At 42.2% G+C, this 72089-nt stretch overlaps 2 non-coding genes across 2 annotated transcripts; both read left to right on the top strand.

Annotated features, from left to right (window-relative positions):
* Positions 1–16577: 16577 nt before the first annotated feature.
* Positions 16578–16683, top strand: LOC122039268. Its single transcript, XR_006128127.1, has one exon. It is a non-coding gene; the product is annotated as a small nucleolar RNA R71 (small nucleolar RNA).
* Positions 16684–21955: 5272 nt separating this feature from the next.
* Positions 21956–22061, top strand: LOC122039142. The gene has a single exon (XR_006128035.1). It is a non-coding gene; the product is annotated as a small nucleolar RNA R71 (small nucleolar RNA).
* Positions 22062–72089: the final 50028 nt, after the last annotated feature.

Here is a 72089-nt window from a genome sequence, read left to right as displayed (position 1 = left end):
GTTCTTAATCTGCTAACTCCCTAAGGATCTTTTATTCCAGTTCCTGCCACACACACCATCCTTGCATTGAACTCCAGCTTCCACTACTAATCCATCTTTCCCTTGCCTTTATCTGCAGTATAAGGAAAAACAGTATCTATAAGCTTTCGCTTAGTAAGAAACCATCTACCTCACAAAAATCATGCAACGATGCAAACATGCTTTTAAATCATGCTGTTTGAAAACATACTGAATATGCAAGCATGACATGGCATGGTATCATACAAAACATGGCATAACATAAGCTGCACATAAAATGACACTGATCATAACATGTCAAGAATTATATATGAAGCTATCATATTTAACAACTGGAATAAGCTGAGTTGACACAAAAGTGAGCTAAGGTGAAGCTGAGCTAATACTGAATTCCATTTTGATTTTAAAACTGATTTGGAAAACTATTATACATAATAGATAAAAATACTAAACATGCTGCTGTAGGGCCCTAGCAATTGTATGCGCACATCCTTAACTAGACCCGGGATTGCAAGTTCCGAATCTAGTAGGGTTTACTAGGTTAGCTGAACCTAGGGACGACTATGGGAGTCCAACCCAGTGGATATCCAATCCAGTACAGTGCCGCTGCTGAAAGTAAAATACTGAAATGCTAATTAATTGAATCTAGGTTATCTGAACCTAGAACTAGGTTATCTAAACCTAGAGGCGACTGTGGGAGCCCACCCATTGGACCGTAGTCCCATGTAAGCTGAAACTAGACTAACATACTGATTTAAATGCTACTAATGCATTTAACTGAGCTATTAAACATAACTGAGGTGGTATTTAGCTACACTAACATTTTACCGAACACTTGGTGTGCTCCAACTCTCTCCTCTAATAGGGAGATCACCTCTAGGCACCCGACAACGTCTAGAATCTCCAACTAAAGGAGACCAACGTGTCCTCCCCGTCTAGAGGTGCTCAACTAGATCCCTAATCCTCGAGGAGGGTTTAAACACACCCTATGTGCCGAAAAAACCTGCATATAGCTAAAACTAATGCGTAGAAAACCAAACGGAGCTATTATACTGCAGGTGAGGGGTTTCTTACCTCCGGTTCGTAATTTCTTACGATTCTATTCGCTAGAATTCCAGTGGAGTCGACTTCTCGACGATCCGCTCACGTCTTCGCGTTCCTCTCGCGGAGAAGAACCTTTTTCGTGTTGGAGTTGTCGCCGGAAGATGATCCGATGGTCCTTGGGCTTGGGCGCCGAGAGAGGAGGAGGAGGAGGTGTGGGCGGCGGTGAAGTTTTGGAAGAGGAATAGGTCACGGTGAAAATAAAACCAAATAACTCTTCACCCTATTAATCTTCCTATTTAAATTAAGTGATTAATTCGGCCAACCCAACTATAAATATACTTGATTCCCTTTTCTTTCAGCACGGCCCTGCTGGGTTCAACCGGTTACTAACATTATCCCGAAACCATAGGTCTCGGGTTCGATTCCCGCCTAAGCTATTTTGCGGTTCTAATTATTTTTGTTGCTTCCGCTACTCGGAAAATTCCGGAAAAATATCTAAAAATTCCAAAAAAATCATAGAATAATTCTAAAATAGTTTTGAGAATTTTCGGGCGTTACATCTTCGGCCTCCGATTCTTCTGAGGAGTCGTCCCAAGTTGCTTTGAGAGCCTTTTTCTTGGATGCCTTTGTTTTGTCGCTCTTTAGTTTCGGGCACTCATTCTTGTAGTGTCCCTTCTTATTGCATCCAAAGCACATTACGTTCTTTGGTTCGGGGGAGTTGATCTTCTGCAGATCCTTCTTGCTAAAGCTGTTCTTTCTCCTGGTGAACATCTTCCTTACCAGGTTCACTGGGTACTCTTCATCTTCAGTCTCCTGATCAGACTCTTCTTCGGGTTTAGGCTTGTTTTTAGATCTCTCCTTGGAGGAACCTGTAAATAAAGCTACACCTTTGTCGGTCTCGACATTAGTTTGCTCATGTAACTCTAATTCATAAAAAAGCTCGTCTAGTTTTAATTTTGATAAGTTTTTTGAGATTTTGTAGGCATCCACAATAGATGCCCACAAATTGTTGCGTGGAAAAGCGTTCAAGGCATACCTTATTAAGTCGCGGTTCTCCATTTGATGGCCTATTGCGTGGAGTCCATTGAGGATGTCCTTGATCCTTGCATGGAGCAGACTTGCCGTTTCTCCTTCCTGCATTTTAATGTTAAATAATCTATTTAAAAGCAAGTCGCATTTGGTTACCTTGGCATCGATCGTTCCTTCGTGTAGCTCAATCAACTTGTCCTAAAGTTCTTTCACATTCTGGCGAGGTCCTACCCGGTTCAGTTCTTCCTTCGTCAGCCCACATTGCAACGTGTTGAGGGCCTTGAAATCTGTTGAAGCTTTCTTCTTCATATATGGAGTCCACTGTTCCGGGTTCAGTGGAATTCCGGAGTTGTCGACCGGTGCTCTGTATCCTTTTGTGACGCTGAACCATTGGTCGAAGTCCATTTTCAGATACACTTCCATTCGCTTCTTCTAGTACGGAAAATCATTCTCGTTGAACAGAGGAGGTCGTACTGTGCTGAAGCCTTCGATTTGAGACATCCTGCGCACACGAAAAAAATAAACAAACGAAAGTCCCAAAAGTAGGTCTTGGATTAGTAGTGCGGCATAAAAAAATAATTTAATAACTGAATTGGTGTTGCACCGATTCAGATTGATTGCGACGTAAGAAAAGTTTCCAAAAAGGTAATAGTACCAGTTTGGAAAATTTCGAAAATCTGAAAATCGGAAAAAGAAAAAATATTAGTTTCACCCCCTGTTTGATTGGTGGTTGCACCAAATCAGAGCAGTACCGGCTCTGATACCATTTGTTAGATCGTAAGCTTTTGATCGAGGGGGGGGGGGGGGGGAATATTGAATTCAAAATTTTCGTAGAGTAAGTGCACATCAGAAAAAGAATGAACAAAAAAGAAGTGACACAAGTAGGTTTTTTTACTTGGTTCGGAGCATGTGTCGACTCCTACTCCAAGGTCTGCACACGAGGGTGCTTTCGATGGGAAATTCACTAGCAATTCGAAAACATTTACAATTTAAAGTACATGAATGCTAATAAAGAAAATAATACTGACAAAAATGAAGAATAAAAAAGCAGAGCGTTGTCAGCAGTGTCGCAGGAGCACCAGAGATCGAATTGAGAGTTGTTGTATCTGACTCCAGCCTTGACCCTCCTTATATATGAGGTTCGGGGCGCTTGGAACCTTTAGGGCGCCCTGGATGTGACGTAGCCGAGCCAATCAGTGAGCTCCACTTGGCAAGGTGACGTTGGGATAGAATTTCGCCTCCCGGGCGCTCGGACCCCAGTTTTCCAGTAGCTTCCTTCCTGCAAGAAAATGTTAGTCCAGAGGCAAACATATGATGTATATAGCCTACAAAACAAGATATTAGCACAGTTTAAGTTCAACAAGTAGAGTATAACTTAGATTTCGTCTCTCCGAGACCGGAATCTAGTCAAGATCTCGACTTAGAGTTTCGAAATGGTTCTAAGTCAGATTGGTGCCTAAGTTCCCTTCCCGGGAACGTGTCCTCACAGTCACTACCCTCTAGTGACTTACCTTCACTTATCTGCCAGAGGTCCGGTCAGCCCTTCGACCCGTTTGGGCTTCGTGCTAGCTATCCGATCAACCCGTCGACCTAGCTGGACTTCGTGCCAAATGTTTGGTCAGCCCGTCGACCCGTTTGGACTTCGTCTGCATACTCGAATAGAGTGTTAGATAACAACGAAACTAACTTAACCTATTTTGTCATTCATCAAAACTTGAGTTAGACCGTTAGTGTTGGGGTTGCAAGGTTGCAAACATAGTCCCACATTGAAAACACATGGGAAAGATCATGGGTTTATAAGAGAAAAGATATCTCCATTGGAATGACGCCTTTTGGGGAGAGCCCAAGAGCAAACTATGAGGGCTTAGGCCCAAAGTGAATAATATCATGCAATTGTGGAGATATCTAAATTCTTTTCGATCCTACAATTGGTATCAGAGCTCGGACTGCCAGAAGGTTTAACCGCCGACTGTGCACAAGAGCTATGGTCTGATTGAGCAATGTGAGTACAATATTGACCTCGAACAAAGAAAGTGGGGGCTCCTATGTTCGGATCAAGAGGACCAGACACCAGGCAGGAAGTCCTAGTTGCAACTAGGCAAGGAAGTCCTTGTAGGTCGGGTGGACCGAGGGGTAGGAAGACCTGGTGGGTCGAGGATCAGACATGGGAAGCCTATGGTCCTTTGTTTGAGGGCGGGGGAGGGGGGGGGGGGGGGGAGATTGTTGGGGTTGCAAGGTTGCAACTATAGTCCCACATTGAAAACATATGAGAAAGATCATGGGTTTATAAGAGAAAAGATATTTCCATTGGAATGAGGCCTTTTGGGGAGAGCCTAAGAGCAAAACCATGAGGGCTTAGGCCGAAAGTGAACAATATCATGTCATTGTGGAGATATCTAAATTCTTTTCAATCCTACAGTTAGTGCTAACCGCACCAACATGTATACTATAAGCCTAGCTTTTGTATGAACACCTGTTTTGAAATATTTTAAAAAAATAATTACTTTGGTCAAATGTTTGCATTTTATATTTATCTATATGTTAATGTAATTTTCTATTTAATTTATATTGTATATAACATGGTGTGTGATGCCGCACAGAAGATCATGTTATCGGTTCCTTATAAATTATAAATAGTAGCTCACAACCAAGATGGATTGGGACAAACCATTGGAATGATTGTAGTGTAATTTGATATTAGTCTGTCTTAACTATAAAATTACACTAGTATACTATGTGAGTATTGACCAGGACCGTCTGAGGTTGTTCGATTTATACTGACTACATAAAAAAATAGAACCTCTGTAATTATGGATGTGCGTCCTCTTAATCCCTATATAATAATAAACACGTATACTTAGTATTTATTTCTTTAACTTATCAATGGGTGAGATTTATTCGTTAAATCAATAGGCCTGATGAGTTGGGAAATAATACTATTTATATGGTGTGTTGTTGATTATAGAAGGAAACTGTGTCCTAATTATTTAGGTTGATGATGTCCCCTTGAGGAGCTCATAAGGATTATCATGTAAACTCTGCAGGTGGACTTAGTCCGACATGATAATAAAGTTGAGTGATACTACTCTTGTAATCAGATGTTAATTAATTGGGTTGTCAGTAACTCAATTAATTAACAAACATACAATATCTTAAATACAGGGAGATTAATACACTCATGATAAGAAGGAGCCCATATTGTAATATGAGATTGGTGTTGTAGTTCAATAATAACCCTTTAGTGGTATGAGTTATTATTGATGGACTTGAGTTGGGTGTTCGGGTCGAACACAGGAAGCCTAAGCCTATTAGGAGGCCTAAACCAATTCCTCCTCTAGGTCCCTGTTGTAGCCTATATATAAAGCCTCGCATCCACCCTAACATAATTTGGTTATAAAAGGGAGATTTTTTCTAAACAGAATTCGATTATAAAAGGGAGATTTTCTTTAAACAGAATTCGGTTATAAAAGGGAGATTTTTTCTAAACAGAATTCGATTATTTTTTCTTTCTTTGTAACCAACGGCAAGGGTTATAAAAAGGGGAGGTGTCTCCCCCTAAACATAAGTTTTCCACAACTCTCTTGCTTAGGGCCGACGACACAAGGTTCTCCTTTTCTCTCGCTTAGGGTTGGCGGCACAAGGTTCCAACTCCACCTTAGGGCTGGCGGCATAAATCTCTTCCAACTCCACCTTAGGGTCGGCGGCTTGGAGGAGAGGAAGAAGAGGAGAAGGCGCCCATCCTAGAGCCTCCTTTTGGTGGTCGGCGGTTTGGAAACAAAGAAGAGAAGAAGGGTGTTTTTTTGTCTTGGTAGATCGTCGCCCCACATGACGTCCAAGAAGAGGAGAGGAATACAACTGAAGATCAAGAGGTCTTTACCTACAAAGGAATGGTACAACTAGTTCTTTGATTCCATTGCGTAATTAGTTTATTTTTTTTGTATCGATTTTGAATACCAACACAAGAGGCCAAAGATCTTATACTTCGATCAAGGTGTGCTTTGATCCATCAAGAACTTGCTTGATTGATCAAACACATGTCTGATTGAACATGCGGGTTGCTAGGAAAAGTTATGAACCTGTACAATTTTTGTATAGGGAAATAGAAATAGAATAGAATTCCAGCGCCTTCACCTATAGGGTCCCACCCATGGAACTTCGAGTTTGGTGATGTCGCCGATCGACTTTATCCTCTTCCATACTAGATCACCAACCTAGAAGAACCATGGGATAACCCTCTAGTTGTAGCTCTGCTTTCACTACCAGTATGCCATCAACCGAATGGCAGCCTTGTCCCGTGCTTCGTCGACTAAGTCTAGTTCCATCAATCTCCACTTGCCGTTCTCATCGTCATAGTGCAGCACCCGATCAGACTCCACTCCGACTTCCACCGGGACTAGTGCTTCACCACCATACACCAGATGGAATGGCGTCACGCCGATTGCCTACTTCGGGGTTGTGCGCAGGGCCTATAGGACGCTAGGTCGTTCGTCGACCCAACTGCCTCCTGCATGGTCGAGCCGAGTTCGTAATCCTCTGAGAATCTCCCGATTGGCGACTTCCACTTGGCTGTTGCTTTGGTAAGCCACCGACGTGAAGACCTGTTGGATACCATAGCCTTCTCACCATTCTTTGAGCCTCCGACCAATGAATTGCCTCCCGTTGTCTGAGACAAGCCATCGGGGGATGCTGAACCGACACAAGATATTTTGCTAGACGAACTTGATGACCATCTGTTCACTTATCTTTGCTAATGATTCGACCTCCACCCATTTTGAGAAGTAGTCCACAATGACGAGTAGGAACCTCCGCTGACCGGTTGCCATGGGAAATGGTCTCACGATGTTCATGCCCTATTGGTCGAATGAGTAAGACACTGTGGATGTTTTCATCACTTTGATTGGTCGATAAGGGATATTATGATATTTCTGGCATGACAGGAAGTTGGCCATCGTCTGAGCGACATCTTCTTGGAGCGTGGGCCAAAAATATCCGATGAGAAGGATCTTCTAGGCTAATGAACAACCACCCGGATGATTCCCACAGGAGCCTTGATGTACTTCTTGGAGGATGTACTCTATGTCTTTCGATCTAACGCACTTGAGCAGGGGGCTAGAAAAGGCTCGTTTGTAGAGTTGATCCCCGATCAACGTAAATTGTTCATCTCTTTTCTTCAGTAGACGATTGGCCTCCTAATCAGACGGTGTTACTCTCGATCGGAGAAATTCGATGAGTGGCATCCTCCAGTTTCTAGGGAATGAGAAGCCTTCTATCCAATCAATATGCACCACCAGTAAAACCTACTCGATCGGGCACTCAATCACAATCGACGTTAATGAGCTAGCCAATCTGGCTAAGTCGTTTGCCGAATGATTGCCTGATCGAGGGATCTTTTGTAGTGACTTCTTGAAAACTTGCCCTCAGTTTTTCGAAAGCTTATGCGTTGAGCTTGAGTCGGGAGTTGTTTATTTTGAATGTCCTTGACAACTGCTGAGTGGCTAGCTGAGAATCTGTAACGCCCGAAAATTCTCGAAATAATTATTAGAAATATCCTAGTATTTTTTTTCTGGAATTTTAGGATGTTTTTATGGAATTTTTAGATTAGCGGAAGTAGCAAAAATAAATAGAAAACGAAAATAGCCTACGCGGGAATTGAACCCGAGATCTATTGGGTCCTACGACTTATAGATAGCTATAGTAACCAAGTGAACCCAGCAGGGCCGTGCTGAAAAGAAAGGGAATCAATTATATTTATATTTGAGTTGGGCCGAATTACCCACTTAATATAAATAAAGATTTAAGTGAGGAATTGCTATTTTTTCTAAAAGGAGAAAAACCTTTCCCTCACCCTAGTCACGCCGCCCCCTCCTCCTTTTCTTCTTCCTTCGGCGCCAACCACAAGGAAGGCCTAGGGTTCCATCCCTAGGGCCATAGGAGTGGTTTCCGGCAACGTCAAAGGCACAAGGACGCTCCTCTCCGCGAGAGGAACGCATAGACGCAACGAGATCGTCGAAGGGATCTTCTCCACCGGAAATCTAGCGATTAGAATCGTAAGAAAATCCGAACAAGAGGTAAGAAACCCCTCACCTGCAGTATAAGTAGCTTTCGTATGATTGTATGCATTGTTTTAGTCGTATGCAGATTTTTAGCAATAGGGTGTGAATTAGCGCACACCAAGCGTTTGATTAAATGCTTAGCTTAGTTAAATGCCATCTTAGGCATTTTAATAGCCTAGATAAATGCAATAGAAGAATTTTTACAGCTTATTTAGTCTTGCTTCAACTTTTACAGGACTAGACATCCAATGGGTGGGCTCCCACAGTCGCCTCTAGGTTTAGATAACCTAGTTCTGGGTTTAGACAACCTAGTAAAAGCAAGACAAGAGTTATTAACTTATGTTCAGTATTTTATTTTCTTAATGGCACTGTACTGGATTAGATATCCATTGGGTTGGGCTCCCATAGTCGTCCCTAGGTTCAGCTAACCTAGTAACCTTACTAGATTCAGAATTTGCAACCCCGGGTTTAGTTAGGGATGCGCGCACAGCAAGTACAGTTGCCGGGCCCAAACAACAACATGATTATGTATTTTAATCTATTATGAATATAGTTTTCAAACATCACAAAATAGTTAGATGAATTCAGTTCAGCTTTAGCAATCAGATTAGTATTAGCTTAGCTCAGTTTTATATCAGTGTAGCTTTCTGTTAATACAACATGATAGTTTGTTATTAGCTTTATTGCCATGATCAGTTTTGCTTCTATACATTGTATGCCATGTCATGCTTAGTATATTCAGTATGTTCTTGTCAAATAGCATGTTTTCAAAGCATAAATAGCATCGTATGCATGTTTTTGTGAGGTAGATGGTTTCTTACTAAGCTCTCAAGCTTACAGATACTATTTTCCTTATACTGCAGATAAAGGTAAAGGGAAGGTGGACTAGTGGAGGCTGGAGGTCAATGCAATGATGAAGATGTGTGTGGAAGGAACCTGGAGTAGAGATCTTGGAGAAACTAGCAAACTAAAACTTTAGTTTTATATAAACGTTGTTTCCGCATTTTTAGTTATTTTGATGCATGAATCATGAAAGACCTGTTTAGGGTGTTAGTAATCATGCTTAGAATATCAGTTAAATGTTGTTAGTATGTTTATAGCCATGTTAGAACTCACGTGTATGAATTTGGCACGAAACAGTGCTGAAATCAGGGTTCTGGTATGAAATCAGAAACCCCAATCGATCGGTCGATCGATTGGAGGCTTCTCAATCGATCAACCGATCGATTGGGGAGTTTGTACCGCGAATAGTAGGCTTCTGGATCGATCATCCGATCGATCCAACAAATTTTGTCACGAACAGTAGGCTCTGGGATCGATCACTGGATCGATTGGTCAGTCTAGATCGATCAGCCGATCGATCCAGAATATTGGCCCGAGCACAATAGCGTGCTGGATCGATCACTGGATCGATACGGTAATTCCAATCGATCCGTGGATCGATTGGGAGGCCTGACATCAGCAAGAAACTCTTAGTTAAGTTCCTTGACCATTGGGGGATGTAATATATGTCATGGATAGTTTAGATTACACCCCTTAGCACCTGTAGAACCAAGAAATGATGGTAGTTTAGTAAAATTTCAATTAGTACAGCTTCCGCACTTAGATTTAATGATGGTCATGGAATAGTTAGCACAGCATAATGTAACGATTGGCCTTACAGCTTAGTTAGTAGAAGGTAAGTCGTTACAGAATCCAAGTAAATGAGAACCTTTGTGGCCCCGACGTACTGCTGCCTGCAAGCCGACGATTAACGCTTCTGTTACGCTCCGCAAGTGTACGGAAATGTCGCAAGTAATATAAAAGATTATCGTATCCACAGGGACTGGAATAAGCACTAGAAATGTCTCAATGCGAATTAGCCAAACAACTATCAAATCGTTTCAAATGCAAAGTAAGGGTAAACAAATCTAATATTAAAGATCAACAAACAAGAGTTTAGTGTTTTGGGTTATGATAAAGGAGATTCTAGGAGCTTCGGTTTCTTTGTAAGATTTCTTGAATGTAAATGGTTCACCAATTCTTTTCCCTCAATTGTCAAACACTTGTAGAAAGTTGCCGGTTCTCTCTTGCAATAGATAACCGGCTAAGGACCGAGAAATGTATCTAAATATGATCAATTAGATGTGAACCTACGTTGTCCTTACACAGAAGCGCATCTATTACTATGCCTTCCTCGGATATCAACATAGAAGCCCACAACTTATTAATCTATCAAGATACAAGAAACTAATCACAAAATCCATCATTCTCTCTTGAATATTCCTATTTCCTCTTCAAGATTATCTCTCAAACGTCCTTACACGGGCTTGCACCTGTCACGTGGATCCCTTGGATGATCGAGTGAGAGTTTATCTCTACAAAGTCTACAAGAAATCCAAACAATCAATCAAGAATGAGAATTAAGCACAAATCACCATTAATCATTCAAGATCTAATTGATACAAGCAAGACAATGTCATTGAAACAAGAAAAATGGCAAATCCATAAGAGATTACATCAATCCATCATACAAATACTCCCTTAATCCTAGAATACAAGATCTACTCCATGAATCGAGGAAGAAAACCCGAAGAAATCAAGATTACAAGCATTTCTTAAATCCCCAATCCAAGAAACCAAGAAGAGGGGGAAAGAGAGAACTTATCTATGAAGAAGCCTCGTCTTGGGATCCAATCCTCGCTCCGGAGTCGAAATCGTCAAGATCTCCCTTAGAATCGCCCAGAAATCCTCCCAAGAATGGGAGGAAACCACCAAATCTTGCCTTCTCCCAAAGGGGGAGAGATCCCCTTTCAATTCATGAAGGAAGGTTTAAATAGAGGAGGAAATCGGGCGCCACACGGCCCCACGACACGGCCGTGTGAGATTCACACGGCCATGTCCAGTTCCTTCTCTGCCAAAGCTGCACGGCCGTGTGACTCCACACGGCCAGGACCCTTCTGCTCTCTGGAAATGCTACACGGCCGTGTGGTGCACACGGCCACCACCTGCTTGGTCTCTGGAAACTTCACACGGCCGTGTGATGCACACGGCCACCACCTGCTTGGCCTCTGGAAACCTCACACGGCCGTGTAGATCCACACGGCCATGTAAGGCATCTGCTCTGATTTCTTCAAATCAAGACACGGCCATGTGAGATTCACACGGCCATGTCCTCTTCCCTTCCTTTTAAGACTACACGGCCATGTGTGGTACACGGCCTGATGATCTCTCCCTTCAATTACTTCCAAGCTTGCCCGAGGACGCATAATCTTCACCAATTTCGACTCCTGTGTACAGAAAATGCACAAAAAGCAGATCTCCGAACCAAAAGAGTAAATATGCTAAAAGGAAAGCTGGAAGTATAAAAATGCATAGATCAAGCATGCTCAAAGTATGTAAATGTGCGTAAAAACATGCATAAAAGAGTATATAATCTACGCACATCACACCCCCAGACTTAAACCTTTGCTTGTCCTTAAGCAAAATGCTGTAGTCTAAATTCATATGTTCTACAACACATTCATAAAACCTAGTGCACTTTCCTAATTCTATCAAAAAGTTTCATTAACAAGCATGATCATGGAAACAAGTAAAGTATAGTTCAAGCATAAGAATCTTGTGCACAGTGTAAAAGTAACTCAACACCCTTCAAGTTTCAATCCATGTCCTAGTCAAGTCGTCATCGAATTTGAATTCCTAATGTTTCCAGTGAAAGACAAGTAACCAGTGATAGGCACTTACTCACCATTCACTTGGTTCATATTTCTCAACTAACCCAAGGTCTCAAAGGTGTGCTCAATCTCAAGAGAAGCTAAGCAGTCATTTCCCTAGTAACCTAACTCGGTCTCAAAGGGGTGACTTGCTAGATTCCACTCATGACAACTGTTTTTTTATATCCTTTTTTTTTTATAAGTGTTTGCATTATGCAAAACTTATTCACAAATGTACTTTTAGCACACATGTTGGGATATTTTGATTTTTCCAAATGAGCTTTAATGATTTGAGCCTCATCCAGTAACCAAAATGAAAGTTGATAAATCACCATGGAAACCAAGTACTAAGCAAACAAGATGAATCATGACTATTTCAATGACATCAACTATTCAAGCATCAAGCACAAGTGTAGTGAAGATAAAATCCTTAAGGTTGAACCAAAACTAGAACTCATCACCATAAGATTCTTAGCTTATTAATGCTTCCCAAGATAGAAAAAAAAACTACACAAAGTTTACTACTAGCATCATTCGAACATCATGAATCAAGACAATAATCGTGCTAACATTTCACTTGAATCCAAGAAAGCATATAAGTGAAGATTTGATGTTCTCAAAAATTTTTTTTGCCATGATTATTTCAAAAACAAGCAAAATAAAGCAACAAGCAATGAAAATAAGAACCAACATGAAAAACTAACAAAAACTAAAAACTGAAAACCAAACTAAACAGTACATGACACCCCCCCCCCCCCAGACTTAAACTTTTCATCGTCCCGATGAAATCAATATGGTGGAGGAGGTGGACGAGGGAAAGGAGGTCTACGACGTGGTTGGCCAATAGGAAAACTAGGAAAACCTGGAATCTCACCCAAGGATCTATGATACTCATATAAAGCATCTACTTGTTGGCTAGTAAGTGTCATGCTCTGCATAAAATCTCTCATCCTAGCCTGATCAGTATCATAATCCTGCACAAACTCAGCCACTTGACCTTGAAAATTCCTCGTAAACTGAAAATGATTTTGTACCTCCCTAAACTGATCATCAGATAAAGAGAAGCGACCCTCCAACATTTTTCGTTGGGCATCTTGCTTCTCATGAAGTGATTCTAGAGACATACGAAAATCTGAAAAATCAAACCTAGACGATCCCGTGCCATATGCAAAAGAATACCTAGCCGGCTCCATGAAACTAGAAGGCTGCGGGCGTCCAAATGACGAGGGCTCATGATGTGGCTCAGTGTCTCCAGGTATAGAAGGGTTATCCTCAAAATCTAACTCAGAAATTACCCAATTAGCCGGGTTACGAATAGTAGTTCGTTCAGGAAAAGGAAGGGGTAAAGGAGAACCACTCCTCCTAGGAAACGTGAAATCATTCTCATCCCGAACGATCATTTTCATAGCAAGACATGCATCAATGTCAATCATGTCATTACCATGAATTATTTCCAACCCATCAACATCAAGATTTAAATTATAAGCTATTCGGGTAATCAAACCACCAAAAACAATTGATCCCAATGATGCCCTAGCAGATCTTAATAGGGTTTGAACAAAATGAAAACCAGAATCAAATTCAACCTTATAAAGCATAGCCCATAAAGCATAAAGCTCTATCTTTTTAACTACCCCATCACTCTCTCCCCTACCAAAAATAGTTTTACTCATGACTCTATGTAGATACCTAAAGATGGGGTTTTGCATATTGGAGGCCTTAGCTCTTGAAGGCTCATAAGGTTGATTTAACCCAGTTATTGCATTCCAAAAATGATTCCAATTAAACCTTGGATCAAACCTACGAGGACTCCCGGTGGTTAATCCAAAACATGAATTAAAATCACTAAATGTCCATAGAAATTCTTGATTCATTAGTTTAAATGAGATTTTTTCCAAAATAATCTTCTTCATTAGTAAAATGGACATCTAATGAACATAAAAATTCCAAAACAAGACGAGGATATGTAGGCAAATGTGTGTACATAATATCACTCCAATCCAAAAACCCAATCATCAAATCTACATCTTCCCTAATTCCAAGCATATCAAGAACAGTTGGGTCCATATATCTAGTACACACTATCTTTCTATTGACAAGAATTGCAAATCTAGTTACTTGATCATCATTTCTAAACACAATATTGAATTCATTGTCATTACCTTCGTTGCGTGAAGTCCTTTTGCCTTTTCCTTTCACTGGTTGTTTTCCTTTGTCCCTTGATGACTCCTCCTCTTTGTCCCCACTGGATCCACCACCTCTTTTGCGAAGTTTCTTCAAAATGTTGGACATCTTGATGAGTTTAGATAGGGGAAGAATTATCTAGGGTTGGAAGAATGAAACACAAAGAACAAAACTTCAAAGAGCAAAGCTCTTAGGTTAGGAGAATGAAAAGTGAGGAGGAGAATCCGGATCTAAGAGATCTTGAGAGATTAGAGAGGAGTTTTTAAGAGATTGGGAGAGAAAAAGATGTTTTGGAGAGTTGGGGATGTGCAGGACATGGCCAAGATCTGGCCGTGTGAGGTAGAAGGAAGACTTTAATAGCTCCCCTACACGGGCCGTGCAGATCTACACGGCCTCCCCCTCTTCCTTCACTGGTTTCCTCGCACGGCCGTGCAGATCAACACGGCCTCCCCCTCTTCCTTCACTGGATTCTTTACACGGCCGTGTTTGAGACACGGCCTAGACCCTTTTCTCATCGGGAAATCCTACACGGCCGTGCCTGGATGACACGACCCAAGCACTTCCCTTCTCTGCAACTTTTGCCCGGCCGTGTATAGCACACGGCCGGGCTCTATTTTGCACCTAACCTGAAAACAAAATCAAAAGAATGCATCAAACTAAAAGAAATTAAAATACAACTCAAAACTAACTAAAAGAACCCTTGGGTTGCCTCCCAAGAAGCGCTTGTTTAAGGTCTTTAGCTCGACCAAACTTGATCATTCACTTCTTTTCCTCGCCCTTGGAGGACAGATATACTTTTTGTTTTTTGTTGGGAGATCTTCTCCCAACATCTTCCACCACATTGTCTCCTTCGTTTGGTGGCCTTCCATGAGGATGGAAATTCCATTCCTCAAGTTTATAAATGCTTGTCCTGCTACAAGCACTTAAAAGAGACGAGACATGGTTAGAGATATTAGACAAATCATATTCCAACCTTTCCTTACCAATTACCAAAGAAAGCTTATGATTTTTGACATCAATTATAGCTCCAGCTGTAGCAAGGAAAGGTCTTCCTAATATGATAGGAATCCTAGGGTCATCTTCCATGTCCAACACGACAAAATCTGTAGGAATAACATTCCCATCCACCTCTACTGGCACATCTTCTATAATACCCAAAGGGTACCTGCAGGAATGATCGGCAAGTTGAAGTGCCATAGTAGTAAGTTTAATGTTTTTGAGACCTAATTTATTACAAATTGAATAGGGAATGAGGCTAACACTTGCCCCCAAATCACAAAAAACTTTTTCAAAAAATTCTTTTCCTATGCTGCAAGGAATATAAAAGCTCCCTGGGTCCTTTAGTTTTGGGGAAGTGTTCTTCTCAAAAATAGCGCTACATTCCTCACTAAGCGCAATGGTCTCAACCTCTCCTCTTCTTCTCTTGTTTGACATGAGATCCTTCAGGAATTTGGCAAATCTAGGCATTTGAAGAATAACATCAATAAGAGGTACCTCTACACAAATTTCCTTAACCTTTTCTAAAAACTTGCCAAATTCTTCATCTTTCTTGAGCATTGTAAGTCTCTGAGGAAAAGGGACAGCTTTGCTCTGATGGTTCAGTGGAAGAGTCTCTTCAACCCCAATAGTACTCTCCTCATTAGCTTGAATCTGCTTTGGTATAGGAGGAGAGAGCTCTTCTTCTTTTTGTATCCCTTTTGGAGCAGTCACTTGGGAGTCTCCCAAGGTCCGTCCGCTCCTAAGCTCAATTCTATTGCAATGCTCCATAGGATTCATATCAGGTTTTCCTGAAAGTTGTCCTGGTGCTCTGGATGATGAGGAAGCTAGTTGGGCAATTTGACTATCCTGGATCTTTTGATGCTTTTCAGAATTATCCATTCTCTGAATGAGCTTTGCTAAATCTTGCTTCATTTCATTCTGACTTGAGATAATTTCTTCAAGCATCTTTTCAATATTTGACTTTGGTAAGCCTTGAGAAGATGGATGTTGAAAATTTTGTTGCCCAGCTTGAAAATTTAGTCTTGCCCCCATAGATGGTCCTTGATCTTGATTATTTCTGTAAGAAAAATTGGGATGGCTCTTCCATCCAGGGTTATAAGTATTTGAGTATGGGTTGTTCTGCCTTTGATTGTAACTCATGATTGCATCACATTGTTCCAGTTGATTGATTTGTGCAGTGATAGCTCCCAATGGACATGAGTCATTTGAGTGCTCTGAACTCCCACATACTTCACAAGATGTACCAATAACATTGACCATATTAGCACTAGTCCCCATATTCTCAAATTTCTTTGTAAGAGCGTCCAATTTTGCAGACAAAAGAGTAACTGCATCTACATCAAACTTCCCTGATGCTTTAATTGTTGGGTTTACAGAAGAATAGTCACCACTTCTTTCATTTGCCCATTGATGATGATTTTGTGCTACACTGTCAATAATTTCTTCAGCTTCATCTAAACTTTTGTTCATAAGTGCCCCTCCAGCAGCTGAATCAAGGGACACTTTGGTATGATAGTTGATACCATTATAAAAAGTGTGCAACACTAACCATCTTTCCAACCCATGATGTGGGCATTGTCTGAGCATACTATTATATCTATCCCATGCTTCAAAAAGAGATTCTGAGTCAGTCTGCTTGAAGCTTGCAATTAAATTCCTTATATGAGCTGTTTTGCTTGGTGGATAGAATTTATCAAGAAACTGTTGCTCACACTGCTCCCAAGTGGTGATGCTATTAGGGGCCAAAGAATTCAGCCATTGCTTTGCCCTATCTCTTAGAGAAAACCCAAATAATAATAATCTAACTGCATCTGAAGGAACTCCATTCATTTTCATGGTACCACATATTTCATAAAAGACCTCTAAGTGTTGATTGGGGTCTTCATGAGGTCCTCCACCAAATTGGTTCTGCTGCACCATAGATATAATTGCGGGTTTGATCTCAAAGTTGTTATTTTCCACTGAAGGTCTTGAAATACTAGATCGAAAACCTCTTGCATAAGGTGCTGCATAATCCTTGAGTGGTCTATTCGCCATGTTCAAATATTCCTGTTCTTCAATTTGCCTTTGCAGAATTCTTCTTTTATCGAAAGTTCTGTCAATCTCAGGGTCAAAAGGAAAGAATTCCCCTGCAAAGTTAGATCTTCGCATACACAAGAACAAGATGGAAGATGACAATTCAACAGAAAAAGAAAAATAAAAGAATAAAAAATGCAGAATTGAATTTGTAAAAAAAAAAATTAACAAGAAGCAAAAGTTATACAAGAAAGTAAAAACAGAAATCTAATGATTAGTTACAACTATGCAATATGAAAGGAAAACAAATGTTATGTTTAGTCTAACTCAATTGATAATTCCTAATGTTATAGCGCAGTCCCCGGCAACGGCGCCAAAAACTTGTTACGCTCCGCAAGTGTACGGAAATGTCGCAAGTAATATAAAAGATTATCGTATCCACAGGGACTGGAATAAGCACTAGAAATGTCTCAATGCGAATTAGCTAAACAACTATCCAATCGTTTCAAATGCAAAGTAAGGGTAAACAAATCTAATATTAAAGATCAACAAACAAGAGTTTAGTGTTTTGGGTTATGATAACGGAGATTCTAGGAGCTTCGGTTTCTTTGTAAGATTTCTTGAATGTAAATGGTTCACCAATTCTTTTCCCTCAATTGTCAAACACTTGTAGAAAGTTGCCGGTTCTCTCTTGCAATAGATAACCGGCTAAGGACCGAGAAATGTATCTAAATATGATCAATTAGATGTGAACCTATGTTGTCCTTACACAGAAGCGCACCTATTACTATGCCTTCCTCAGATATCAACATAGAAGCCCACAATTTATTAATCTATCAAGATACAAGAAACTAATCACAAAATCCATCCTTCTCACTTGAATATTCCTATTTCCTCTTCAAGATTATCTCTCAAACGTCCTTACACGGGCTTGCACCTGTCACGTGGATCCCTCAGATGATCGAGTGAGAGTTTATCTCTACAAAGTCTACAAGAAATCCAAACAATCAATCAAGAATGAGAATTAAGCACAAATCACCATTAATCATTCAAGATCTAATTGATACAAGCAAGACAATGTCATTAAAACAAGAAAAATGGCAAATCCATAAGAGATTACATCAATCCATCATACAAATACTCCCTTAATCCTAGAATACAAGATCTACTCCATGAATCGAGGAAGAAAACCCGAAGAAATCAAGATTACAAGCATTTCTTAAATCCCCAATCCAAGAAACCAAGAAGAGGGGGAAAGAGACAACTTATCTATGAAGAAGCCTCATCTTTTGATCCAATCCTCGCTCCGGAGTCGAAATCGTCAAGATCTCCCTTAGAATCGCCCAGAAATCCTCCCAAGAATGGGAGGAAACCACCAAATCTTGCCTTCTCCCAAAGGGAGAGAGATCCCCTTTCAATTCATGAAGGAAGGTTTAAATAGAGGAGGCAATCGGGCGCCACACGGCTCCTCGACACGACCGTGTGAGATTCACACGTCCATGTCCAGTTCCTTCTCTGCCAAAGCCGCACGACCGTGTGATTCCACACGGCCAGGACCCTTCTGCTCTCTGGAAATGCTACACGGCCGTGTGGTGCACACGACCACCACCTGCTTGGTCTCTGGAAACTTCACACGGCCGTGTGATGCACACGGCCACCACCTGCTTGGCCTCTGAAAACCTTACACGGCCGTGTAGATCCACACGACCATGTAAGGCATCTGCTCTGATTTCTTCAAATCAAGACACGACCATGTGAGATTCACAAGGCCATGTCCTCTTCCCTTCCTGTTAAGACTACACGGCCATGTGTGGTACACAGCCTGATGATCTCTCCCTTCAATTACTTCCAAGCTTGCCCGAGGACGCATAATCTTCACCAATTTCGACTCCTGTGTACAGAAAATGCACAAAAAGCAGATCTCCGAACCAAAAGAGTAAATATGCTAAAAGGAAAGCTGGAAGTATAAAAATGCATAGATCAAGCATGCTCAAAGTATGTAAATGTGCATAAAAACATGCATAAAAGAGTATATAATCTAGGCACATCACACCCCCAGACTTAAACCTTTGCTTGTCCTCAAGCAAAATGCTGCAGTCTAAATTCATATGTTCTACAATACATTCATAAAACTTAGTGCACTTTCTTAATTCTATCAAAAAGTTTCATTAACAAGCATGATCATGGAAACAAGTAAAGTATGGTTCATGCATAAGAATCTTGTGCACAGTGTAAAAGTAAGTCAACACCCTTCAAGTTTCAATCCATGTCCTAGTCAAGTCGTCATCGAATTTGAATTCCTAATGTTTCCAGTGAAAGACAAGTAACCAGTGATAGGCACTTACTCACCATTCACTTGGTTCATATTTCTCAACTAACCCAAGGTCTCAAAGGTGTGCTCAATCTCAAGAGAAGCTAAGCAGTCATTTCCCTAGTAACCTAACTCGGTCTCAAAGGGGTGACTTGCTAGATTCCACTCATGACAACTGTTTTTTTATATCCCCCCCCTTTTTTTTTATAAGTGTTTGCATTGTGCAAAACTTATTCACAAATGTACTTTTAGCACACATGTTGGGATATTTTGATTTTTCCAAATGAGCTTTAATGATTTGAGCCTCATCCAGTAACCAAAATGAAAGTTGATAAATCACCATGGAAACCAAGTACTAAGCAAACAAGATGAATCATGACTATTTCAATGACATCAACTATTCAAGCATCAAGCACAAGTGTAGTGAAGATAAAATCCTTAAGGTTGAACCAAAACTAGAACTCATCACCATAAGATTCTTAGATTATTAATGCTTCCCAAGATAGAAAAAAAACTACACAAAGTTTACTACTAGCATCATTCGAACATCATGAATCAAGACAATAATCGTGCTAACATTTCACTTGAATCCAAGAAAGCATATAAGTGAAGTTTTGATGTTCTCAAGATGTATGCCACAAAAAATCAAAACAAAATGCAAGACATAAGCAAAAACAAAAACAAACAAAGCAAATCAAATGCATCTAATGCATCCCCCCAGACTTAAATTTTTCATTGTCCCAATGAAAACTAAAAACAATGTGGAGGAGATTTTAAGAGAAGTTACCAAGTGATGAGCTCCAAATGGTTGACATTCATGTTTTTAAAGATACTCCTCCATCCAATACTCACATTCCTCCACAACTTTGAATTCTACAACAATAAGATAGACAAGAAAAATTAAGTAGAGGATACATGTTTATTATAAAGAGAGAACTAAAGACATAAAAGAAAATAAGGAAAATGAACTTGGGTTGCCTCCCAAGAAGCGCTTGTTTAAGGTCATTAGCTCGACCAAACATTAGATTCATCTAAATCTCGCCCTTGGAGGAGTAAGATATTTTAGAACCTTCCTACCAAGGGTTCTTATTATGGAGGGAGCTTTCAATAAAGGAGTTAAAAATTTAAGTATCACTCTCTCCATCTTCGTCTTCTTTGAAGTTCTTTCGGGTGGTCGAAGACGGTTCAGTATGAGCTTCCAATTATTGGCCTCTTGAAAACCTACACACCCAAAAGAAAAACAAACCTCCCACAAGAATGTAATATAAGAAGGAACTAGAACCATATTAGTATGAATTGAGTATGTATCAAAAAATGAATCACATTCAACAAAATCAATTATAGGTACCTCTATGAAATTTTCTAAAAGATCACTAAGAATACTAACCTTGCATTGTTGAGATGTACCTGAAAGTTCTAAACAATGGGATGTGACTTCTTCAGAATTATGTAGTGGCTCTAGCTCAGGTGTTGATGATATCAATGATGGTGATTCTTGAGACTCTACTAGCTCTGTATAAGTCTCTACACATTGTTCCACAACATGATCAATTCTTAAAACCTCTAAGGGTTGTCTTGACAAAGGTGGTGATCCTTGAGATGCTGCTTCCACAACACAGCTCCCTACACATTCTTCCATATCATCATCATCAACACATACATCAAAAAATAAACCAACATCTATGTCCTCAATAGGAGAATCAATAACAAGAGGATCAATAACTTCACTTGCAGTTTTAAGTTGATCTACCACATCACATTCATCATCTGAAAATTCAATGTCACTATAACACCTTATAAAATTTTGAGGTAGATCTGAAAACTTATTTACCACTACATTATCAATAAAATCCTCATCTGAAAAATCTTCATCTTCATATATATTCAAAAATCTACACTCAACCATATTAGTGTCACAGGATTTGCCGAAGTCTTTATTTTCATTGACCCCCACTAACCTTTGTGGAAAAGGAATCCTTAGTGAAGGTCCTGGGAAAGACTGAACTCCCTTTTTCCCAAATTCCCTTTGAGCTTTTGGAGGAGGTCCAACTTGCTTATCTAATGTTGGTGCGATTAATCGTTGAGGGAAAGGTACTTCTGGCCTTTGGGAACTTCCTAGAGAAATGGAATTGAGTTCTTGTGATTTTCTATTATTCTTCTCCTCAATTCTAAACATGTCATTCTTCAGAAGTTCTTCATGATTTTTGCCACTTCTCAACCCAACATCATCACACTTTTCATTGGATCTTGACTGTGTAGGAGGGGGATCTTCTTTAAACCATTTTGAAACAATACTATTAAGCTTTGCCCCCAAATGTTTGAACTCCTCACTCTGTGACTTGTGAATTTCAACATTTTTAGGTGGTTGAATTTCATTTTGTTTGACAGGCTCTCTTACATTTATGGCTTTCACTTCTTGAATATCTGAGGGAAATTCCATCCAACTTTTGTTCGACCATTCATGGAGGTTCAATGTCACTTGATCAATTAACGAATAAGCTTCATCTACACTTTTGTCCATAAAAGAACCTCCAGCTGATGAATCCAATAAAGTCTTGTCTGAGAAAGAAATTCCCCCATAGAATATGTGCAAAATCAACCATTTTTCAAAACCATGATGAGGGCACTGTCTTTGAAGACTCTTGAATCTATCCCATGCTTCAAATAATGATTCTCCATATGCCTGAGCAAAATTTGTTATGCAATTCCTCATATACACCGTTCTACTTGGAGGGAAAAAATGATTCAGAAATTGCTTCTCCAATTGTTCCCAACTTGTGATGCTTTGAGGACAGAGAGAATATAGCCAAGTCCTTGCTTTATCCTTGATACTGAAAGGAAATGTCATCAATCGAACTGCATCTGCTGATACTCCTTCACATTTCACCAAATCACAAATCTCTAAAAATGTTTCAAGATACAGATAAAGACTTTCTGATACTTCTCCTCCAAATTTGTGACCTTGTATCATGAAAATTATCTCTGCGTCTAGTTGGAAACTTTCTGCTTCAATTTGAGGTTATAGTGCAGTCCCCGGCAACGACGCCAAAAACTTGTTACGCTCCGCAAGTGTACGGAAATGTCGCAAGTAATATAAAAGATTATCGTATCCACAGGGACTGGAATAAGCACTAGAAATGTCTCAATGCGAATTAGCTAAACAACTATCCAATCGTTTCAAATGCAAAGTAAGGGTAAACAAATCTAATATTAAAGATCAACAAACAAGAGTTTAGTGTTTTGGGTTATGATAAAGGAGATTCTAGGAGCTTCGGTTTCTTTGTAAGATTTCTTGAATGTAAATGGTTCACCAATTCTTTTCCCTCAATTGTCAAACACTTGTAGAAAGTTGCCGGTTCTCTCTTGCAATAGATAACCGGCTAAGGATCGAGAAATGTATCTAAATATGAACAATTAGATGTGAACCTACGTTGTCCTTACACAGAAGCGCACCTATTACTATTCCTTCCTCGGATATCAACATAGAAGCCCACAACTTATTAATCTATCAAGATACAAGAAACTAATCACAAAATCCATCATTCTCTCTTGAATATTCCTATTTCCTCTTCAAGATTATCTCTTAAACGTCCTTACACGGGCTTGCACCTGTCACGTGGATCCCTCGGATGATCGAGTGAGAGTTTATCTCTACAAAGTCTACAAGAAATCCAAACAATCAATCAAGAATGAGAATTAAGCACAAATCACCATTAATCATTCAAGATCTAATTGATACAAGCAAGACAATGTCATTGAAACAAGAAAAATGGCAAATCCATAAGAGATTACATCAATCCATCATACAAATACTCCCTTAATCCTAGAATACAAGATCTACTCCATGAATCGAGGAAGAAAACCCGAAGAAATCAAGATTACAAGCATTTCTTAAATCCCCAATCCAAGAAACCAAGAAGAGGGGGAAAGAGAAAACTTATCTATGAAGAAGCCTCGTCTTCGGATCCAATCCTCGCTCCGGAGTCGAAATCGTCAAGATCTCCCTTAGAATTGCCCAGAAATCCTCCCAAGAATGGGAGGAAACCACCAAATCTTGCCTTCTCCCAAAGGGGGAGAGATCCCCTTTTAATTCATGAAGGAAGGTTTAAATAGAGGAGGCAATCGGGCGCCACATGGCCCCTCGACACGGCCGTGTGAGATTCACACGGCCATGTCCAGTTCCTTCTCTGCCAAAGCTGCACGGCCGTGTGACTCCACACAGCCAGGACCCTTCTGCTCTCTGGAAATGCTACACGGCCGTGTGGTGCACACGACCACCACCTGCTTGGTCTCTGGAAACTTCACACGGCCGTGTGATGCACACGGCCACCACCTGCTTGGCCTCTGGAAACCTCACACGACCGTGTAGATCCACACGACCATGTAAGGCATCTGCTCTGATTTCTTCAAATCAAGACACGGCCATGTGAGATTCACACGGCCATGTCCTCTTCCCTTCATGTTAAGACTACACGGCCATGTGTGGTACACGGCCTGATGATCTCTCCCTTCAATTACTTCCAAGCTTGCCCGAGGACGCATAATCTTCACCAATTTCGACTCCTGTGTACAGAAAATGCACAAAAAGCAGATCTCCGAACCAAAAGAGTAAATATGCTAAAAGGAAAGTTGGAAGTATAAAAATGCATAGATCAAGCATGCTCAAAGTATGTAAATGTGCGTAAAAACATGCATAAAAGAGTATATAATCTACGCACATCAGCTTCATACTCAGCTTCATTATTGGTGGCCCGGTATTCCAGCCGAATGTAGAGCTGTATTCGATCTTCTCTTGGTGAGATCAATAGTATGCCGATCCCACTCCCTTGCTGAGTGGATGAACCATCCACATATATTCTCCAGGTTACTTCTGGTTTCGCGTTCTGGAATTCTGTGATGAAATCAGCTAAGGCCTATGCTTTGATCGCCGCTCGAGGTTGATATTGAATATCAAACTCTCTTAATTCAGTTATCCATTTGATCAGCCACTCGGATGCCTTTGGGTTAAGGAGGACTTTTCCCATGGTACTATTGGTCATGACAATGATTGGGTGAGCAAGAAAGTAAAGGCGGAGTCTCTGAGCAGCAAGCACCAGAGCGTAGGCTAACTTTTCCAGACCAGTGTAGTGAGATTCAGCATCTTTCAATATATGGTTTAAAAAATACATAGGTTGTTGTTCATGGCCATTCTACGTAACTAATGCCAAGCCGACAGCATGCTTAGTGGACGACAGATAGATCCAGAGAGGCTCTTCGACGCTCATCTTAGCTAGCATAGGTAAGGAGTTAAGATATTCTTTAAGCTCTTTTAAAGCTCGGTCGCACTTTGCGTCCCATTGGAATCTCATAGCTTAGAACAGTACTTTGAAGAATGATAGACTTCGATCGGACGTCTTAGAGATGAACCTTAAAAGTGTGATGATCCATCCGGTCAGTCGTTGGCCTCTTTCAAATTGCGAGGTGGAGGTGTGTTTTGCAGGGCCTTCACCTTACTTGGATTTGTCTCGATCCCCTACTCGGTCACAATATACCTGAGAAAACGACCACTCCTCGCGTTGAACAGGCATTTGCTGGGGTTCAACTTCATTCCATAGGTTCTTAAAGTTTGGCATGTTTCCTCAACATCCATGCAGAGGTCGGCCACTTGGAGGGATTTTATTAGTATGTCATCAACATAGATCTCCATGTTTCGACCAATCTGCCTACGGAACACTTTATTCATCAGCCTTTGGTAGTTGCTCTGGCGTTCTTCAGTCCGAACGACATGATGTTATAGCAATATATTCTATCGACCATGAAGAAACTGACCTTCTCTTGATCTTCTCGGGTGAGCAGTACTTGGTGGTAGCCTTGGTATGCGTCGAGCATGCATATTAATTCGTAGCCCGCTGTGGAGTCCACCATTTGGTCTATCTGAGACAACGGATTGAAGACCTTTGGGCATGTCTTATTTAAGTTACGAAAGTCGATGCAGACCCGCCATTTATTACCTGGTTTGGAGACCAGTACCACGTTAGTAAGCCAACTTGGGAATTGGACTTCCCGTATATGGCATGCCTCTAGTAATTTCTCTATCTCCGCCTGGATGATCAAATTCTGCTCCGGGCTGAAGGCTCTCTTCTTCTGTTTAACCAGCCGAGAGTTCGGTCGGAGATGTAGCTCGTGCTGAGCCACGTTCGGAGAGATACAAGATAATTCATGCGTCGACCTAGCGAACACGTCATAGTTTCATCTGAGGCAGGCGACTAACTATGTTTTCTTCTCTCTTTCTAGATTGGTGGCGATAAAGGTCATTGCATCTGGTCAATTTAGATGGATCTAGACCTCCTCCTTTTCATTATAAACCAGAGCAGGAGGCTTCTTCGTGATAGCGCTCACCTCCAAGCGAGGTGTCTTTCGAGCGGTTCGTGCTTCCGTTCTGACCATCTCGATGTAACAATGCTGAGCGACCAACTAATCGACTCTGACCTCGCCCACCTTGTCCCCCATTGGGAACTTGATTTTCTGGCAGAAAGTGGACACCACCGCTTGGAACTCATTCAGCACCGACCGACCTAGAATGACGTTGTAGGCTGATGGTGCATCCACCATGATGAAATTGGTCGTCCATGTTAGGGTTGCAGGGTTGTAAACATAGTCCCATATTAAAAACACATGGGAAAGATCATGAGTTTATAAGAGAAAAAGATATCTCCATTGGTATAAGACCTTTTGGGGAGAGCCCAAGAGCAAAACCATGAGGGCTTATGCCCAAAGTAGATAATATCATACCATTGTGGAGATATCTAAATTCTTTTTGATCCTATAATTAGTATCATAGCACGGATTGCCAGAAGGTTTAACCGCCAACTGTGCACAAGAGTTATGGTCTGATTGAGCCATGTGGGTACAATATTGACCTCGAACAAAGAAAGTGGGGGCTCTTATGTTCGGATCAAGAGGACCAGACACTAGGCAGGAAGTCCTAGTTGCGACTAGGCAAGGAAGTCCTAGTAGGCCGGATGGACCAAAAGGCAGGAAGACCTGGTGGGTCGAGGATCGGACATGAGAAGTCTGTGGTCCTTTGTTTGAGGGGGGATTGTTGGGGTTACAAGGTTGCAAACATAGTCCCACATTGAAAACACATGGGAAAGATCATGGGTCTATAAGAGAAAAAGATATCTCCATTGGCATGAGGCCTCTTGGGGAGAGCTCAAGAGCAAAACCATGAGGGCTTAGGCCCAAAGTGGATAATATCATACCATTGTGGAGATATCTAAATTCTTTTCGATCCTATAGTCAATGTCCTCTTCAGCGGCTCTTCCCCGAGTGAGATGACCAGGCGTAATTGCCCGATCGGCAATACTTTGTTGCCGGTGAACCCGTAGAGTGGAGTTGTAATGGGTAGTAAATTGCTCCGGTCAATTTGTAGCTGATCAAATGCTTTCTTAAAAATGATATTCACCGAGCTTCTTGTATCTAAAAAGGTACGGTGAATAACATAATTATCTATTATCACTTGGATAATCAGGGCATCGTCATGGGGGATCTCTACCCTCTCCAAATCCTTCAGACCAAAGCTGATCTCAGGTCCCTAGGCTTTCTCCTTATTGCAGCCGACTACGTGAGTTTCAAGATGTTGCACGTGCAACTTTCTTGCTTGATTGGAATCACTGGTGGTCGACCCCCTGACGATCATCTCTATTTCACCTTGGGCAGCGTTGCTCCTATTTTCTTCCTCTTGAGCTGAGTGTCGTCTTCATTCGACCTATTCCCGAATAAGACTTGGGTTGTTCCATCATTGAGATTGATGGCGGCATGGTTCGACCGCTATCTTTTTGTCTTCCCTTTGCCTAGTTGATCGACACCTATATCTCCGATCGGGCGACGGTGATTGCTGATACTGCCTTCTTGGGGCCAACCTGCTAGCTAGGTAGTAATCCTATGTATTATGAGTCGTCGATTGATGGAAGGAGCAAAACATAGGCATCCATATTTTGCCCCGGAGACTTTTGGGTGTCCGACCTCAACATGCTACATGACATGCATCCTAGGCTCGTGTTGTGGTTGAGTTCCTCTCGATCGTGGCCTTTAGGAGGCTGATGGCTACTCGGTTGACGCTGCCCGAAAGTCACCGCTGGTTCGACGGGTGCCTCCTTTTCTGGTCACCTGGGCTTCTTCTACATTGATGTATTCATTGACCCTTTTTTTGTAGATAGCCAAAGTCCTTTGGCGGCTTCTGAATGAGTGACCGGAAGAATTCTCCTTCGGTGAGCCCCTAAATGAAAGCGTTTACCAATACATTCAAGGAGACTACCGGGATGCCCATCGCCACCTGATTGATGCATTGGATATATGGCCTTAAGGCCTCTCGCGACCCTTGTTTTAGTGAGAATAGATTCATGCTCGTCTTCTGGTGGCGGCCACTGCTAGCAAAGTCATGTAGGAAGGTCACTCGGAAGTCTTTGAAGCTATGGATCGAGCTGCTCGACAAATGTTTGAACCAACGTTGTGCCGATCCAGATAACGTGGTAAGGAAGACTCGACATTTTACCCTGTCCGCGTACTGGTGCAACATGGTTGCGTTGTCAAACTTGGCTAGTTGGACATCAGGGTCGGTCATCCTGTTATATTCCCCAATCGTCAATGGGGTATATTGCTTCGACAAATGGTTATTTAGAATCCCCTCTGAAAGATATTGGTTGACCTGTTCGGGCGATTTGTCCTCCCTGAGTTTCCTTTTTCTTGTGTTTCGAACGGGTGCCTTATCAGAGGATGATCCCCAATCTCTGTCAGCCTGACCCCTCTCTTCTGTCAGCGTCCAAAACGGTGCTCAACGTAGGGGGGTCGGTGCATGAGGTTCTTCCCCATAGGTGCCGATCGACCTTTTTCCATTCAGGTCCCGAATGGAAAGATGTTCCATTCGGTCTTCTCGCTTAGCCCGACGACCTTCTGCAGAAGCTACAGGCTCCTGTACTTGCCATTCGGCCATCAAATGTCTTCCATCTTCTTGCTCGGATACAGGCTATATTCCCACATACGATGCCAAAATGATCTTGTACGAAGGCGCGAAGCTGGAAAGCTAGGGAGGTGGCAGTTCCGCTGGCTGGATGAAGACCTCTCTCTCTGCAAAACAAAACCAAAACCAAGGAAGAGGTTCTTAGCGTTGACCCTCCGATGCTCAAGTCAAATACAGGAGAGGAAAAAAGTGAGTACTAAGTGTTGGTGCAACATCCCTCAGGTCAAGGTTGACCTGGTTGACTAAGCTTTAGTCTTGGTTTGAGTTTCGATGTTTGACAATGCAAGGTTGATTGAAGAAGAGTCAAGTAGGTCAAGGATGACCGGATACTTGACTGGGAAGTCCTAGTGAGTGAAGCTAGGCAGGAGGAAAATCCTGGTGAGTGAAGCCAGGTGAGAGACCTAGTGAGTGAAGCTAGGCAATTGGGAAAGTCTTGGTGAGTGAAGCCAGGCAAGAGAAATCCAAATGGGTCAAGGTTGACCAGACATTTGGTGAGAATCCAAGTAGGTCAGAGGGACTGACCGGATACTTGGCAAGAAGAGAAAAGTCCAAGTGGGTCAAAGGGATTGACCAGACACTTGGTGAGAGAGTCCTAGCCGGTCAAGGGTGACCGGATGCTAGGTCTTATGTACCAACAAGTCATGGTTGACTAGATGTTGGTTTAGAGGGCTTTAGACTTGGTTTTGGACAAAAACCAAGGTTTGGATCGATCCGTGGATCGATCCAGAGGTCCCAATCGATCAGTGGATCGATTGGGACGCTGCTGCTTCGCGCGATAAGCGCTGGATTGATCCGTGGATCGATCCAGGTATTTTTCCAGACAGAGGTGCTCTGGATCGATCCGTGGATCGATCCAAAGCCTCCCCGATCGATTGGGAGCAATCCAATCGATTGGGATTCGACTGTCGGCGTCGTTTATAGCTGTTGGCGTGCGATTCCTTCATTATTACTTCACCGATTCAACTCAGATCTTCACCAGCTCCTCCACAGCTCTCTCCAAGCTCGAGATCACCAGTTCTTGAAGGATCTTGGAAGTTCTCCAAGTCAAGAGGCGGATCTATTGCAAGAGGAAGAAGTTAGGGTTAAGGTTTTTATTGCACATCTTGTAAGCTTTTGCTTATCTTTTATTTCCCTTTCTTCTTCTTGTATTGAGAGGGTTGTAGGGCTTCTCCGCCTTTGGTAGTTACCATAAAGGAGTGTTATTCATAGTGGAGGGTGTGTGTGTTGGTGTGGATCCTTGGATTAGTCACCTCTTGTGAGGTGGATACCAAGTAAACCTACCGTGTTAGCATTGTGTGATTGTTTCTTTGTATTTCCGTTGCACATCTTTGAAGGATCAAGCACCGCCGAGCACCGAGCGAATGCGACGAGCTATTCACCCCCCCCCCCTCTAGCTACTTTTGGTCCTAACAAGTGGTATCAGAGCGAGGCCGCTCTTCACCGGAATCATCGCCGGAAGGGTCAAGCATAACAAGAAGAGCTAGAGGGTGAAGAAGTTGAAGCAAAATTGTCAAAGTCAAAGAAATTCAAAAGCTCAACTTCTACAATGGAATTCCGAGATGGGCTCGGATTCGACACGAGGGTGGCTCCACCATACACTTCCACGAGCTTCGATTCTTGGAAATCAAGAATCGAAAATTTTCTTATGATGGACATAGAGCAATGGTTTGCTCTTATGGAAGGCTTCAAGACTCCAACAAACTCAAAGGGCAAAGTTCTCAAGAGGAGCAAGTGGAGTCAAGAGCAAGTCCAAAGGTGCGAGGCCAATGACAAAGTGACCAAGCTTTTGGTAAATTTATTGCCAAGCACCATCCTTTGCAAAATTGAAGAATTTGAAGATGCAAAGGAATTGTGGAGTAAATTGGCCAAGCTTCATGAAGAGATCCCCTCCACTGTACAAGAGCAAGAAGAATCCAGAGAGGGTGACTCTTTGGAGTAAGACCAAGAGGAGGACTCCAAGGTTGAGAGATGCTCAACCTCCGAAGAAGAAGTCCAAGAAGAAGCTTCATCTTCAAGGGAGTGCAATGAAGAGAACAAGGAGGGAGCATACTCCTTGTTCCATGTACAAGATGATGAAGCCTCCACCTCTAGGATTGAGGGGGAGTGTAGATCAATGAACCCGGAGCAAGAAGAGGCCTCCACATCCAGGTCAAGTGAAGAAGAAGAAGATGGTGCCACCTCCAAAATTCAAGAAATATCAAATGGAGGAGCAAGTGCCATCCCTACACAAGAAGGTATAAATGCCTCAATTAAAAATAAAAATCATATAATATGTTTTGAGTGTAGGGAAAGTGGGCACTACAAGAGCAAGTGTCCCAACTTGGCCAAGAATAAGGGTCAAATGACACAAAAGGGCAAGGAGAAGCCCAAGGAGACCACCCCCGGGATAAAGAAGAGCAAGGAGCACATTGTGTGCTTCTTGTGTCAACAAAAAGGGCATTACCGAAGTCAATGCCCCAAGGGGAAGAAGATGGTCAAGGCTCAAGGAGGCACTAGTCAAGGGGGAGCCTCCAAGGTAAAGAAGAAGGTAACATTTATTGAGCCTACCCCTTTACGTTATGGTAAAAAGCATGATAGTTCAAATTTTTATCATTTTAATGCAATTTACCATAAGAATAAAAAGCATGAGGGCATTAAGGAAAAGCATGTGGCCCTACATGCCAAGACTACCCAACCTAAGGTTAGGAAGGTAGATAGACATTTGGGCAAAAACACTAAGGATAATAGATACAAGCCCAAGAATAAAAATGCTCATGGATCAAATGAAAAATCAAATACTAAGGACTTAGTAAGGGAAAATCAAGTCTTGAGGTCAAGACTTGATAAATTAGAAAAGACCCTAAAAATATTGGAAAATATCCTATTAGGGCAAAATGAGCATAACCTAGGTTTAGGGGTACAAAAGCCATCCAATGACCATAGAGGTTTGGGATACAAACCCAAAGCTAAAAAGGATGTGCCTAGTTATCATAGGGTTCCATATAGTTATGGAACAAACCCTAAGTCTAGGGGTCAAGTCAAGGATACAAGGGAAGATATCCCTAGAAGTATCTTTGCAACCAAAGTGACTAAGACTTCTAAGAAGTCTAAGAAAGTCACCAACAAGGTCACAAGGGAGGCTATCCTTAGAGTTGACCTAGAAAAGGTGACCAAGGCTTCTAAGAAGCCAAACAAGGTCACTAGGAAGGTATCTAGGGAAGTTATCCCTAGTGAATACCTAGAGCATCCAAGGAGCACCAATAGGTGTTGGGTTCCTAGGAGCATTTTCTCTACCCCATAAATGGGTTAGAGAGTGTCAACTCTAAGTGAAAGGGTAGTTAACCCAATCATGAAGAAATTGACACTCAAGGAGCATTTTCAAGGTTTTTGTTAACATTTGAAAATGAAATTGAATTATTATTTACTCCTTGAAAGAGTAAAATGTGCCTAATGGTGAAAAATTGATTTTATCTTAAAATGACATAAATTGGGAAAACCTAGAGAAATACCAAGTTGGGATTTTGGTATTCTCTTAGAAATTTAAGGCAATCCGGGCCTTGATTTATGTGATTATTCTTGAGGAAAAATGGAATATGCCAACATTTGAGGATATGCTTAATTTTTTAGTTGGCATAAACAAATCAAGAGAAATATAAATGTCAATTTAGGTTTTGGCATTTTCTTGAAGCATTTAGGGCAATCTAGGTTTAACCCTTTAAGGTAGCTAAGTGGTTAAGGATACTTAGATAGGGAATCTAGGTATATTTTTATTTATGTTAAAACTTGCCATGATTGCTTGCCCATCATATGCCATGACATCATGTTTATTCTTGCACTCATACCTTATTATGAAAATACAAAAATACCATGTCATGTCATACATACATCATGTAGTTATAGGATATTTTCTTTTGAAAATTATTTCCTTTTGATGTATGCCATAACATAATCATGCATTAAGTTTAAATTCCTTGTAATTAAGGACAAATGACATTTAACAACACTTATTAACAAGTGACATCCTGGGTGGATGTCTAATATCTCTAAAATGCCTAGATAGATATGCATGATCCCTAGAATAGGGCAAAATCAAATTTTACATCTCACAAAGACCTATAAGATGACTTTTATGTGTTTTGTCCACAATAGATACAAGTGAGATGTTAGGATGATGAACAAAACTCAACATGTTGATTTAGTGCATTCTTTTGAGTTTTAGGTTCATCAAAACACATAGTTATGTGTTTTCCCATCATTGGGAAAGCTAATGTACAAGTCATGTGCATTAAGCCCAAGGATTGTGATGGGATATTGGTTTTGAAAATTATTTTAAAAGACTTTTGGAAAACCTTGGTGAAGGCTATCTTTTGATAGTAATCACCATTGAATAGTTAGACACAAACTTGAAGAAAACGCTAAAGTTTTAGCATGTTTTCAAGTTTGTGTCAATATTTGAAAATATGAAGTATTTTCATAGAAAACTATTTTTCCATGATAAAGTATGCCCTAAATAATGTCTACATGAAATTTCATGATTTTTAAATTTTTGTAGAATTTTCTAGGGGTTTCTGAAGTTGGCTGAATTTGAAATTCAGCAACTATCAGAGCTCCAATCGATCCATGGATCGATTGGAGTGCCTGAATCGATCCGTGGATCGATTCATAAGGCAATTCTCGCGAGCAGAAGCTCGCTGGATCGATCAGCCAATCGATCCACACATCCTGAATCGATCAGTGGATCGATTCAGATAGGTTGAATCGATTGGAACCCAACTCCAATCGATCCAGGATGCTGATTTTGGCTGGGAAGGCCTGATTTCAGCACTCTAAACCTATTTTAGTCTAGGTAACCATTCTAAACCCCTGAGAATACATTTGTATACATACAAAGGGTGTTTTCGTGTGGAAAACAAGGATGGATTGGTTAAGGAAGGCTAAGTTGAAGTTTAGGTTGAGGTTTGTTTCAAATTTTGAATATTTGAACCTCAAAACTTCTAAATTTGGGTTTCCTAAAGTTTTGGGGATTCCAAGTCATTGTTGGTGCAATGACAGAAGTTACCACCATGTCTTTAGGGGGAGGGACTCTTTAAAGACATGAAAATTATTTTTCATGAACCTTGGAAGGTGGTCAACCTTCCGTTAAGAACATGCTCAAGGTTGAGCGTTTGAACTTTAATGGGGAGTGGATATCCTCATTGTTCAAGTGGCTTCAAGTGGATAATGCTCAAGGATGGGCATTTTCCTACATTGGGGGAGAATGTAGGGTTAAGGTTAATGAAGGGTATGAGACCTTCATTATCGTGTTGGTCACAACGAGTGAAGTTGTGAACAACGATGAGCAACTCTTCAGGGGGAGAGTTTTCAACAATGGGGCATTTGTTGAAGAGTGCCCAAAATTGAGGCACGGGTTGATGTGTGCTCAAAGATGGTTTGATGTGTGCCAATAGGGGGAGAATGAAAGGGAGTAAGTTAGGCTTTCATTACCTAGAGGGAGTTTGCCCTCTTAGGGGGAGAATGAAGGGCTTAACTTATGTATTCATTACCTAGTGGCATGAAGAAGGTTTAGGCTATGGGATTAGCCTAACTTACATGTGGTATTGTAAGTGATAGTGTTGGTATTGTCAAACATCAAAAAGGGGGAGATTGTTGGTGCAACATCCCTCAGGTCAAGGTTGACCTGGTTGACCAAGCTTGAGTCTTGGTTTGGGTTTCGATGTTTGACAATGCAAGGTTGATTGAAGAAGAGTCAAGTAGGTCAAGGATGACCGGATACTTGACTGGGAAGTCCTAGTGAGTGAAGCTAGGCAGGAGGAAAATCCTGGTGAGTGAAGCCAGGTGAGAGACCTAGTGAGTGAAGCTAGGCAATTGGGAAAGTCCTAGTGAGTGAAGCCAGGTGAAAGACCTAGTGAGTGCAGCTAGGCAATTGGGAAAGTCCTGGTGAGTGAAGCCAGGCAAGAGAAATCCAAATGGGTCAAGGTTGACCAGACATTTGGTGAGAATCCAAGTAGGTCAGAGGGACTGACCGGATACTTGGCAAGAAGAGAAAAGTCCAAGTGGGTCAAAGGGATTGACCAGACACTTGGTGAGAGAGTCCTAGTCGGTCAAGGGTGACCGGATGCTAGGTCTTATGTACCAACAAGTCATGGTTGACTAGATGTTGGTTTAGGGGGCTTTAGACTTGGTTTTGGACAAAAACCAAGGTTTGGATCGATCCGTGGATCGATCCAGAGGTCCCAATCGATCAGTGGATCGATTGGGACGCTGCTGCTTCGCGCGATAAGCGCTGGATCGATCCGTGGATCGATCCAGGCATTTTTCCAGAGCACAGAGGCACTCTGGATCGATCCGTGGATCGATCCAAAGCCTCCCCGATCGATTGGGAGCAATCCAATCGATTGGGATTCGACCGTTGGCGTCGTTTATAGCTGTTGGCGTGCGATTCCTTCATTATTACTTCACCGATTCAACTCAGATCTTCACCGGCTCCTCCACAGCTCTCTCCAAGCTCGAGATCACCAGTTCTTGAAGGATCTTGGAAGTTCTCCAAGTCAAGAGGCGGATCTATTGCAAGAGGAAGAAGTTAGGGTTAAGGTTTTTATTGCACATCTTGTAAGCTTTTGCTTATCTTGTATTTCCCTTTCTTCTTCTTGTATTGAGAGGGTTGTAGGGCTTCTCCGCCTTTGGTAGTTACCATAAAGGAGTGTTATTCATAGTGGAGGGTGTGTGTGTTGGTGTGGATCCTTGGATTAGTCATCTCTTGTGAGGTGGATACCAAGTAAACCAACCGTGTTAGCATTGTGTGATTGTTTCTTTGTATTTCCGCTGCACATCTTTGAAGGATCAAGCACCGCCGAGCACCGAGCGAACGCGACGAGCTATTCCCCCCCCCCCCCCCCCCTCCCCTCTAGCTACTTTTGGTCCTAACACTAAGGATAAAGATTTTTTCTTGCCCTTCTTCATACCGGTGTGCCCCCACCTTTTCGAGTGACCCTCCATCTTCCTTTGTTTAATGATATTAATTACTAATAGAGGACATCTTTGTCTGGACTTCTTCTCATTTAATGATAGATGAAGTGTTTTATTTGATTTTCTCTTTCCTTTATTAATTATCCATTTTTTCCTCTTTTATCATTTTATTGCTTCATTAAGTGTATAATGACAATGCCATTCTTCGAGCCAGACGGGTGGCCTGCTCGACTCGGGCTCCTGACCCGCATAACTTATTCTCCTACTGACCGGACTAATTATGCTTGTTTACTCAGATGGCCGATCGGACAAGGGTCTCTCCGATTAGCCATTGATCCACTTCCCTGGTGTTGATCACCTTTGATTTTGACCTACACAGTGGCAATTGACTCGTGTTAGGTAGGCTCTTACCGTCGCATCAATAGGAAATGAAAGTTGATGAAATAATTGATTTTACCAAAAAGAGTAAATCAAGTAAATTGCTTTTCTAACATGCATATAAATTAATTTACTAAGCTAAGCATGATTTTTGTATCCAAAATAAATTATTTTCTATTAGATTGATAAAAAATTTTCATGGTATATGATTTCTAGAGATTTTTTTCTAATCTGACTCTTGTGAAATCTAAACTACTAATTAAGCCCTTCATAATTATTAAATTTTGAATTTTGAAGTATATTCAAATTTTTACATGAATAGTCATTCTTCAATTTTTCTATTTATGCTGTCAATTTTTTATTTTCAATTTTCAAATTATCAAAATCTTTTAGTTTGCATGCATTTGCTAAGGTTAATTTTAACTTTGCATTTTCTTTTTCTAATTTAACCATATTTTTAGCAAGTATTTTAATAAACTCAAATAACTCTTTAGGAGATCAGGAATGTACCTTACTTACCGTGATAACTTCGTTATCCAATGCTCCTTTTTCATCGCTACTTTCTTTTGAAGATTCTCCCGCTTCGTCGATGCTCATTTCTGAGGAACTTTCGTCGTTCCTCTTGTGGTTTGCCATCAGGGCTAATTCGGCGTACTCTTCTAACTTTGATTCTAATGATGACGATTCATCCCATGTCACCTTCAGGGTCTTGTGCTTTAATTTTGTTGCTTTTGCCCTTGTCTTTCTCCTTCCTTTTTTCTTGGCGGTTGTAGTATCGAACTTTCCTTTTATTCTGAAGGTGCTCCTTGGCTTGCGACTTATTAAATTTATTAGCTTTAAGAAATTTACTAAAATTTCTTACCATTAAGGCTGTCTTGTCTTCGTCGATGGATGCTTCAGAGTCTGGATTGTCTGTTCTTGCCTTCAAGGAAATTGTCTGACTTGGATCCTTCTTTAATTCTACACATCTAGATTTGTGAAGTTCTAAAGTGGAAAATAAACTTTATAATGTACTTATCTCTAGATCTTTAGAAATATAGTAGGAGTTGATTATTGAAAACCATTCAGATGTTCTCGGAAAAGACAGTTTGGCATGCAGTTGCACTACTAAATCTCCTTCTTTTAGTCAGAGGTTTGTTAGTTGGTTCCGAAGAAAGTCCCATCTCATGAGCTTTGCTTCTGACATTCATTCGTATAGCTTCAGGAACTTTTCCTAAAGTTTCTTTGCTGATTCGTAGGAACCGATCCTGCTAATTTCTTGAGATGGCAGCATGCTTAGTAGGTAGAATTTGGCTTGTCCATTCGCCACAAAGCATGGTTACTCTTTCTTTGTCCAAAAGTACTCTTGTTTTTGTTCATCTTTTTGATCTTTTGATTCTACAAAACCTTATTTGATTATTAATAAAACTTCAAAGTCGATTTTAAAAAAATACCTCCATTCACTTTTTCTATAGGGCAAACTTCCCCTCAAATTTTGGTGGATAGATACTTGGTCCATCTATCGTCTTGTTTGCTTCAGTTGGCGATTAGTCATTCTAAAGTGGTTGGACTCTGATACCAATTATTGGTTCTGATGTGACCAATAAGAGGGGGTAAATTGCCTATAAAAATTAACCAAGTCCTTTCACAATCTTTTGGATTTGATTAGTTATGCATAATTAATTAAACAAAATAAGAATGTTTAAAATTAACAACTTCTAAGAGAATAGTAAGAAGGCTAAGTTTACTTGGTTACAACCTAGGTGGTTGTTAATCCAAGGTGTTGAAGAAGATTCACTAGAAATCTCCTTTGTTAAATGTAGAGTAGCAGTAGCTTCTTATAGACATTGATAGTTTAGAAAAAGACTAGAAAGTGATTACAGAAGTTGTAGTTGAGTTTTTGTTAAATTGATAGCTTCAGGGGTCTTTTTATAGCCCATGGAAAAACCTATCCATTGCTCGGAGGCGCCTCCAATAAGATAAGTTTTATCCATTGAAGATAAAACTTTATCTTCAACGAACGACTATTGAAGGCGCCTCTAATAGGCTAGAAGACGCCTTCGCACTGTTCATGCGAGGCACCTTCCAAGCCATTGAAGGCGCCTTCCATGAAGTAGATCGACCTCTTAGTTGATTTTGTTCACGTAGGTGATGCTCTGGTTAATCAAAGTTGAGCTTATCTGAACCCAACTTTGACATTATCCTCAAGCAAACTTCCTCCCCTACTTCTTGTCCCTCGAAAGTTATGCATGTTCTTCTCGTCCACCGGTGTACTCTTCCCCAGCACCTCATCCCTCTGATGCACCGAGTCCGTCGACTCCCTTCCTGTGTAATCTTTCTCACTAGCTGCATCTTCCACTCTACTTCTTGTGTTCTTAAGATCTTGCACACTTAGACACAAGGATCAAATACAACAAGACTTAACTTGACTCTATTGATCACATCAAAACTAACTCAGAATACTTATAAGGTCAACTCAACAAATAATTTTGATTTGATTCATAATTTCAATTCAGACTACTCCTCTATCTCTAGCAAGATTGCCCAACAATAACATCATTCAAAGCTTTGAAGTTTTTCATATCCATTCGATTACGTGAACTAAACACTTCCCTTGGGACAAATTAAGTGCTTCAACCATCCATATAATACACTTTGCTCATTGAACCCAAGATTTGGAAAGTTTAGTCGAATGATTAGTAAGTTGGCTTTAGTCTCATCTCCCTTTATGTTCTCAATACTAGATCCCTTGCAATGCCTTTTGTTAAAGGGTCAACCAAGTTAAGACTTGACTTCACATAGTCTATAGTTATGACATATTCAGATATCAATTGTCTAACTAAACTACGTCTCAATCCAATTATATGCCTCGACTTTCCATTATAAATGTTGTTATATACCCTTGATAGTGTAGTCTCATTATCACAATATATAGCAACTGGAAGCATTGGTTTCGACCACAAAGGAACCTCCATTAATAGGTTCCTCAACTATTCTTCTTCTTTATCACACGAAGCAAGAGCTATAAACTTGGCTGTCATTGTGGAATCAACAATATAAGTTTGCTTTTTGGAACTCCAAGATATGCCTCCTTCATCAATCCTGAATATCCATCCACTAGCAAATGTATGATATTTTGAATCAGATATCCAACTAGCATATATATAGCCTTCTAGAACTTGAGGATATCCAACATAATGTATACCATAATCCATAGTGTGTTTTAAGTACTTCAATACTTGATAAATTGTATTCCAATGCAATTGGCTAGGATTGCTAGTATACCTACTCAAATTTTCATTTGCAAATGCAATATTAGGTCTAGTCAGTAACATGGTATACATCAGGGAACCGATAAATCTGACATATTCCAGTTGGTTAATTACCATTTCCATATTAAGATACAATTTAATACTATAATCAAAAGGTGTTATAACTGTCTTATTATCAAAATGGTCAAACTTTCTCAATACTTTTTCAATATAATGAGATTATGAAAGGAAACTTTTTCAATATAATGAGATTATGAAAGAATAAGCTTTCTTCAAGATCTTAATGCCCAAGATCACGTCTGCTTAACCCAAATATTTCATATAGAAGTAGGATGACAATAATGATTTAGTGTCATTTACACTAATTATATTGGTTCACAAGATGATAAATTGATGCTAATGCAATCAGGATTCTAATAGTAACAAACCTAGCAACGGATGCATAGGTATGAAAATAGTCTATATTTTCCTTTTGTTTAAATCCCTTTGCTACTAACTTTGCCATGAACTTGTTAATAGTTCCATCAATTTTTATCTTCTTTTTAAAGATCTATTTACAACCCATTAGTTTTGAGCCATATGGAAAATCCTCCAATTTTCACATTTTGTTGCTCATAATAGAGTCCATCTCATCATCAATTGCTTCTTTCCAGAATGCAACATCCCTATACTTCATTGCTTCTTCATATGTTGTGGGATTATATTCTATTGAATCATATATGGTTATATGTTTGACATTTGAATACCTAGTTCCCTACAAAAGATGCATAACGAAGTTAGGTCCAAAGGATTTATCCTTTCGAGCCCTTTTACTTCTCTTTAATTCAGGAAGATCAACATTGACATTTGTATGAACAATATTTGAATGTCAAATATTTTTGTCTTACTATGCTTGACATAGCCCAAGAAGATGCACTCAATGCCTTTCTCTTCTAACTTCCTCACTTTTGGTTCAGAAAGTCTAACAATAACTCGACATCATCAAACTTGTAAGTAAGATAGATGAAGCTTGCGTTTCTTCCATAATTCATATGGGATGACTTTGTTTTCTTTAAAAAGAACACGATTTAGAATGTGACATGCAGTCATTATCGCTTCACCCTAATAATCCTCACTTAGTTGTGAATTACTCAACATAACATTCACCATTTTAATAAGAGTTATGTTTTTTTCCTTTCTATCATTCCATTTTGTTGAGGATTATATGCAGAAGATGTTTCATGTACAACGATCATATCTTCACAATATTTAGGAAAGTAATATTCACCTCCTCTATTACTTCTAAGATATTTAATATTAAAAATTATATAGATTTTCTAATTCGTCCTTATAAATTTTAATTTTATCCAATACTTCATCCTTAATCTTCATTAAATAAACATAACAATATCTAAAAGATTCATCTATAAAAGTAACAAAATAATATTTTATTCCCCTAGTAGGCATAGCATGTAAATTACATACATCACTATGTATTAATTCTAATATAAAACTAGTTATTTTTATATTAAGAAATAAAAGTTTTAGTTATTTTGTTTTGAATATAATGGATACTTTATATTTTTCTAGCATATCATCCTTATATTTTGGTATTAGACTCAGATTACTCATATAATGCATTTTTCTAGAATTAACATATTCTAGAAGAAAATGCCAAAAATTAAATGAGTCAGCCATATAAGAAAAAATATTAGTTTTATTTATATTCATCTTGAACATTCCATCATTCACAAATCCTTTGCCAACAAATATATCTCCTTTAAAGATAGTTGCAAGATCATATTCAATGACAATTTTGAAGCCACACTTACTAAATATGCTTCTAGAAATAAGGTTTCTCCTTACTTCAAGAACATGATACCCATTAATCAATGTAAGGTGTCTTCCCTAAAGTGAACTCCAATGTGACAGTATCAATTTCTTTGATGGTTGTCATAGAGTGGTTCCCTATATAGATAATTTGTAACGACCCGCCTCCTACTGACTAGGCTGCGAGGTCGATCGTTACGTAATGCTGTGCTAAATTACTATTGCAGAAATCTGGACTGATTAAAATTTTGCTAAACTGATTACTGGAAAAATCTGAACTTAATATTCTAGGTGTACCTAGGAGTTGTACACATGCTAGGGAAGATAATCTATGCCTCTCGGATGTCCTGCTAGCTGTAATCAGGCATTTCAATCGATCCATGGATCGATTGGGCTGTCGGATCGATCCCGTGATCGATCCAGCTCGATACTGGCACGGAAGAAGGCTCTGGATCGGTCTGCTGACCGATCCAGAAGCTTCAGTGAGCGTCGGTGCTCTCTGATCGTACGTGGATCGGTCGGCTGACCGATCCATAACAGACGCCAACTCTCTGTTCGCGCATGGATCGGTCAGCTGACCGATCCAGGGGCACAACCCACACTCTGATCGGTCTGTAGACCGATCTGAGTTCTGATTTCAAATCAGAACCCCTGATTTCAGCACTTGTTCGTGCCAAAATCTCACATTTCACTTATACAATCCATAGAATATATTCTAATGACATAAAGCTAGCATTCTAAACTGGATATAAAGCACGGTCTACTAGTTAGTAGCATTTAACAATTAAAAGTACGTGAAAATAGAAATACTAAAGGTTCAATTGTTTAAGCTTGCTAGATCCCCTAAGGATCTTTTATCCCAAGTTCCTGCCACACACACCATCCTTGCATTGAACTCCAGCTTCCTCTGCTAGTCCATTTTCCCTTTACCTTTATCTGCAGTATAAGGAAAGTAGAATCTGTAAGCTTAAAGCTTAGTAAGAAACCAACTACCTCACTAAAACATGCAACGATGCAAACATGCTTTTAAAGAATGCTATTTGAAAACATGTACTGGCATGACATACTATGGTTGCAAGCATAAACTGAAATAACTGAACATGTAAGCTGAAACATGGCATAGCAAGCTAATCACATAGAACAATAATAGAGAACCAAACTAACTGAAGCTAACCTGAAGCTGAAATCAAACTCAACTAACATAACTGATTTTATGAGTTTTGGAAAACTAATAGCATAGTAGATCAAAATAATAATCATGTGCTGTTGGGCCCGGCAACTGTACTTACTGTGCGCGCATCCCTAACTAAACCCGGGTTTGCAAGTCCCGAATTTAGTAGGGTTTACTAGGTTATCTGAACCTAGGGACGAATGTGGGAGTCCAACCCAATGGATATCTAATCCGGTACAGTGCCAACTGAAAAGTAAAATACTGAGTATAGCTAAACTGTTCTAAATTGCTGTTTCTAGGTTATCTGAACCTAGAGCTAGGTTGTCTGAACCCAGAGGCGACTGTGAGAGCCCACCCATTGGACCGTAGTCCCATATAAGCTAGAATAAACTGATTTACTGATTTAGATGCTTCTAAAGCATTCAACTGAGCTGTTAAAATGCCTAATTTGCATTTTTTTACTTAACTAGCTATTTTATCGAACACTTAGTGTGCCCCAACTCTCCTCTCTGTAGGATCTAAAAGAATTTAGATATCTCCACAATGGTATGATATTGTCCACTTTGGGCCTAAGCCCTCATGGTTTTTCTCTTGGGCTCTACCCAAAAGGCCTCATACCAATGGAGATATCTTTCTCTTATAAACCCATGATCTTTTCCATGTGTTTTCAATATGGGACTATGTTTGCAACCTTGCAACCCCAACAATCCCCCCCTCAAACAAAGGACCATGAGCTTCCCACGTCCGATCCTTGACCCACCAGGTCTTCCTGCCCCTCGGTCTACCCGACCTACTAGGACTTCCTTGCCTAGCCGCAACTAGGACTTCCTGCCCCTCGGTCCACCCGACCTACTAGGACTTCTTGCCTGGTGTCTGGTCCTCTTGATCCGAACATAGGAACCCCCACTTTCTTTGTTCAAGGTCAATATTGTACTCACATGGCTCAATCAGACCATAGCTCTTGTGCACAGTCGGCGGTTAAACCTTCTGGCAGTCCGGGCTCTGATACTAATTGTAGGATCCAAAAGAATTTAGATATCTCCACAATGGTATGATATTGTCCACTTTGGGCCTAAGCCCTCATGATTTTGCTCTTGGGCTCTACCCAAAAGGCCTCATACCAATGGAGATATCTTTCTCTTATAAACCCATGATCTTTTCCATGTGTTTTCAATATGGGACTATGTTTGCAACCTTGCAACCCCAACACTCTCTATTAGGGAGACCACTTCTAGGCATTCGACAACGTCTAAAAACCCCCACTGAAGAGGGATTACGTGTTCGGCCAATCTAGAAGTGCTCACTAAATCCCTAAACCTGCGAGGAGGGTCAATTTCACGCTATGCGTCGATAAAATCTGCATATAGCTAAACTAATGCGTAGAAAACCCAAACGGAGCTACTTATACTGCAGGTGAGGGGTTTCTTACCTCGTACGCTAATTTTCTTATAAATCTATTCGCTAGAATTCCGGTGGAGACGACTTCTCGACGATCTTCTCGCGTCTAAGCGTTCCCCTCGCGAAGGAGAGTGTCCTCGTGTCCGAGATGTCACCGGAAGGCACTCCTATGGCCCTAGGGATGAAACCCTAGGCTTGCTTGGGTGTTGGCGCCGAGAGAAGGAAGGAGAAGAGAAGGGGGTGGCGTGAGGGCTAGGGTGAGGAGAAATCACGCTAAGGGAAAATAACTCTTCACCCTTTAATTCCCTATTTATATTAAGTGGGTATTTCGGCCCAACTTAAACTTAAATATAAATGTTTCCCCTTCCTTTCAGCACGGCCCTGCTGGGTTCACTTGGTTACTAGCATTATCCCTAAGCCATAGGTCTCGGGTTCAATCCCCGCTTAGGCCGTTTTCGTTTTCTATTTATTTTTGCTACTTCTGCTACTTTAAAAATTCCGGAAAAATATCTAAAAATTCCAGAATAATTATAGAATATTTCTAATATAGTTTTGAGAATTTTCGGGCGTTACAATCCCCCATACCTTATAAAAAGTTTATCCTCGAACTTAGAATAATTCTGGGTACTTCTGTCTCATGCTGGCTTCTGTCTCCCATGTTGCCTCTTCTGCTGTGTGACTGTGCCAAATGACTTTGACTAATGGTACTTCCTTGTTCCGCAATTTCTTAACTGCTCGGTCTATTATCTGAATAGGCCGACTGTCATAGCTGAGGTCTTCGCGGATCTGTACTGACTGGGGCTCAATCACCTGGGTGGCATCTGGGGTATGCTTCTTCAGCATAGAGACATGAAATACATTGTGGATAGCTGACATTTCCTGGGGTAGCTCTAGCTCATATGCTACCTTGCCCACTCTTCTGCTGAAAAGGTATGGTCCCACATATCTGGGACTTAGCTTGCCCTTTTTCCCAAACCGCATTACTCCCTTCATGGGAGCTACTCGGAGGAACACTGAATCCCCAACTGAAAACTCTAAGGGTCTGCGCCGTGTATCAGCATAGCTTTTCTGGCGGCTCTGAGCTGTCTCTATCCTCTAGCGGATCTGCTGTATAGCTGCTGTGGTATCTGCCACTAGATCTGTCTGAAGTTCTAGCTCTTTCTGTTCACCACTCTCATACCAGCAGATTGGAGATCTACACCTCCGCCCATAGAGAGCCTCATAAGGTGCCATGCCGATAGTGGCTTGATAGCTGTTGTTGTATGCAAATTCTGCTAGACTCAGATATTTGCACCAACTTCCTTTGAAATCTAGGGCACATGCTCGGAGCATATCCTCGAGTACCTGATTTACTCGCTCCGTCTGACCATTTGTCTGAGGATGGAAAGCTGTGTTAAATTTTAACTTCATGCCCAAGGCTGTCTGTACACACTCCCAGAAGTGTGATGTGAACCTACTGTCTTTGTCTGAAATAATGGTTCGTGGGACTCCATGTAATCTAACGATCTCCTTGAGATACAACTGAGCTAGCTGTTCCATGAAGTAGGATATCCTGATAGCTAAGAAGTGGGCTGATTTAGTCAATCTGTCGACTATTACCCAGATGGTATCAAAACCATTCGTGGTTCTGGGTAATCCCACTATAAAATCCATAGAAATGTCTTCCCACTTCCATTCTGGGAGCTGGATGGGCTGCAAGACTCCTCCTGGTCTCTGATGTTCTGCCTTAACCCTCTGACAGGTTAGGCAGGTGCTAACATATCGAGCGATGTCTCTCTTCATCCCAGGCCACCAAAAACGTTTCTTCAAGTCCTGGTACATTTTGGTGGAGCCAGGATGCATCGCGTAGGGAGTCTTGTGAGCCTCATCTAAAATCCTCCTTCTAAGTTCCTCCTGATCTGGAACACATAATCTGTCACCAAAGTACAACACCCCGCTAGCGGACACTCTGAATTCTCCACTTTCTGATTCTGCTAATTCTTGCTTGATTTTCTGAATTTCAGGATCCTACTCCTGAGCTGTCTGGATGTCACCAAGCAAGGTAGACTCTAATGTCATAGTAGAGAGCTGTCCGACTATGAGTTCGAGACCGAAATCTGTGATCTCCTTCTGTAGGGGTGGTGACATGGCTGCTAGAGATAATAGGGCAGTACTGGACTTCCTGCTAAGTGCATCTGCTACCCTATTTGCTTTTCCTGGGTGGTAGAGGATATCTATATCGTAATCTTTGACCAGCTCTAGCCATCGGCGCTGTCGCATATTTAGATCCTTCTGAGTGAAGAAGTACTTCAGGCTCTGATGATCTGTATACACTCTGCACTGAGCTCCATACAAGTAATGTCTCCAAATCTTGAGAGCGAACACCACTACTGCAAGCTCAAGGTCATGAGTAGGATAGTTCTTCTCATAATCCTTAAGTTGTCTGGAGGCATAGGCGATCACCTTGCCATCTTGCATCAGCACTGCTCCTAGTCCCAACTTCGAGGCATCACTATATATGTCAAAGCTATCCGCGTTCTCTGGTAGAGTCAGAATAGGTGCACTGGTCAATCTCCTTTTCAGCTCGCTGAACCCACTGAAATTTTCTGTTCTTTCTGGTAAGAGCTGTCAGTGGGGAGGCTATCCTGGAGAAGTCCTCTACGAATTTCCTGTAGTAACCTGCTAATCCCAGAAAGCTTCTGATCTCGCTGGCGTTCTTGGGTCTTTTCCAATTGCTCACAGCTTCTATCTTACTGGGGTCTACCATGATACCATCCTTTGAGATGATGTGACCCAGGAAGGACACCTGATCTAGCCAAAATTCACACTTGGTGAACTTGGCGTACAGCTGATTCTGCTGAAGGGTCTGCAATACTGTCTTCAGGTGCTCTGCGTGTTCTTCCTGAGTTCTGGAATAGATAAGAATGTCATCGATGAACACGATAACGAACTTATCTAAATATTCCCTGAATATCCTGTTCATGAGGTCCATGAAAGTAGCTGGAGCATTTGTCACGCCGAAGGGCATGACTACGAACTCGTAGTGTCCGTATCTAGTCCTGAATGCTGTCTTGGGTATATCCCCTTCTTTAACCTTCACCTGATGATAACCTGATCAGAGGTCTATCTTAGAGAACACTGCTGCTCCCTTTAGCTGATCGAACAGGTCATCAATTCTGGGAAGAGGATACCTGTTCTTGATGGTAACTTGGTTCAACGCTCTGTAATCTATACACAAGCGCATGCTCCCGTCCTTCTTCTTCACGAACAATACTGGCGCTCCCCATGGTGAGTGACTAGGGCGTATGAAGCCTTTGTCAAGTAGCTCCTGTAATTGCTCATGAAGTTCCTTCAGTTCTGCTGGAGCCATGCGGTAGGGTGCTTTGGAAATAGGATTTGTACCGGGGATGAGCTCTATCTCAAATTCGATCTCCCTGTCTGGTGCTAGGCCTGGTAACTCTTCAGGGAAGACTGCTGGGTAGTTACATACGACTCGGACCTCTGCTAGCTGTTGGTCCTTGTCCTGACTGGTACTGACTACGTGTGCTAAGAACCCCGTACATCCTGAATCCATCAACCTCTGTGCCTTCATAGCTGAGAGAAACTTCTTGGCTTTTCTCCTACGTTCTCCGACAAATTCGAACTGTGCTTCTGCTTCGGGTTAGAATATGACTCTTTGTTTACGGCACTCGATGGACGCACCGTATCTGATCAAGAAGTCCATTCCAAAAATGACATCGTAGTCAGTCATATTTAGCACAATCAGATCATAGAAGAGTTCTCTATCTGCTATAATGACTGGCACTGCTCTGAGCCAGTGCGTGGATGCCATAATTTCTCCTGAAGGCAGTGTCATCAAAAATTGACTGCTGAGTACCTCTGGAGGTATTGCTAACTTGTTTGCGAATGCCCTAGCTATATAAGAATGGGTTGCCCCAGTATCGAATAAAACAGTTGCTATTTGCTGAAAAATACTAATCTAACTTGTAACAACTGTCGAGGCATTTGCTACGTCCTCTCTGGTGAGTGAGTAGATCCTCGCATTGGTCATAGCTGGAGGGGCTTCTAATCTGCCCTGGCTGATGTGTGGACCATCTAAAGCGGCCTGCATCTGATGTAACTGAGCTGGCTGGCCTCCATACTAAATCGGCTGTGGCTGAGGAAGACTGGTCTTGTTTGGACACTGCTTGGCCATGTGCCCTTCCTGTCCACATTCAAAGCATCCTCGTGTGCCCTTACGACAAACTCCAGGATGGAATTTCCCACAAGTAGCACACTTTGGATAACTGGGCTGCTTGTTGGCTGGTCCTCCTTTTGGGTAACTCCTTGGTTTGCGCTTGTTACTGGAGTTCCCTTTCCAGTTAGAGCCATGAGAGCTGTGGCCCTGCTGCTTCTGGGTACCGGAGCCTCCTTGACCCTTAGGTTCTGAGAGGATTTGCTTCTGCTGCTTGATACTATTCTGGTAGTGCTCAGTGGTCAAGGCGCTGCTGACTAGTTCTTCGGTGGTTTGCGGCCCGTGGATGCCGCCAGTCACGTTCATTGCTATTTCCGGCCTCAGCATCTTGAGCATCAACCGGACTCGTTCTCTTTCTGTGCTGACTAGTTCTGGGCATAGACGAGCCAACCTGTTGAATTTCTTCACGGCTTCCTCCACTGAAAGGTTGCCCTGACGAAACTCTGTGAACTCGTCGTAATGGCGGTTCGTGACCCGCATGTGAAAAAATTCCTCAAAGAACTCCTTCTCGAAGTCAGTCCACAACATCTGGTTCACTGGGCGCTTCGCTCTGATTCTCTCCCACCACATGCGTGCATCCCCTGTCAGGCAGAAGGAGGCACACTTCACCTTCTCGTGTTCTGGCCAGTCCAGAAGCTCCATCGTACTTTCCAGTGTTTTGAACCATGCCTGAGCATCCCATGGTTCACTACTGCCTGAGAAATTCTCTGGCTTGACTCTCTGCCACTGGATCAGATAGGCTTCTCTCTTTGCCTCTACTGCTGCTGGGGCTACTGGTGCTATAGGCTACTGGCCAGTCCAGAAGCTCCATCGTACTTTCCAGTGTTTTGAACCATGCCTGAGCATCCCATGGTTCACTACTGCCTGAGAAATTCTCTGGCTTGACTCTCTGCCACTGGATCAGATAGGCTTCTCTCTTTGCCTCTACTGCTGCTGGGGCTACTGGTGCTATAGGCTGGACTGGTGGAACCTCTAGGACTACTGGTGTTGCTAAGTTTGGTTCCGGGGTGACTGTGGGAGTGTTCTGCTGGTTAGCCTTCAAAGTGGCTATCTCCTGTTGCTGTTCAGCTAGCTGCTGCTGTAACTGAGCCACTAACGCTGTAAGGTCTAGGGGAGGCACTGAACTGCCTGCCTCATGCTGGGGCTCAGTAGCTGGTGTCCTTCTAGCTGGGCGTCCTCGTGCCATTTCTAAAGACATGGAGGACAGGATATGCATAACTAATACAATTATAATTGTATAACTATTGCTATCATGTTATATACTATCACATACTAACATGCATCAGATATCTATAAACATGAGCTATAACAAGAAAGCAAGATACATAAATAAAGTAGAGGTATTCTTATTTGGAAGCTGCAGGTTCAATGCTGATGTGTGTGTAGGAAGTATGGAACACTGCTCTGATACCACTCTGTAACGACCCGCCTCCTACTGACTAGGCTGCGAGGCCGATCGTTACGTAATGCTGTGCTAAATTACTATTGCGGAAATCTGGACTGATTAAAATTTTGCTAAATTGATTACTGGAAAAATCTGAACTTAATATTCTAGGTGTACCTAGGAGTTGTACACATGCTAGGGAAGATAATCTATGCCTCTCGGATGTCCTGCTAGCTGTAATCAGGCATTTCAATCGATCCATGGATCGATTGGGCTGTCGGATCGATCCAGCTCGATACTGGCACGGAAGAAGGCTCTGGATCGGTCTGCTGACCGATCCAGAAGCTGTACCGCTTCTGTATGAGGCTGGATCGGTCTACTGACCGATCCAGTGGCTCACTGATCGGTCGGTAGACCGATCAGTGAGCTTCGGTACTCTCTGTTCGCAGACGCCAACTCTCTGTTCGCGCATGGATCGGTCAGCTGACCGATCCAGGGGCACAACCCACACTCTGATCGGTCTGTAGACCGATCTGGGTTCTGATTTCAAATCAGAACCCCTGATTTCAGCACTTGTTCGTGCCAAAATCTCACATTTCACTTATACAATCCATAGAATATATTCTAATGACAGAAAGCTAGCATTCTAAACTGGATATAAAGCACAGTCTACTAGTTAGTAGCATTTAACAATTAAAAGTGCGTGAAAATAGAAATAATAAAGGTTCAATTGTTTAAGCTTGCTAGATCCCCTAAGGATCTTTTATCCCAAGTTCCTGCCACACACACCATCCTTGCATTGAACTCCAGCTTCCTCTGCTAGTCCATTTTCCCTTTACCTTTATCTGCAGTATAAGGAAAGTAGAATCTGTAAGCTTAAAGCTTAGTAAGAAACCAACTACCTCACTAAAACATGCAACGATGCAAACATGCTTTTAAAGAATGCTATTTGAAAACATGTACTGGCATGGCATACTATGGTTGCGAGCATAAACTGAAATAACTGAATATGTAAGCTGAAACATGGCATAGCAAGCTAATCACATAGAACAATAATAGAGAACCAAACTAACTGAAGCTAACCTGAAGCTGAAATCAAACTCAACTAACATAACTGATTTTATGAGTTTTGGAAAACTAAGAGCATAGTAGATCAAAATAATAATCATGTGCTGTTGGGCCCGGCAACTGTACTTACTGTAAGCGCATCCCTAACTAAACCCGGGTTTGCAAGTCCCGAATTTAGTAGGGTTTACTAGGTTATCTGAACCTAGGGACGACTGTGGGAGTCCAACCCAATGGATATCTAATCCGGTACAGTGCCAACTGAAAAGTAAAATACTGAGTATAGCTAAACTGTTCTAAATTGATGTTTCTAGGTTATCTGAACCTAGAGCTAGGTTGTCTGAACCCAGAGGCAACTGAGAGCCCACCCATTGGACTGTAGTCCCATATAAGCTAGAATAAACTGATTTACTGATTTAGATGCTTCTAAAGCATTCAACTGAGCTGTTAAAATGCCTAATTTGCATTTTTTTTACTTAACTAGCTATTTTATCGAACACTTAGTGTGCCCCAACTCTCCTCTCTATTAGGGAGACCACTTCTAGGCATCCGATAACGTCTAAAAACCCCCACTGAAGAGGGATTACGTGTCCGACCCATCTAGAAGTGCTCACTAAATCCCTAAACCTGCGAATAGGGTCAATTTCACGCTATGCGTCGATAAAATCTGCATATAGCTAAACTAATGCGTAGAAAATCCAAACGGAGCTACTTATACTGCAGGTGAGGGGTTTCTTACCTCGTACACTAATTTCCTTATAATTCTATTCGCTAGAATTCCGGTGGAGACGACTTCTCGACGATCTTCTCGCGTCTAAGCGTTCCCCTCGCGAAGGAGAGCGTCCTCGTGTTCGAGATGTCACCGGAAGGCACTCCTATGGCCCTAGGGATGAAACCCTAGGCTTGCTTGGGTGTTGGCGCCGAGAGAAGGAAGGAGAAGAGAAGGGGGCGGCGTGAGGGCTAGGGTGAGGAGAAATCACGCTAAGGGAAAATAACTCTTCACCCTTTAATTCCCTATTTTTATTAAGTGGGTATTTCGGCCCAACTTAAACTTAAATATAAATGTTTCCCCTTCCTTTCAGCACGGCCCTGCTGGGTTCACTTGGTTACTAGCATTATCCCTAAGCCATAGGTCTCGGGTTCAATCCCCGCTTAGGCCGTTTTCGTTTTCTATTTATTTTTGCTACTTCTGCTGCTCTAAAAATTTCGAAAAAATATCTAAAAATTCCAGAATAATTATAGAATATTTCTAATATAGTTTTGAGAATTTTCGGGCGTTACATAATTATTTCTTCTTTTACTGGTGAATATGTAGAGTATTGGTTTCGATTGATACAAATGTGCTTTATAACCGATATCAATTCACTAATCTTGGGAATCCTCAACCAAACATGATTCTACAATCATCGCCATATACTCAGGGCTTCCCGCTTGATTTTATTTTTTAGGATATGACATTCTCTTTTGTTGTGCCCTAGTTTACTACAATGATGATAATTATCTTTTATCTTTTAGTTCCTGGGGTTCTGTTTGTTATTATCAACTTTCCTCTTTTAAATTTTAGAGGATTTACCATTATTATTATTCCTCATATTTTTGACTTCCTCCACCATAAGCACCTTAGTTCGAATTGTTAGCATGATAATCTTCCATAAAATGAAGATGACTAGCAAATTCTTCTATAGACAAGTCCTTTTTATGTTTGAGATTATTTTTATAATGTTTTCCATGAATTAGGAAGTTTGTCAATCACTGAAGACACAACAATAGATTTATTCATATGCATTTCATGTTGTGCAAATTGATTATTGTTGGGACACTTTTGGAGCTAGGGGTGATTTGCTCCAATCACTTCATCGACGATGATTTGTAGCAGAAACTTGAAGCAATGCTAGCACGCATGATTTTACTTGGTATCCACCTTTTTGAGGTGACTAATCCAAGAGTCTACTCTCCTCACTCAGATGAACTATGAAAACCATCTTCCAAGAGGCGAAGAAGCTTCGCACAATCTCAACACGAGAAATACAATGAGGGATACAACAAAGATATAACAAGAACAAGGAAAGTAAATACAACAATGAGGAACCTTGCTCTTGATCTCTGGTTGCTTTGGATTACCTCTTGTTGACTCAGAAATGTAGCAGCACTTCATCTTAAATTGTCCAAGAATTGACGGAGAATAGAGGAGAAGAAGTAGTGATTTGAATATTCACGAAATCCTTTATATCATGCTAATTTAAGGCTCCTAATCAATTAACCTTATCCCCAATCGATTGTCATATCAGATCAAATCAAATCCAATCATCCAAACCATGCAAAAACTCTTTTTTGGTTCTCCCAATCAATTGCCCCAATTGATTAGCTTGAACTGGATCGATTAGCTTAGGCTGAATCGATTGGCTAATTGATTCCCGAACTCTTTGTGTTTTCACGAACTAGCACTTAATTGATTATCTTAATCGATTAGGGATTCCAGAATTTATTGCCCCAATTGATTCCACTGCTTCGCGATAAACTACTGCCTAATCGATGGATAATGGATGAATCGATTGGGCCAATTGATTCAACCTTTGTTCTCACAAATTTCCTTTGTGAAGCTCCAAATCAATTGAGATTTCTTCCTAATCGATTCAACATTACCTAATTGATTGAACTAATTCATTAGAGATGACAGAATCAATTTCCCAAAGATTCCAGCACCTTTTGTGCTCTCGCGAATTAAGCCCCAATTGATTGTCTAATCAATTAGCTTAGAGCCAATCAATTACCCAACCCTAACTTGTTTAATCCAAATTTAGGGTTTCCTTGTCCAACATCCAGTCAACCTTGACCTATTGGGGCTTCTCCACTAAGTGTTCAGTTAACCTTTGACCTACTTGGACTTTCCATCTAGTGCCAACTCCCCAATGGACTTTTGATCACCAAGTGCGGTCTTCCTTGATCAACTTGGATTTTCTTCTTACCTAACCTCAGTTAGGACTTTCTCTTACCAACGTGCAATCCTCATTGACCCACTTGGACTTTTTCTTTGCCTAATTGTAATTAGGGCTTCCCTTTGCCAATGTTTGGTCTTCCTTAACCCACTTGGACTTTTCTTTGCCTAACCGTCGAATTAGGACTTTGCTTTACCTAACCTCTAGTTAGGAGTTTATCCTTGCCTAACTCTTGAGTTAGATCTTTTCCTTGCCTAATCTCCAGTTAGAACTCTACCCTTGCCTAACCCTTAAGTTAGGTCTTTATCTTGCCTAACCTCCAGTTAGGACTTTCCCAGTTAAGTATCTGGTCCTCCATGACCTACTTGACTTCTCTTTCCCATATTGTCAAGTATCTGACCAACCTTGACCTACTTGACCTCTTCTTCACATATTATCCAAACTCGAATCCACACGAGCTTAATCAAATTGGTCAACCTTGACCTGAGGGCGATTACACCAACAATCTGCCAATAATTATAAATGTGTAAGACTATTGGAAATACAATCAAAGTTCCACATTGAAAATATATGAAAAAGATCATTAGTTTATATCATAAAAGATATTTTCATTAGTATGAGGCATTTTTGGTAGAGTCCAAAAATAAATCCCTGAGAGTTTAGACACAAAGTGGACAATATCATACCATTATGGGGGTATATGAATACTTTTGGTTCGAACAAATGGTATCAGAGCCATGGTCTAGATAGAGAGTTTAGACACAAAGTGGACAATATCATACAATTATGAGGGAATATGAATTCTTTTGGTTCAAACAAATGGTATCAGAGCCATGGTCTAGATAGAGTCATGTGGATAGAATAGTGGCCTTGAATGAAGGAGTTGGGATTTCAAGAGGGTGAACTCTAAGCGAAAAATCCAAGTAAGTCAATGGTGATTAGATGTTTGACAAAAATCCTAGTGGAGAGAACTCTAGGTGGTGAAAAGTCTAAGCAGACCAAGGGTGATCAGATGCTTGATAGAAATTATGAGGGAGCGAACCCTAGGTGATGAAAAGTCTTAGAGGAGAGGAGTAACCTTGATTGACCAAATGTTTGAGGAGAGGCCTAGAGCAGGTCAAGAGTGACCAGATACTTGAGGGGACGCCCGAAGCAAGTCAAGGGTGATCGGATGCTTGAGGGGAGGCCCAACTATGAGAATAATTCTAATTCTTTGATTGAGGGGAGTATTGCTGGGAATTCAATCAAAGTTCTATATTATAAATACATATAAAAGATCATGAGTTTATAAGATGGAAGATATCTTCAATGATATGAATCTTTTTGGGTAGAGCTCTAAAATAAATCCATGAGAATTTAGGCCCAAAGTGGATAATATTATATAATTATAGAAATATATGAATTCTTTTGGTTCAAACAAATGATATCAGAGCCATGATCTAGATAGAGTCATGTGGATAGAATAGTGGCCTTGAACGAAGGAGGTGGGGGTTTCCAGAGGAGTGAACTCTAAGCGAAAAAGTAAGTTAATGGTGATTGGATGTTTGACGAAAATCCTAGGGGAGTGAACTCTAGGTGGTGAAAAGTCTAAGTAGACCAAGGGTGATCAGATGCTTGATAGAAATTATGGGGGAGTGAACCCTAGGCGGTGAAAAGTCTTAGAGGAGAGGAGTGACATTGATTGACCAGATGTTTGAGGAGAGGCCTATAGTAGGTCAAGAGTGAGTAGATACTTGTGGGGGCGCCCGAAACAAGTCAAGAGTGATCGGATGCTTGAGGGGAGGCCTGGACTATGAGAATAATTGTAATTATTCGTTTGAGGGGAGGATTGCTGGGAATTCAATCAAAGTCCTATATTGGAAATACACATAAAAGATCATGAGTTTATAAGATGGAAGATATCTCAATGATATGAATCTTTTTAGGTAGAGTTCTAAAATAAATCCATGAAAACTTAAGCCCAAAGTGGATAATATTATATAATTGTAGAAATATATGAATTCTTTTGGTTCAAACAAATGGTATCAGAGCCATAATCTCGATAGAGTCATGTGGATAGAATAGTGGCCTTGATTGAACGAAGGAGGTGGGGGTTTCCAGAGGAGTGAACTCTAAGCGAAAAGTCGAAGTAAGTCAATGGTGATTGGATGTTTGATGAAAATCCTAGGGGAGTGAACTCTAGGTGATGAAAAGTCTAAGCAGACCAAGGGTGATTAGATGTTTGACAAAAATTATGGAGGGAGCGAACCCTAGGTGGTGAAAAGTCCTAGAGGAGAGGAGTGACTTTGATTGACCAGATGTTTGAGGAGAGGCCTAGAGCAGGTCAAGAGTGACCAGATACTTGAGGGGACGACCGAAACAAGTCAAGGGTGATTGGATGCTTGAGGGGAGGCTCGACCCATGAGAATAATTGTAATTCTTCGTTTGAGGGGAGTATTGTTGGGAATTCAATCAAAGTCCTATATTGGAAATACACATAAAAGATCATGAATTTATAAGATGAAAGATATCTTCAATGATATGAATCTTTTTGGGTAGAGCTCTAAAATAAATCCATGAAAACTTAGGGCCAAGGTGGATAATATTATATAATTGTAGAAATATATGAATTCTTTTGATTCAAACAAATGGTATCAGAGCCATGGTCTAGATAGAGTCATGTGGATAGAATAATGCCCTTGAACGAAGGAGGTGGTGGTTTCCAGAGGAGTGAACTCTAAGCGAAAAGTCGAAGTAAGTCAATGGTGATTGGATGTTTGACGAAAATCCTAGGGGAGTGAACTCTAGGTGGTGAAAAGTCTAAGCAGATCAAGGGTGATCAGATGCTTGACAGAAATTATGGGGGAGCGAACCCAAGGTGGTGAAAAGTCTTAGAGGAGAGGAGTGATCTTGATTGACCAGATGTTTGAGGAGAGGCCTAGAGCAGGTCAAGAGTGACCTGACACTTGAGGGGGCGCTCGAAGCAAGTCAAGGGTGATCGGATACTTGAGGGGAGTCCCGAACCATGAGAATAATTGTAATTCTTCGTTTGAGGGGAGGATTGCTGGGGATTCAATCAAAGTCCTATATAGAAAATACATATAAAAGATCATGAGTTTATAAGATGGAAGACATCTTCAATGATATGAATCTTTTTGGGTAGAGCTCTAAAATAAATCTATGAGAACTTAAGCCCAAAGTGGATAATATTATATAATTGTAAAAATATATGAATTCTTTTGGTTCAAACAAATGGTATCAGAGTCATGATCTAGATAGAGTCATGTGGATAGAATAGTGGCCTTGAACGAAGGAGGTGGGGGTTTCCAGAGGAGTGAACTCTAAGCGAAAAGTCGAAGTAAGTCAATGGTGATTGGATGTTTGACGAAAATCCTAGGGGAGTGAACTCTAGGTGATGAAAAGTCTAAGCAGACCAAGGGTGATCAGATGTTTGACAGAAATTATGTGTTGGGGTTGCAAGGTTGCAAACATAATCCCATATTGGAAACACATGGGAAAGATCATGTGTTTATAAGAGAAAGATATCTCCATTGGCATGAGGCCTTTTGAAGAGAACCCAAGAGCAAAGCCATGAGGGCCTAGGCGCAAAGTGGACAATATCATGTCATTGTGGAGATATCTAAAATTCTTTTCGATCCAACAATTAGTATCAAAGCCCGGACTGCCAGAAGGTTTAACCACCGACTGTGCACAAGAGCTATGGTCTGATTGAGCCATGTGGGTACAATATTGACCTCGAACAAAGAAAGTGGGGGCTCCTATGTTCGGATCAAGAGGGCCAGACACCAGGCAGGAAGTCCTAGTTGCGACTAGACAAGGAAGTCCTAGTAGGTCGGGTGGACCGAAGGGCAGGAAGACCTGGTGGGTCGAGGATCGGATGTGAGAAGTCTATGGTCCTTTGTTTGAGGGGGGATTGTTGGGGTTGCAAGGTTGCAAACATAGTCCCATATTGGAAACACATTGGAAAGATCATGGGTTTATAAGAGAAAAGATATCTCCATTCGCATGAGGCCTTTTGGGGAGAGCCCAAGAGCAAAGCCATGAGGGTCTAAGCTCAAAGTGGACAATATCATGCTATTGTGGAGATATCTAAATTCTTTTCGATCCTACATTATGGAGGGAGCGAACCCTAGGTGGTGAAAAGTCTTAGAGGAGAGGAGTGACCTTGATTGACCAGATGTTTGAGGAGAGGCCTAGAGCAGGTCAAGAGTGACCAGATACTTCAGGGGACGCCCGAAGCAATTCAAGGGTGATCGGATGCTTGAGGGGAGGCCCGGACCATGAGAATAATTGTAATTCTTCGTTTGAGGGGAGAATTGCTGAGAATTCAATCAAAGTCCTATATTGGAAATACATATAAAAGATCATGAGTTTATAAGATGGAAGATATCTTCAATGATATGAATCTTTTTGGGTAGAGCTCTAAAATAAATCCATGAGAACTTAGGGCCAAAGTGGATAATATTATTTAATTATAGAAATATATAAATTTTTTTGATCCCAACAATGACTTCATGGAGTTGGTCAATAATTTTTCTATTATCGACCATACGATATTGAAAAAATTTGGAAATTAGAAATTTCTTACTTGTAGTATCTTCTATTGATACTTAGCTTTAAGTGAGTCTCATATTTCCCTTGCAGTTTCCTTGTTGTAGTATTGGTTGAACAAAATCGGTTTTTGCATTACAAACATGCCCCTTGTACACAATCATCTTGATCCCATATTTTGTCTTGCCCTTGTTTGTGCCACAACTTCATTTTCTTTTTCCGCATGTTTTGGTGTGGTAAGAATATATACATATTTAGTGAAGTTCTTTTTCCGCAGGTTTTGGTGTGGTAAGAATATATGCATATTTAGTGAAGTGAATGAGAAATGTATTCTTTTGCTAATGTCGAAATTTTTTCCTCGAACGTTTCCAACTTGACAAAATCGATAGAAAAAATTACGAAACAAGTTTCCTTGAGAAGCCATAAATAGTTTCTTAAGATTGTTGGTGGGAAATCTACTCGATTTTGCTTCTGTTAGGAAATTATTGTTGCTGGTGTCGATTGTTGTAGGATTTTACTTCTTCAATTCTGTTCTTATTAGGGAACTGCCGACATCGAGGAACTCCATAAAACCTTCAATAAATTAAAGAACAAATCCAAGGGGTATACACTCACTTTTCTTAAGAAACTATTTGCTCCTACCATAGTGATACACTCATACTAAGCAAATATTCCTCCAAGATATAATGAATTCCTTAATAATGTTGTTTCCAAAATACACGTTTGAAAATAACTCTGAATACCATGGAGTTATTCATACTCAATGATTAAATGTTGTATATTGTTACTGTAGTATAACAATATACAAACAACACTTTGAAAAATAAATAACTTTAAGAGGAAAGGTTTTCGTTTATGAAGATACTAGATTGTTTGGGCAAAATGATGTTTTATAATGTTTGAAACATTGTCTATAAAAATATGTCTTCTAGATTATAGTCTTTCATTCAAACACCAATAAGTGAAGAGATACAATTCGAGTTCCTTATTCCTTCCTATCTTTTCAATTTTATGGAAATCACCCCCAGTTTTCAAGGGCCACTTAATGCGTGGATGTTCAGTCACCACCTTGTGCTGATCAAGACAAACATTTTCTAATGGTTTGAACTTGCTTTCCATGAACAAATAATTGTTTGAGCCCTTTTTTGGATTTCAAGGCTAAGTTGATAAGGTGTGGGAAACAGACTGAAGCTCCACTAATTAGTTTCATGCTATTTCTATGCCCAAACAAATTTCTAATATAGATGAGAAGTATTTTACATGATTAAAGAACTGAAAGAGTCTATTGCAGCTTTGAATTTCTTTCACTATAAGTTAAACGAATGTGTTTAACTCATTGATTTTGTTAGATTTCCAGAGCAAATCATCTCTTTTTTCTGTTTCTTAGTCTTAAAATGAAGATTAGAAGTTATTATCTTGTAGCCAAAATTCGGGTTTGTCTCATTCAACCTTTAAACCAATAAGTTTACACTTCAATACGAGTTTTCAGATACTCTAATGGAGTCCTTTTCATGCTTATTTTTTACAAACCAAATTAATTGCTACTGAATGAACATTGGTAATTCTCAGTTTATTAATGTCACAATCTAAAAAAGTTCAGACGCCCGCTAGAATACCAATTATTCTGCGGCTGACGAGAAAGGAGATAATCTTTTTCTTCTTGATAAGAAGAGAAATCGCCGGAGCCAAAGAGATATCTGACATTGTATAGATTCTGCTAAAAGAAAAAAATATTAAATATAGAGAATAATTTCTTAAACGGCTGAACATATATCTATATAAACTCCAAACCTTAAATTTTAAAGAAAGAAAAAAAATAGTAACATATAAATCCCAATTTCTAACTTGTAAAGAAAAAAACAGATTCATAATATCAAAAATTCTAAATAGATTTATATTGAATATTGGGGTCTTAAATGGACCAAAACGATTTTGAGGAAGGAAGCTATCAATTGTTGAAAGTCGTAATTGACTTCAAAATTGAAATCTACGATTCGCGTAGATAGATTTAGACTATTAATTTGCTCAAAACCGATTAAGGGTGAATGAGAAATTAATATTTAAAATCGACCAAAAATAACATTTATTATTCATTAATAAAGTGCATGGGAGAATAGTCCCACATCAGAAATTCTCGATGTGTATTCTCTACTTATTAATGAAGATGTGTTAATGGAGTTAACACAAAAATAAAAGGACAGGTGCTCCCTTAGCCTAGGGCTGTGCTCACCTGTGAGCCCGCCACCCGTCACCTGCGCTTTGTAGGCGTACTTTGCATTTGTGACAGTACCTACGTGGCATCCTCGTGGACAAAGGGAGATTACTAAACAGTTGACTTTGGAAATAATCCTTGATCCGTCTACGAGCAGGAGCACGACATCGTGAGCGCTGTCATTGTCCTCAAATTCATCTGCTCCTGCCAACTGGTTTGCGACGTCAGTGTAGGTCTCCAGGTGAGGCCACACTTCAAAACGGGAGATCCAATTGCGAACAATTCCATTCTCACTTCTAAACGGGACTCGAAAAATGTGAGTGTGCTCGGTTCCAAGAACCTTCCCAAGTCTCTGTCCGCAAGTAGGCCAACTGCATCAGGAAGCAATCTGGTCATAATGAGAATTCTAGGTGTAATATCTAGCTCTTGGCGCTTGATCCTGAGCAACATGTCATTCCCCTAGGCACTAACTTGATCCAGAATGTAAACAACATCAAGTTCGCTAGGATATGTTAGATCAATAGTGTGTGGTTCATACATCTTAGGGTCCTCCAATAAAGGAATCACCTCGAGTGTAAGAACAAGATGAAGCACACCTATGCTCAATGCAGCATTCGAATCTGAACGCAAGATATTGCCCTGGATGAAGGTCGTTCAAAGCCACTCAAACCACGAGTTCCAGGTGCGGCTGTAGGTACAAGAGCAATAATCTGAGTACCTTTCTGCACAAACTTCTCCATCATGAAATCTTTTCATTTAGACTGCCAAGGGGTGGACCATGAATTTTCCTACCAACATAAAGAGCCCCCACAGGAAACCTTTCAACCAGTTGATGTGTTCTGAGGTAATCGAGTCCCTGTTTTCCATAGCTCATGAATGCAATTTTCATTCTTACAGACCATGGCAGAGGAAGGGCTCCTATTGCAGAAAGAATAAACAAAAAAGTTCTAAATAGTCAATTTTCCAAACTTCCACGAGGCATAAACTCATACACCAGCAGTCTCTTATCATCTTCAATGCAATAACCAATCAACTTTACCAAATTTGGATGTTGAATTTGACCGAGATAATTAACTTCATCCAGCCATTGAAGTCCATCATGGTTAAGAGTTTTAAAAGCATCAATAAGTTCTGTATCAGGTTCTACAGGAGCAGTTCCACTCTCCTCGCCGGCGCCGGCAGCAAGCCACCACTCCTCTTCTCCTCCTCGCACCACCGACACGAACAGGGGGGCTTCTTCTTCGGTGGGCTCCGCAGCCACTACCAGGAAGAAGGATCCTCCCTCCCATGCTCCTCGTCGGCGCCGACGCTAGCCGCCGGCCACCATCTCTTTTCCTCTCCCTCTCCTCCTCGCGACGCTATCATTGGACCGACTCGTCGGACCGCCCACGCAGCACGCACAACCCCCTTCGCGCCGACACCCTTGCAAGCTCCTTCTTCCTCTCCACGCCTCTGCCGTCGCCGGCATCACCGACGCCATCATCTCGCGAGCAGAGGGTTGTCTACGGGTTCTTCTCCGTCGCTACCAAGGGGCTGGCCACGCCTCTCTCGTCGCTTCCAGCCACCACCTCCTCCCTCTCACGCTCACTCCCCTACCGATGCTAGCGGGCCTCTCTGCCCCATGCGCGCACCGCGACCCCCATTGCGAACGCCGCCGCCGCTTCCTCTCTCGAAGCTGCAATCTCCTCCCCTTTCTCTTCTCCATGTTGCCGTCAACACTGCTTCTCCCTCTCGCTGACGCCGCCGACCATGAGCGGCCATGACCACCACGTGCCTCCACTTTCCCTCCTTCCTCACTGCATTCCAACTACCCATCGTGGCTCCGGCAACAACCCTAGTGCCACTTCACGACCCTCGGCACTGATCTGGCTTATAAGCCCTCGTTGTCATAGGCCCTGCTATCACCGATACGACCATCTCCACTTCCATTGTGTTCCGGTCTTCGCGTCGGTTGAGCTTGTATTATGTGTTTCGGCCTTCGCACTGAGCTGGATTGTGTGTCATGCTTTGGCCTTCGTGTCGTTATTATTATCCCGTCTACGTGTCGTTATCATCTCCCGGCCTACGTGTCGAAGTCATATCTCGGCCTACGTGCAGAAGTCATATCCCGACCTGCGTGCCGATGTCATATTTCGTCCTGCGTGCCGATATTTTATCCCGGCCTATGTGTCGATATCATAGCCTGGCCTGCGTGCCGAGGTCACATTTAGTTTCGCTCCACCATGTCTGGCTTCGCATCGTTAGATCCAGCTCTCCATTCGGCTCGGCGCCATCTGCTCTTTCGGGTCATGACAACGCGAGCAGCGTCCCATTCGAGGGCGCCTCCTGGGCCAGGGTATGTTTTCTGTACTCACCCCTCATTTATTTCATTATTATATGTTACTTATATATTTGTTGGATCTGCCTCGAGCATCGGGGTACCAGGGATTGGGGCAACCCAGTCGCTGGCTATAGGTAGTGTTGACCAGAGGACTTTTGACGATTGGTCAACATAGAAGCCATCTCAGCATACCCCCCTCCGGGACGTCGCGATTCGGTCAACATTCCATTCACCTCACCCAGCGGTCTATCTGAGTCAGATTTCGGACGGGATCAATTTGGCGCCGTCTATGGGAATCTTCTCCACCTGTTCTGGAACGTGAAGATGGACGACGTCGGGAGGTTCTCTGATATTATCACAGTCCTAGAGGATGCCGACAAACATATTATCTTCTACCCTCACTCCACGGGTATCCGAGAGTCGAGGGATTGAGTTGGAGCTTCAATTGGCTGACAGGTTAATTTTTCCATTATATTTTTTCCCTGACTCCACGGGTATTTAGGAGTCAAAGGACCAAGATAAACCTTTAGCCGGTTGCCACAACTCCCCCATCAGGTACGTTACATGCTTTGCTTTCTTTATACGGTTATAAGAGCTGCTATAACTCCCTGATAAGAGAGTAAGATCCTAGTTCCTTTATCAAAGACTAGAGCCTTCGATTTTTGATCGGACACTAGGACCCAGCTCCCCGATCAGACATTAGGGACACAGCTCCCCGCTCATACACTAGGGACACAACTCCCCGGTCATTGGCTCGCAGTACAACTTCCCGATCAGGATCTAGGGGCATCGCTCTTTGATTACAGGCTAGGGGCCTTACTCTTTAATCAGGGACCAAGGGCTCGACTCCCTGATCAGGTGTGTTCTAGGCTCTACACTCTTCGCCATGAGACTCTGCATTCTCTTACTGCTACAGGCTCTTCACCCTTCACCCTTCACCCTTGACCATGAGACTCTGCATTCTCTTACTGCTACAGGCTCTGCACCCTTCACCATGAAGTTCTGCATCCTTTTACTGCTATAGGTGCTTCATTCTATTATTACTATATGCTCTATATTCTTCACTTGTTTTGTATTCTTTTACATCTATAGGCTCTACTCCCTCCACCCACGGTGCTCTGCTTCTTTCTAATGCTACGAATTTTGCTCCCTTATATGATTATGGGCTTCACTTCTTTGACGATCGGGGCTCAAATTATTCTCTCCCTGACTTTGCGGACATTTGGGAGTCATGAGATTGCCACTATTTCTCTCCTTGACTTCACAAGTATTTTGGAGTTGAGGGATCGAGACAAACCCTCAGTCGGTCGACACTACTCCGCGGTCAGGTATGATAAAGGTTCTCCTCCCTCATATTTCTACGGGCTCCGCCTCTATGGATTTTAGGGCTTCACCTTCCCCATTCGGAGTCAAGCTATCGCTACTGGTTTCGAACCAGAATATCACCACTGGCCTCGGATCAGAGTATCGTTAACGATCTCTCGACCGAGCTTCTAAACCAATTCTCGGTCGGGCTTTCAAATCAATTCCTGGTCAGGCCTCCAGATCAATTCCTAGTCAGGCATTCAGATCAATTCTTGGTTAGGTCTCCAGATCAAATACTGGTCAGGTTTCCAGATCAATTCCTGGTTAGGTCTCCAGATCAAGTCCTGGTCAGACCTCCAGATCAATTCCTAGTCAGACCTTCAGATCAATTCTTAGTCAGGTCTCCAGATCAAATACTGGTCAGGCCTCTAGATCACCCCTCGGTCGGGATTCCAGACTCTCATCTCAGTGTGAATTATAAGTGAGCATGCTCTCACGCCTCCAGACTCTCGCCCCAGAGCGAGTTATAAGTGAGCTTGCTCTCACGACCAACGACCTCTCGGTCGTTCTTCCAGACTCTCGTCCTAGCGTGAGTTATAAGTGAGCTTGCTCTCACAACCAACAACCTCCCAGTCGGTGTTCCAGACTCTCGTCCCAGCGCGAGTAATAAGTGAGCTTGCTCTCAAGACTAACGACCTCCCGGTCGGGCACCAGACTCTCACCCTAGTGCGAGTTATAAGTGAGCATGCTCTCAAGCCTCCAGACTCTCGCCCAGTGCGAGTTATAAGTGAGCATGCTCTCACGCCTCCAGACTCTTGCCATCGCGAGTTATAAGTGAGCTTACTCTCACGACCAACGACCTCTTGATCGGTGTTCCAGACTGTCGCCCCAACGCGAGTTATAAGTGAGTTTGCTCTCACGACCAACGACCTCTCGGTCGTGTCCTAGACTCTCGCCCCAGTGCGAGTTATAAGTGAGCATGCTCTCACGCCTCTAGACTCTCGCCCCAGTGCGAGTTATAAATGAACTTGCTCTCATACCCAACGACCTCTCGGTCGGGTCCCAGACTCTCGCCCCTGTGCGAGTTATAAGTGAGCTTGCTCTTACACCCAACGACCTCTCGGTCGGGTCCCAGACTCTCGCCCCAGTTTGAGTTATAAGTGAGTATGCTCTCACGCCTCCAGACTCTCGCCCTAGTGCGAGTTATAAGTGAGCTTGCTCTCACGCCCAACGACCTCTCGGTCGGGTCTCAGACTCTCGCCCCAGTGCGAGTTATAAGTGAGCATGCTCTCATGCCTCCAGACTCTCGCTCCAGTGTGAGTTATAAGTGAGCTTGCTCTCACGCCCAACGACCTCTCGGTCGGGTCTCAGACTCTCGCCCTAGTGCGAGTTATAAATGAGCATGCTCTCATGTCTCCAGAATCTCGCCCCAGCGTGAGTTATAAGTGAACTTGCTCTCACGACCAACGACTTCTCGATCGAGATTCCAGACTCTTGACCTAACACGAGTTATAAGTGAGCATGCTCTCATGACCAACGACCTCTCGGTCGGGATTCTAGACTCTCGCCCCAGCGTGAGTTATAAGTGAGCATGCTCTCACGCCCAACGACCTCTCGGTCGGCACTCACCGCTCACTCGCCGCTTTGCCCAGCACTCATCACACTCCACTCGCCACTCTGCCAGACATTCATCGTTCGTGACTCACTCTCCGCTCTTCCCGGCACCCACCATTCGCGTCCCAATCGTCGCTATGTCCAGTACTCATCACATTCGCTTCACTCGCCGCTCTAACCGGCACTCACCATTCATGTTTCGCTCACCGTTGTTGTTCGATCAACACTTATCTCACTCGCTGCATTGCTTGAGACTCGAGTCTCACTCATTGTTCGATTCACGAGCTCTGCGGTTGCTCAACTCAAGGGCTTTGTTCCCGTTCGCCTTCGATCTCATTAGCTCCATGCTCGCGTCGTTCACAAGATCTGCTTTCGCTCTGCTCATAAGTTTTACGATCATTCATCATCGACCTCTTGGTTCAGCTCGACGTTGTCTCTGTTTCCTGGTTGACATTTTTCAGTTGCCCAGTCGTGGTTATTATCGCTTGGTTGGTATTTTCTTGGTCGCGCGCTCGACATCGCTCGCCTGTTCTCATTCTGCTCGATTGACATTATCTTTGTTTCCTGGTCGGTATTTTCTCGGTTGCGCGCTCGACATTGCTCGCCCGTTCTTATTCCGCCCGACCCACATTCTCTCTATTGCCCGGTCGACATTTTTTCGGTCGCCTGGTCATGATTTATTGTCGCTTGATCGCGCACTCGACACCGCTCATCCATCGTCTTTCGACTAGCTCGGTCGACTCGCTCGACATTCTTGATCACTCAGTCGATTTACTGTCGCTCGGTCGACACTTTTTCAATCGTGTGCTTGGCTTTGCTCACCCATCCTTCATCTACTCACTCAGCATTATCTCGGGCACATGTTCTGCAACTTCTTGATTGCCCGGTTGTGATTTACTGTCGCTCGATCTACATTTTTCTCGGTCGCGCTCATGGCTTTGCTTGCCCATCGTCTTTTGACCCGCTCAGCATTTTTCGATTGCCAGGTCGGTATTATTTGATTTCTCGATCGTGATTTACTGTCGCTCGATCGACATTTTCTCGGTCGCACGTTTGATACTGCTCGCTCATTGTCTTTTGACTAGGTCAGCATTTTTCGATTGCCAGGTCAACATTTTTTGATTGCCAGGTCAACATTATTCGATTGTCCAGTCACGATTTACTGTCGCTTGGTCGACATTTTTCCCGATCATGATTTATTGTCGCTCAGTCGACATTTTTCCGGTTGTGCCCTTAGAACCCCTTGCTCGTTATCTTTCGATTCACTCGATATTCTCTCTATAGCCTGGTCAACACTCATTCATCGCTCCCACCTCCTTTCGTCGCTCTGCTCGGCGTTCATCGTTTGCACCTCATTCGTTGCTCTGCTAGGTGCTTGCTGTTCGTCGCCATTCATTTGATGTTATACAGCAAGTCCAATGATCGGGCTCTGTATTCAGGACAGATTTTGCTGTTCGTTTGGCTGGATCTAGTCAGTCGGACTCGCGCCTCCTTCGACTAGACTTGAAGGGGAGACTTGTGAAGTGGATATGGTTTAGGGGCATAAGGGTAATTAAGAGAGGGAGGTCCATTTTCGTCCTTCCACTGATTAGGGCTTAAGAGGGCTTTGTGGGTTTGGTTCAAGGGGTTTTTTTTTCCTTCATTTGGCTCCGCCGCCAACCCCCTCACGCGAGGCTCCTTGCCGGCACTAGCCGCCAACCGCCAGTCGCCACTCCTCTTCTCCTCCTCGCACCACCGACACGAACAGGGGGGCTTCTTCTTTGTTGGGCTCCGCCGCCACTACCAGGAGGAAGGAGGCCCTTATTCCTCCCTCCCATGCTCCTCGCCGGCGCCGACGCCCGCCACCGGTCACCATCTCTTTTCCTCTCCCTCTCCTCCTCGCGACACCATCATTGGACCGACTCGCCGGATCGCCCACGCAGCACACACAACCCCCTTCTCGTCGAAGCCCTTGCAAGGTCCTTCTTCCTCTCCACGCCTCTGCCGTCGCCAGCATCACCGACGCCATCATCTCGTGAGCAGGGGGTTGTCTACGGGTTCTTCTCGGTAGCTGCCAGGGGGCTAGCCACACCTCCCTCATCGCTTCCAGCCACCACCTCCTCCCTCTCATGCTCACTTCCCTGCTAATGCTAGCAGGCCTCTCTGCCTCACACACGCACCGTGGCCCCCATCGCGAACGCCGCCACTGCTTCCTCTCTCGAAGGCGCAACCTCCTCCCCTTTCTCTTCTCCATGCTGCCGCCAGCATTGCTTCTCCCTCCCGCTGACGCCGCCGACCATGAGCAACCATGACCACCACGTGCCTCCGCTTTCCCTCCTTCCCCGCTGCATTCCAACTGCCCACCGTGGCTCCGGCGACAACCCCAGTGTCGCTTCACGACCCTCGGCACTGATCTGGCTTATAAGCCCTCATTGTCATAGGCCCTGCTATCACCGATACGACCATCTCCACTTCCATTGTGTTCCGGCCTTTGTGCCAGTTGGGCTTGTATGTTGTGTTTCGACCTTCGCACTAAGCTGGATTGCGTGTCATGCTTTGGCCTTCGTGCCATTATTATTATCCGGTCTGTGTGTCGTTATCATCTCTCGGCCTACGTGTTGAAGTCATATCCCAGCCTACGTGCCGAAGTTATATCCCGACCTGCGTGTCGATGTCCTATTTTGGCATGCGTGCCGATGTTTTATCTCGGCCTACATGCCGATATCATAGTCGGCCTGCGTGCCGAACTCACGTTCGATTTCACTCCACCGTGCCTTGCTTCGCATCATCAGATCCAGCTCTCAATCCGGCTCGATGTCATTTGCTCTTTCGGGTCATGACAACGCGTGCAACGTCCCATCCGTGGGCGCCCCCCTGGGTCAGGGTATGTTTTCCGTACTCGGCTCTCATTTATTTCATTATTACATATTAGTCTATTACTTATATATTCATTGAATATGCCTCGAGTATCGGGATATCAGGGACCGGAACGATCCGATCGTTGACTACAGGTAGTGTTGACCAGAGGACTTTTGACGACTTGGTCAACATAGAAGCCATCTCAACATACCTCCTCCAGGACATCACGATTCGATCAACATTCTATCCACCTCATTCGACGATCCATCTGACTCAGATTCTGGATGGGATCACTCATGAATGCAATTTTCATTCTTAGAGACCAGGGCAGAGGAAGGGCTCCTATTGCAGAAAGAATAAACAAAAAAGTTCTAAATAGTCAATTTTCCAAACTTCCACGAGGCATAAACTCATACACCAGCAGTCTCTGATCATCTTCAATGCAATAACCAATCAACTTTACCAAATTTGGATGTTGAATTTGACCGAGATAATTAACTTCATCCAGCCATTGAAGTCCATCATGGTTAAGAGTTTTAAAAGCATCAGTAAGTTCTGTATCAGGTTTTACAGGAGCAGTTCCACTCTCCTCGATCCATCCTTTGAAGACACAACCAAATCCTCCCTCTCCAAAAAGACTTTCAGGTCCGAAGTTTCTTGTTGCAGATTTGAGCTCGTTGAAAGTGAATTTCCGCAGTTGAGTCACAACCTTATGATCCTCTATTTCATCTAGTGCTCCAATTGCTTTCAAAAGTTCAACAGCATTTTAGCAGACAAAGGATCATGAGGTTGAAGAGGCTTGGCTAAAAATGCTGAATTGCTCTAAGTTGAAGGCTTTTAATGTTAAGGCATAGTTCTTGCAAAGGGGTTCGAAGGATTTCAGATAACTGATACTGGAGCATAACATCATGAATAATTTCTGGGTACAACCTATAGCACACCCCTAGTTGAACTCGACCAGCACGTACTCTTCTCTGATATAATGAAGCCTTTGATAACCACGATGGTAACAACCATGCCAGCTTATTAAGAGCATCACACCTAGTTTCTTTCTGATCATCAGACATGGGAAAATCGTCAGATTCTTTATCTTAAGGCAATAAGGGGAAACCCAACCACGTCTCTAGATGCATGGAGATGTTCCTGACGAAGGCCATCACCTCCTCGGTGACGCCTACGACTTTCGTCCTGTACTCCCTTCCAGTCCTTCATCATCTTTTTCCCCGGGCCCAAGAGGAATGAACGGGGATGCGATCTTGGAAATCTCCATGACCACTTTGGATCAGGAGATCCAGGAGATGCCAGAACTAAATCTCCCTCCGATCTCAGCGAGGTCACTCTGAGGTCCTTCGATGGAGGGGAAATAAGAGAATGCTTCAGGTTCATCGTGTCCAGGCGGGGTAGGATCATTAGAGAAGGTGGGAGGAGAAGCGAGGAACGCAGCAACACCGCGAAACTGCCGGGGTAGGGTTTAGGTGAGTTCGAAGAAATCTTCCTTGACGTCACCGCGGATAGGGTCGTCTTCTCCGCTCCCATCGCTGTTGCCGTCGGAGTCCGCCCTCTCCTCGGAATCGACTTCGTCAGCGTGGTGGGTGAGAGGCCTCGTGATCGTGGTTCGCTCGTTACTCTTTTCGTGTCCCAATGCTCACTTTGGGATGGCTTGCGGTCCTAGCCGTTGCTGCCATCCAGGAGACATTGGTCACGTGGGGAGCTTGATCACGATATTTAGACCTATGTTACATTCCTCTTCTGAACAACGAAAATCCACTCTCGTCGCCTCTCTTTGGAAGGAGATTGGATACTATGTTCCTAAAATTCTATGTTCCTATATTTTACTCATCGCCCCGGTGCCTTTGACTGTCAGTCTGATTAGTACTATACCTTGAGGAACATAAACCCAAGGAAATTGTCGTCGGCACGATCGGCGCCGGAATCCGGCTAGATCTAAATAGGAGCTTATATCAACGAACTGCTTAGATCCGGCCGGATTCTAGCACTGATCACTCCGACGACGATCCCCTTAGGTTTACCTTTTCCCTAGGGTATAGTGCTTATCGAGCTGGTGGCCAGAGGCCACTGATGGTGGGCGACGAGTGAGACACGGGGACAAAGGATCCGATCATTTGGGAGAGGGGGAGGAAAGGAAAGGAGAATTTATAATCTCGTTTAGGAAGAAGTGAGTTAAGGTAAATGTAATTTTATGAAGAGGAAAAGAGGTCGAATACTTTACACTCTGAATTGGGATGTAAGGATAAGGAGAATCATAAAATAATTATTCTAATTTTATTCCTATTTCTCAACTTACAGTCTTCATAAGCTCTTCCCTCTGCCACACTACACACACTCACCCCGTCTTTTTATACTCATCATCTTTTCTCCATCTCTCCCAATGCTGGTGATGACGGATGCTTTATTTTCATTTTTTGTCCCCAACTGGTGCTCCTCTTAAGATGGGGAACAATAGTCATGCTGAATCCTCGACTAGTTTCATGGCAGTGAGCTTCGTAATGGTAAAAATAGGTAATCTAAGTGAAAGCCATTGAGATCACTATCTCTAATGAGGTTTTGGCTACAAGTGGCAATCTTTCCACCAATGGCTTAGTGCCCTATTTTACGGAGGAGAAAAGTTATATCCCTGGATTGATTTCAAATTAATGAACCCCCAATTCAAAGTCTTGTACACTTACCATTTGGGTGGCTTTGTCATGGACGATGTGGCTAAGGCGGAGGAAGTGGGCTTCTACACAACTCTGAGGAGCAATAGCGAGAATCTCAGGTTCGGGGGAGATGGACTAGGATTCCCATGAGGTCTAGGATGCTTAGAGACTTGCATATGCGTTGCTCCAGGGTCCAATCGACCGTCGGAGATGGGATTGAGTGGTGGAGGCCGTGAGGTCAGTCATGGGTTTGGCAGAGATGTGCAAGGAGGCAACGGGAAGAAGTGGGAGGGAAGGGTACAACAATATTGCGACTAGACAGCGACGACGACAACTGCCATTAAGTGGTCGCTTGAGAAGCGGCGAGAGAGGATTGCAAAGCTTGTGGTGGTGATATGTTAAACAGTTTGGGAGTTTCTTATGGCGACACTCGTTGGATTTGGTTTTCCCCAATGATATTGTGTATGGATAAGAGAATGTATAACAACGACCTCTTATTCAATCTCCCTCAATGGTGACATCTATGACTTCTTTAGTGGGCGACGTGGTTTGAGGCAAGGTGATCCCTTATCCCCTTTGCTTTTCGGTTTATGTATTGAAGTGCTCTCAAGAAGACGACAAGTTGCCTCCTTGATTCCCTCATATCATCATCATCCTATGTGCAAAGAGGTTGGCATTACCCATCTAGCATATGTAGACGATTTGATGTTGTTTCCCCGTGCCGATGAGACCTCCATCAATGTGTTAGCGGACTGTTTGGAGCGTTTTGGATGAGAGACAGGGTAGAGGGCCAATCCAATGAAGTCCCACATGTACATGGAAGGGGTTGATGAGAGATGAAGGTTCAGCTACTACAACTCACTGGTTTTCAAGAAGACATTTTTTCTTTCCGGTATTTGGGTATTCCACTAGCGGCGGAGAAGCTACGGATTGTCAACTATGATCCCCTTCTTGATGCTATTAAAAAGAAGATAAATGTCTAGCCAAAGCATACCTTATCATATGTGAAGCGACTTGAATTGGTAAGAACGATACTTCAAAGTATGGAGTGCTATTGGTTTTCTATGCTCCCTATACCCTATGGTGTTATTGACAAAATTAAAGCTACATGTCGGATATTTGTATGATCCACCAAGTATCCTCCAATTACGTGGAACACTCTTTGTCTTTGTAAACATAATGGAGGTTATGAACTTTGAGATCTAAGTACGTGGAATGAAGCTTTACTAAGTAAAACCCTTTGGGAAATCCAATCCAAAATGGATTCCCTTTGGGTGAGATGGATTCATCACAACTATGTTAAAGCAGTTGATTTTTGGCAATGGCAAAACAAGGCTTTGGATTCACCACTCATTAAGTGACTTGTGGAAATTCGAAACAAGATTCAAGTATCTATGAATGGAATTGGGGCAACAAATATAAAGATGATTGAATAGTTTGCGGTAGTCACAAGGGTCTTCGGTGGCTTGGGGGTCGGTGGTTTCGAGGCCAGAAATCCTACCAAAGCATCACTTCATTGTATGGCTACTTACATATGGAAAGCTACGAATGGTGGATAGGATGCTCTATGAACCAAACAAAGAATGTATGCTTCATCGGCAACACGACGAGTCAAATGGACATTTATTCTTTGAATGCCCCATTACTTGTGCTCTATGGGGTAAGGTAAAGCCATGGTTAGAGTTTGTTCATGATTTC

Source organism: Zingiber officinale, chromosome 1A (genome assembly GCF_018446385.1).
Source record: "Zingiber officinale cultivar Zhangliang chromosome 1A, Zo_v1.1, whole genome shotgun sequence".
Lineage (NCBI taxonomy): Eukaryota > Viridiplantae > Streptophyta > Magnoliopsida > Zingiberales > Zingiberaceae > Zingiber > Zingiber officinale.
This window is presented reverse-complemented; position numbering and strand designations above follow the sequence as displayed.